At 41.5% G+C, this 63,113-nt stretch overlaps 2 protein-coding genes across 6 annotated transcripts; one reads left to right on the forward strand and one right to left on the reverse strand.

The window, feature by feature from the left end:
* The first annotated feature begins 9,214 nt into the window (after nucleotides 1–9,214).
* On the forward strand, nucleotides 9,215–16,060 carry TMEM254 (transmembrane protein 254). 2 transcript variants are annotated; one of them, XM_082286145.1, is made up of 5 exons: nucleotides 9,215–9,352; nucleotides 10,902–11,005; nucleotides 12,168–12,227; nucleotides 14,527–14,674; nucleotides 15,478–16,060. In XM_082286145.1, exons 1-4 carry the CDS (start codon nucleotides 9,251–9,253, stop codon nucleotides 14,645–14,647), a joined length of 387 nt encoding a protein of 128 aa, XP_082142271.1. In that variant the 5' UTR covers nucleotides 9,215–9,250; the 3' UTR covers nucleotides 14,648–14,674; nucleotides 15,478–16,060. The 2 variants fall into 2 exon arrangements, with proteins under 2 accessions (XP_082142271.1, XP_082142270.1); XM_082286144.1 differs by having other exon boundaries at nucleotides 14,527–16,060.
* A 4,198-nt stretch (nucleotides 16,061–20,258) lies between these two features.
* On the reverse strand, nucleotides 20,259–52,474 carry LOC309575612 (L-threonine ammonia-lyase-like). 4 transcript variants are annotated; one of them, XM_082286210.1, is made up of 12 exons: nucleotides 52,242–52,474; nucleotides 47,230–47,256; nucleotides 43,670–44,012; nucleotides 40,472–40,588; nucleotides 39,339–39,580; nucleotides 34,997–35,162; nucleotides 34,450–34,546; nucleotides 33,496–33,571; nucleotides 32,673–32,798; nucleotides 31,282–31,449; nucleotides 30,912–30,969; nucleotides 20,259–23,171 (listed from the first exon to the last, which is right to left on the reverse strand). In XM_082286210.1, exons 1-12 carry the CDS (start codon nucleotides 52,340–52,342, stop codon nucleotides 23,073–23,075), a joined length of 1,620 nt encoding a protein of 539 aa, XP_082142336.1. In that variant the 5' UTR covers nucleotides 52,343–52,474; the 3' UTR covers nucleotides 20,259–23,072. The 4 variants fall into 4 exon arrangements, with proteins under 4 accessions (XP_082142336.1, XP_082142334.1, XP_082142337.1 ...); XM_082286208.1 differs by having other exon boundaries at nucleotides 52,048–52,332; XM_082286211.1 differs by lacking the exon at nucleotides 47,230–47,256.
* Between the last annotated feature and the right edge of the window lie 10,639 nt (nucleotides 52,475–63,113).

Genomic DNA, 63,113 nt, shown 5'->3' on the forward strand with positions numbered 1-63,113 from the left:
AAAGATTTCATCCCATGAGCAGTACTTTCATGGCCAGGGGCACCCAGGAACCCTCCAGAGAACATGAGCAGGCAAGTGATGGTTGTGCTCTCACCTGCTCCTCATGGAAAGGAGCATTTACAGCAGCCCCTCTTAGTTCAGTGTCCAGACATGTCCAATTCCATGGTGTGTCGTCAGACCAAGCAGGATGGAGGCACATTTTTCACCTTGAGCAAAAAGAAGCCAAAATTTATGATAATTCTTGCTTTTCAAGAGCATTTATTCCCCAGTCCAGAACTGGCTCTTGAAAGAGCTCTCATCTGCACTGAGCTTTCCCTTACAGTTAACACTTTTGTTATGCCAAAGCATTGCTCTAGCCTTTTCTCCTACCAGAAATAAATGTTGCTTCTAAGTCTTGAAGCTGGACGCAAACAATATGGTTGAAAACACCATGCACTTTTGGGACATACCAGTCTTGCTCTTAGTTCCCACTAAAATCTATAGATTTGTTTCAGGGTGAAAAAGGCATTAGGTCAGTTTTAGGTAACTGGAAATAATCTCACACTTCGGTATTTCTTATATTTAACTCTTTAATATATGGAACTGGTTGTAATGCTCTGAAATCCAGGATAATGATAAAAAAGGTCCTACCTGCAAGACTGAATTTCTGTCTCACCTGATATTTAACTCTTCACCAATGACCAAAAATGGATCCCTGCCACGGGAAGGTAGGAGTCTATAACCAGCTCAGTAAATGACATATTGGTACTTTTACTTAGAATTTATGATGAAGACCTCGGTCATTTTCAGCCCAGAGACTTCCTGACATGGGTGAGAGTTTCTGTTTTGTGAATTGATTCAGTCTTTTTCTGAATGTATGTAAAATTTTAGCTTCCAGAGCATCCTCTGACTAGGACATGTTGCATGAAACACTTAGTTTTCTGTGTTCTGAACATGTAACTTGCTAAAATCATTTGGTGCTTGCTGCCTCCTACACAAGAATGTGGGGTGACCTTCACTGATTCCAGCAGTTCACACTGACCATTTTTTCATCAAACCCCATCACTTTCTACCTTCAGCCACCTCATTTCCAGACTGAAGAATCTTATTCATGCTAGCTGGTCCATGATTATGTCCCCTATGGTAAGTGCTCCATGCCTTCATCATTCACATTGTCCCTTCCAGGGCTTTTTCCAGTTATGCTGTATCCTTCCTGAAAAAAGAAGATAGAGTGACTCTCAGAATTTAAGATGTAGAGGAGTCATGGTATTTTAGCTATTATGAAGGTAACGTGTAGGTTTTTTTCCAGTGCTTTCCTAGCAGCTAACACTTGCTTTGTCTTCTTGACCCTCACTGAGCTTGCATTCTCATAGAATTATCTATCAAACTCCGAGATCTCATTTCTGAGTTGTAGTGGTAATCTGCTGTGAAACCTGAAAACAATTCCTTACTTGTACTGCCACTATGCTGCCTACTGGTGAGTTTTTGAGTCCTGTGGCAATCTTGAAAGAAATTGTCATCCCTGTTAAAGAGAAGGCTGCCTTAAATTTTAAAGGAAGTAAGACCCCAGGTGAATCTGAAGCCAAAGTATTTGTAAAAATTGTGTCTTTTATTAAGCAGTAGCCCAGCAACACCCAACACTGTTCATTTTTTTTTCCTGGCCAGTAGAAAGAAAGTCTTAAAAGATGGATGTAGGATAGCTGGGAAAGTGGTGATTAGTGCCTCCAATGTCATGCAGTACAATGTCGCCTGCTCTGGTGGAGGAGAATCTGTGTTCTGTGGCACAGCCCTGCGTCCCACAGCCACACAGAACAGTGTGGACAGTGATCTGCAGTTTGGACAGGCTGAGCCTGTAAAGGGTTAGGATGACCACACGGGAGGACAAATCAGCAGAGCACTGAGATAAATATGATTTCCTTTAAATGTAATGGTATTTCGTGCCCAGTACAGTGAGGATCACAGGCTACATTACTTTATGGTAAACCTTTTCCTTGTACTCCATGCCATCTCCTTCCCTGTCTCCTTTCCTTTGTAAGAAAGTGTTTATCATCATCCTCACCCATGCTGTTTGCAGATATATCCTGTGACTGATCAGCTCCAGAAGCACTACTGGACTCTTAGCACCTGAGAGGATCAGACCTCTGAACTGCAGATGTTTTAGGAAAACTACTATCTTCTTCTTGTGCTGACAGAATGCAAGCACACTCACATGATACTGTAGAACTACAACAGATCTCAACCTCACAGTCTGCTGAACTTGATTATGATAACCAGTCACCTAAAGGCGAGTGAATTTGGCCTTAAGGCTAGTCTGCTGGGACTGGAGACAAGTTGTCTGGAGTCTTCTCCTCCCTGTTTAAAGAGCTATTGCTCTAACCTCCCTTGTCAATCCTATTCCTTCTCATCTCCCAAATAACATCCCCACCCATGTGGCTGTAGTGACACATGCTTCCCACCCATCTCAGCCATCTGCTAGTGAGTGACCCCACTTCTTTGCTAGATCTGTGCTGACTTTTTTCTATGGCACTTAGTTTTTCCATCACAATATTCCTATTCCAGACACATAGGAAAAAAATACTCAGGACTAGAAAACTGTGTCAATTGGCATGACTTGTTCATTAACTGAGAAGAACAAAAAGGATCGATTAGTTGGTCCCAATGGACCCTCAAGAACAGTTTCCTTTTTCTCAACACTGTGTTTACTACCATACCACTTGGCAACATAAGGTCTTTCAAAATAGGAAGCAGTAATAGTTAGGAATTCCTTCAGAGAGAAAGAAGAAATAGTGTCAGATACCAAACACTATGTATTAAAATACACATGCACTGTCATGAAGTGGTTAAAGGACAAAACAAGGTGTCAGAATGCTGAGGGTTTCTGGAGATTTACTCCTTCATCCTGTTATAACCACTGTATGTGCAGTAGGACACTGGTGTGCAGAGCCATGGTCCTGTATCTGTATGAAATACACTTTTGAATAGTCTGAGCTACTCAGGTTTTTCCAACACGACCAATATGAATGAGGCTGTCTGGTCACAACTGATCCTTGCAAAGTACATTCAGTTTAATTAAATAGCTTCCCCAAATGACATAAAATCTTTTTTTGCTCCCATACCTTCAAAAAAAATCTTGTCAAATACTTATAGTTTGTATCCAATTTTTAAAATTCCACCAAATCATTGTAGCAGAAATCCAACATCTATAAACTAAGGTTTCAAATGGATGTAATTGTTAATATTTCATTTTTTAAAACTACCTCACATAATAAAAGACATCAGAGATATCCACAAAATATTTTTAGTAGGACTCAAGTTACTGACTTCCAGAAGATATGGGTAAAAACAAATAGAGAACTGTAAAGTGCACAACTGTGATCAAAACTGAAGTTCCCTGTGCAACCTGGACTTCAAACTGGTGAGCCTTGGCTGTCTCTTTACAAAGGCTTATTAAGGCAATGTTGGCTGAAGCACATCAGCATAAAGGCAGCTGTTTCACCTTCCTTTTCCTTTTTAATAAGAGAAAAAAACCCCACAGTGATATTGTTAGGGTGAGCATATGGGATTCTGACATAAATTCACCTCTAAAATGCACAAACTGAATTTGTAGTAAAATCAATGAGAATTTAATATGTTTATAACTTACAGATGTTACCCAGTTCTTAATCTTTACAGAGAATAAAGTGTATGGCTGGGGACCCTTATAGCTGACAATTTCCAAGACTTGAGTTATGCTCATAATTGTGTTTAAAATGTGACAGGAGAGAAGTAGTTTAATCAAACATCCAGGGAATCCAATGACTAATGAGAAGGATACAGCAGATATATGCAAAGGTTTACTCACTTCAAGTTGCAAAGGCTATTCACTACAGCAACAAAGAGAATTACTATACCAAATTGTTTCTTCTTATGCACGTCTCATTACACTTAACATTTCCTGTAAGTCTGGGAATCTGCTGAAAATCTTGACCATTAACCTCAAAAATGTAATGCTTGTCAAACTGCAACATGAAATATTTTAAAAGACCATACTTTTCCTTAGCTTCTCTAGTCTTAGAACTAAAAGATTAAGGTGATACAAGTCTGAGTCCCGATTAAAAATTAAAAGTGATGGAATAGTCAAGTTAAGTAGCTACATTACGAACCAGACATTGCTTGCAGTGGTTTCATGATAGCATTGTGCCATTTAGCTCTGATTAAAATAAAAGTCCTGTTGATAATTCTATTTCCTTAGGTAACTTTCCCTGAATGCATCCCATCTCTTTTATACCAGCTTCAAATCCAGTTTAAAATTGGCTCCAGTTTATTTCCAAGTAACTTCCTAAGAAAAGCCCAGTTCCTAAATCCTTACTTATACAGAAAGTTGCTGTTTAAACAAGTCACATCACCAACTCTAGCATGATGACTCATGCCATAAAATTTGTTCTGAATTTGACTAATCCTCCCTCCCCCTCCTCCTTTTTTTAAAGGAATTTTGAAAGACAGAGAAGAGCTAACGTGTCTCTATCTATTCTCTGGCATCCACCGAGAACACCAAACAAAAGAGGCCGACTACCTGGCAAATACCCTTTGTACTTCCCGATGGAAGTGAGATAGTCAATATCTCTAAGTTAGAGATAGCAAATGTTTCTAAACAGAAGAGGGAACAATTTCTCCACTAGTAGGTGCAACAGAAACTTTAGTATTTGAAAACTGAAGAGAGTGAACTATTGATATGAATAGCATGTGAAATGAGCCAGCTGTGTCTCAGGGATTAAGCAGAAAGAATGCACAGATCCATCTGGTTGTTTCAGTAGAACTAACCCATCTCAGTGTGCACACCCAGTCACAATGGAGACCTTGAGACCCCCTGGACACAGCTTCAGTGAAAAAAGCAATTTTTAAAAATTAATGTAGCTGTCTTTGAAACCTCAAAGAGCATTGTATGTCCCATCCTCATGGTACTATGTGGTTACCCTACCTGTTGATCTCATAAAGAACCTCTTTCAGTTTTAGATTCTTAATAAGTACTTGAGTGTTTAATACCAACCTAATTTGAAATCTAAACCAAGTAGCACAAGTACAAGAAAAAAGTTTGCATGCAATTATGAGGGAATATGCTTTTTTAATGCTTTTTTTCCTTTCCAACTTTTTTTTAAGATTATGCTTTCCCTCTTTTCTATGGCCTCGACTACTACACACTGAATTTAGCAATGTGTGCAGCCTGCAGCAGGGTAAAGCTAGGTTAGCTCATCTTCTCCAGGGCTTACAGAGCCCTGTCATGGGGCTGGCAGTTGTGTTGATTGCTCCCTATCAATATCTACATGTTCTCTAGCACAGGAAATGCCTGAGAAAGGACAGGGAGCTGTGGCAATCCTGCCACAACTGACATGTGTTCCAAACTGCAAATCTAAATCTGGCTTTGGTAAGCATGGCCAGAGCTGCCCACTGTCTGCACTCAGCCTTGGTGGTGTGCTGTTGAGAGCTGCCAGCTCATAACAGCATGCCATTCACTCACTTTTTGGCACTGATTAGGATAAAAGGAAAGGAAATCAAAGTAGAAATCTCAGAAGTTATGGTGAAATAATTTTATTTCCTGTAAACTTGGCAAAGTGAATTTGTTCTGCATTTTTTTTTCAATAATTCATATAACAGTGTTTGGGGATTTGTAGTTTCCAGTTTAGATTACACTTGTCAATAAATGCCATTTACTGACAGATAACATTTCCAATGCTGAAGCCACAAAGATAGCTAATATGTCAAATATATGAGGGCAAAATTGCAAACCTTTGCAAAATATGATAGAGCAAGCTTTTCAGCTACTTTGGAAAATGACTCCCTCAAAATTAGTCGTTAGGTGTACCTAACAACACCTAAGAAACACAAGAAAGATTAACCACTGAAAGCAGTGGATGTTCTGTTTTATGACACCTTCAAAGTAAGACAAAATGCCCCTTGAAAAGTGTCCTTTAAGTAAGTGCAAATCACTGACCTCTATTCAGAGAAACAAGATAATATTTAATGGCCTGTGCTGGCCAGACTAGATGATGCTACAGGTCTCCTGGCTTTAAATTATTAGAAATGGAACTCTACTCAGCTTCTTAAATACTCTAAAGACTCCTCTCTTTGTCAAGAGAAATATCCTGTTTTAAAAAAGGTCAAAGACACTGTCCTGGATTAGAAATGGAACCTCTGAAAGTCCAGGCCCCACAACAGGTCAGAGCAGGGAGTTGTCTTCATGAACTAGTTCACGTTCAGGTGGCAAGGCTGTTGAGATGTCCAGGGCTGGTAGAGCTACTCTTGTCAGTCAACAGGGCTGGCAGGGAGTGGGGGCTGCTGCCTTACATGAAGCTAGAAGAATATCACTTAATAAAAAGATAAATCAATTATTTTTGCAACAGAGAAAGAAAAGTAAGCCAGCTCGCTGTCCTCTGCCCACGATGTCACAGTGCGGGCGGTCCTCACTGGAGCGTGGCAGTACGGGTGACACGACACCGTCTCTGACCCCACCTGGCCGCCAAAGTAACAAGGCAAGCGCTGCAGCAGCGCCCGGCGCTGACAGCCGTGCCTTTGCTGTGCATCCACTGCCCTCTGCAGCCACCGCGGCGCAGCAGCACGGCCATCCCTTCAGCCCGCGGGCTGCCCTTTGACTACGTCCTAAACGCTGGCCTTGCTGCGACCTTCGGTGATGCTCCTGGTGCGTGGGCAAGATGGGCTCTCCTTGGGCGGGGCAGTCCCAGGCACTTCTACCACAAAGCTCGGCCCGTCTCAGGATCTCAGCACCACCTCTGGACATGGCATTACAGGCAGAAGCAATGGTGTAGAATGTTCTAAAGAGGAAGAATTAACTGATGGGCTACAAAAAACCCGGAGACAAATACCACAAAAAGTTTAATTTTAGAAATTTCTCTCAGACACTAAGACGTAAGTAGGGTCACACACTCTTCTCTCCAGCATCAGCAAAACAACCCAGGGAAATTTATTAATCAGGTGTAATTCTACATAGCCAACCTCACTGGGTTTTGCAGATGGGATCCCAGCAACAGTTTTACCACTGAAGGGATTTTTTACCAAAGTCTCCTGTAATCTCTAAAGAACACCCCAGAAAAATGAGGGAAAGGGGGGGAAAAAGCGCAAGCAAGCACAATGCTTTGGGCAGGATTAGACAGGAATGAAATAGAGACCGGGAAACAAACCAGTCCCAGGACAGAACAAAGGTAACCCAAAGACACGCAAAGTCTGTCCCCTCTATAGTGACCATTTTCTGCAACACAGGGCTCATGCTGGGGAAATGTCACGAGTTGCTGCATTAGTTGTTGCAGAGAACAACAGCTCTACAGGCACGTCATTAACACGTAATTAACAGAGCAGCGTGTTAAGGCTTCAGGCAAGGAGAGAGAACAGCACAGTCAACATTTCTCACTGTGTCTACACCGTCAAAGTCATGTCAAGAAACAGAGAGCAAAGCTCAAAGGAAAGCATAAACCCACCCAACCCCCTCCCAACATTTCTACCCCTGAGCACCCTTCCCAAGGCACTGGTGACTCATCACCGTGACCACAGTCCCAAAAAGGCACAGAATAGGAAATGCTGGATTTAATACGCTTTGAATCGCTAGTTTTCAAAAGGGAAGGTACTCTGTACTATTCTAGATAACAGCTGAACTGCTCAGTGGTAGGAAGGTCAATAGCTGTTTATTTTACCCCAGCAGCGAGCGCTACTGCTGCGACCCCGGGTGTGCTGCGGCAGGGACAGTCCCCCGCCCTCCGGGCACCGGGGAGCGCCCCGGGAGCCGCCACGGCCCGCGGCCCCGCCCGCTGCCACGAGAGGGCGCTCCGGCACCTCCGGCACGGGCTGGGGCCGGAGCGGGAGCTGCCCTGGAGCCCGGGCTGCCCTGGAGCCGGGGCTGCCCTGGAGCCGGGGCTGCCCTGGAGCCCGGGCTGCCCTGGAGCAGGGGCTGCATCTCGGGCCACACCTGCTGCGATTGTCCCATTTCCTACATTTCCTACATTTTCTCCACCCCTAAGCAGACCGCTGCAGTAAAGGGGCAAGGAGTCAAGCTGAAAAACTCACTCCAATTTCTGTGCTGTCCCACACTGCGTTCGGTACAGAATCACAGGAACGATTAAGTTGGAATAGACCTCTGAGATCATCAAGTCCACTCTGTGACCGAACACCACCTTGTCAACCGGACCATGGCACTGAGTGCCACATCCAGTCTTTCCTGAAACACCTCCAGGGACAGTGACTCTACCACCTCCCTGGGCAGCCCGTTCCAATGTTTAATCACTCTTTCTGTGGAGAAATTCTTCCTGATGTCCAACCTAAACCTCCCTGGAGCAGCTTAAAACTGTGTCCACTGGTTGCCTGGGAGAAGAGACCAATTCCCGGCTGGCTACAATCTCCTTTCAGGTGGTTGTAGAGACTGACACGGTCTCCCCTGAAACTACTCGTCTCCAGGCTAAACAACCCCAGCTCCCTCAGCTCCTCCTCACAGGGCTTGTGGTCTAGACCCTTCCCCAGCTCTGCTGCCCTTCTCTGGACACATTCCAGCAGCTCAACATCCTTCCTAAACACAGGGGCCCCGAACTGGACACAGCACTCAAGGTGTGGCCTCACCAATGTCAAGTACAGGTGCATGACCCCTTGCCTAGTCCTGCTGGCCACACCATTGCCGATCCAGGCCAGGATGCCATTTGCCTTCTTGGCCACCTGGGCACACTGCTGGCTCATGTTCAGCCAGTGTCGACCAGCACCACCGGTCTTTCTCCTCTGGGCCACTTCCCAGGCACTCTGCCCCGGCCTGGGCTTGTAGAGGCCAAAGTGCAAGAGCCAGCACCCGCTAACGCCGCGGCCAGCCCCGGGCAGGCGGTGCCGGGCCGCGTCCCCGCCCCTCGCCAGGGGCCCGATGGCAGTGCCCGCCCAGGCCTGGTCTAGGTCGCCTCCCCTGATCCGTGACGGCGCAGCCCGACCCCAGCCCGGCCCCGCCTCCCCCAGCCCGGCCTTAGCGGCGGCGGCACAGCCCGGCCCCGCCCCGGCCCCGCCTCCCTCAGCCCGGCCTTAGCGGCGGCGGCACAGCCCGGCCCCGCCCCGGCCCCGCCTCCCTCAGCCCGGCCTTAGCGGCGGCGGCACAGCCCGGCCCCAGCCCGGCCCCGCCCCGGCCCCGCCTCCCCCAGCCCGGCCTTAGCGGCGGCGGCACAGCCCGGCCCCGCCCCGGCCCCGCCCCGGCCCCGCCTCCCCCAGCCCGGCCTTAGCGGCGGCGGCGCGGCCCGGCCGCACAGCGCGGCCCGGCGGGATGGCGGCGGCAGCGGAGCGCGGCCGCGATGGCAGCTGCCACTTCCAGCGCTCCCGGCTCCTCTGGATGGTCGCCATCATCTTCGGCATGGTCGTCCTCGGTGTAAGGCGCGGCGGGGGGATGGAGGGAGGTCGTTCAGAAGCCGCGGGGTGCATGGAACAGGCTCCCTGTACCGTCCCGGTGTGCGCGGAAACGCCGCTCCCTAAGATAAACTGCGGGGGAAAGGAAACTAGAGGTGCTGTTTTGGCCAGGCAGGGGGAGGCTGGACAGAGCCGTGCAGGAGGGCCAGAGTGAGTGAGAAACCACTTGGCCTGCGAAGGGAAGCGAGGCCGTGGCGCTGGAGGCGCGTCCCGGGCGCGGTCAGAGCATCCTGGGCGCGGCACCAACCGAGGGTTTGCGGGGCAGGTGCCCTGGGAAAGGGGCTGCAGCATTCCCAGAACTGGGAATTGAGGCACCGAGCGCCAGCACAGCTTACTCCGGGACAGCTGTGGGGCATCAATCCCTAAGGTGCATTTACAGGTGAGGGCTTTAGGCACACGTTGTACGAACTGGTGTTGGAAAAACACACGAGTTCCGTCACCACGTTGTCTTAATTTCTAAAAACAGACTTCAGCTAAGTTAGGTTGGATTACTGGAGTAGGGATATTAATGGCAGTTTTGATGTATCTTAAAAGTTTATGAAAGTCATCCATTGACTTTCACATGTTGCAATTTTCCTTCTGTTTGTGTATAGATTTTCTAAACTTAAGAACTACCACTGTAAAAATGATGGTCAGGGCAGGTCAAGCCACTCACAAAACAGTGTTTGGACTGTTTCAAGAAACAGAATGAGCTTTAAGCAGATTCCCTGTTCAAACCCATCATCTTGCCACATCCTTGGCATAGCTAAATTTATGTGTAGTGAGAAACTGCAGCATTGATACCAGAAGCGAGATAAGGCAGTGTGAACTTTGGCCTGGCCTAGCGCTCACTTTACATCCCCAATGGACTCTGAAGTGCACAGCTCATCCTCCCTGGCTTGTGGAAATCAGGGTGCACGGTGGTAAACACTGCGGACAGCTCCGTGACAGGAAAGAAACCTGGAAAGAAACACTACATCTCTGGTTTTGGGATCGTGCTCAGTTATCTTCTGTGCCCTGTTAAAAAGAAACAAAAATCTGACATTTTCTTTTTTAAGGGACAAAAGAAGAATGACTAATCTTCTAGTTTTAGATAAATAGTTATTCCTCCTAAACAGTGTATTCATTGTTTGGCTTCTTCAGGTCACTTACCTCAGATTAACTTCTTCAGGACAAAGTCTTTTTTGCAGCTTCCATGTCTAATAGATAATGAGCTTATTTAAATGCCACTTAATGTGCAGATGCACTCTTGGTACCCAGACTGTAACCTTAAACTTATCCCCTCAGCATCCGGTGTGTCAAGGAATAGAAATTTCATAGTTAGAATCTTTCAAAGGCTACTGAAAGAATATGGGTCTTGGAGAAGGTTAATGGAATGAAAGAATTTAAGTACTATGAATAAATGAGCCCTACACCATGGACATGGGGGATGAGGGAGCAAAAATAAAGCTATTTTGAAGGTTAAATTGGTAGTACTTCTACCTTAAAGTAAGCTAACTACATTGTTGGTTTGTTTGTTTTTTTTTTTTTAGTGGGTAACACTTTGGCCTTCAACTATACCTTATAGCTATTTGGGAATATTTGGTACCTTCCTTAATTATTTAGTGGAACACCACCACAAATGGGTATGCTACGGGTAAGTTATATTTGACTGTGTAATTATTTTGCCTCTCTCTTGTACTTAGTCTGTGTTAGCAAGCTTTCCTGTAACCCAGTTGTTAATTAGATTTAAAGAGATCTCCTTTCACGCTCATTATAATTAAGGGTGTGGGGTAATAAGTATGTAGGAGACTAGACAGGCTAAGACCAGTTTGACAGTTTAAAAATTGAACTTGGAATTTGCCATCATTGCTGTTTTAGCAAGAAAGGGAAAAATGTTAAGATACTACTTTTGATGACAGTTATTAGTCCAAAGTTATCGTTGTACCACCTACTGAAAGTGGTTTTTTCTCAAGCTGTTGCTTGAGCAGTCCAGTTCTTTCTTTAGGAATCTTCTTTTTCCAGTTTCAATTAAAGAACATTTTCTACCCTGATACTCATTTATCCTGATCCACATGAGAAATAACCTGCCGAACAAACTGCATAGTACTAAGTTTTGCTGAGTTACAAAGCTGAGTTTTTGCTACTTTAATTAACAAAAGAGCTGGAAAATATTTCCTTGAGCTCACTGACTTCCTGTAAAGACACAAATCAGTAGGGCTTTCTTGTTTATTGTGCCATGTAGAACCGTCATCTTTTCTCAGAGCATCTTTGCTTTAGCAAGATATTGAATTGATCCTAACTGAATATCCTGTGTAACTTTTTTTTCTTCAGAAGCTTCTATATGAAAATTTGTGGGCCAAGTGTGGCTTATCAAGTCACATTATATATTCTGAATCTATACATAGAGTTATTTTCATAGAACTAAATCTGTAAAAACTTAAGGAGCTCCTTAGGACCACTAAAAATACTTGTGTAAGTAAAAGGATAGATTTTGCATGCTTAACTAAGATTAACTTGTACTGCTTTCTCTAAGCATTTGGCTTTTTGGCTTAATCTGTGCTGAACGTTTTGGAAGCGTAGTGGGTCAAGGCTTATTGCACAAGTTACAGTTGCTCTGATTTTCTCAGTGGACTTCAGTTTCTTTTAAGTGTACACACATGGAGGTTTTTTAAGATGAAAAACACCCCAACCTTTCTAGGTTAAAATAATTTGTCGCTTCAGTGCTTTCAGTTTTATATTCTCTGCATAATGCATCTTGGATACAACAGTCTTCTCCCTAATTTTCCACAAAATAAACCATGTTTTCTTTCCACCAGGTTCTGGGTATCCTGGTTGATTCACATAGTGGAAGCCCTCTACGGTATTAAGTTATGCCAGTAAGTTGTTCCCTCCTCTCACTCCAGCATAGGTTCTCTGCAAAGGATTTCTGAATCAAGTGACATAAGCTACAGACTGGTTTTGGTGGCTCTCAGCAGCAGTATGAATTCAGAGGATACTGGTAAAATTCTTGTTGCAGTGATAGTTTGCTGTCCTCCACAATTGGTTGCTGCCAATTCTTCCAGTGGTTACTGTCTTGCAGGGCAGCAAAACCAGGGGCTGGCAACTTGCAGAACTGGCAGCAGCAAGGTTTGCCAGAGCTTGTCTGGCAGCCTCTGACCTCCCTGTTCACTGGGTAACACTGCTGCTCAGGAGGCAGGGGGAATGATAGATAGTGTAGAAATAGTGAGATAACTTCAGGTGTTACAATTTTATCAGATCTTACCTCATCAGGATTGCAATACTGCTAATTACACGCTTAAACCATTGTGTCTGTATTGTGAGGATACAATTGGACACTTTCATTTGGGGACTGTTTAAGATCTACTTGTGTCTGCAGGTTAGTGGGATAAAATACTCTAACTAATCAGACTATACAAGCAAGGCCAACTAAGTCTTACGTTAGGATAACCATTTATCTGGAAAGGAGTGCTGTCCAAAGCCATCGTCCTGCTCATTTGACTTGTGCTTGCAGTAATTCGGAAGAATGTAGATACTGGTTCTCATGCTCTGCAGGGTAGGTGGCCAGTCTGTTTGCCATGATAAAAATGATGGGGTTCTACATCATTTGGGTCATTCACTGCTGTCTGTCCCGGGCTTCTCAGGTGACAGCTCTTGGAAGCAATGGGATTTTATTTCATGGAATGCTGTATAAGGGTTGGGGTTTTTTTTAAGATAGTAGAATATGGATGAATAATTTCTGCCTTCAGAATGAGAGTTAGTAATAATTTGTGTTTATCAGACTCTCAAGTTATGTAGCTTTAAAGTTAAAACTTTAAGTCTGACTGTGCAGATAGATGGGTATTTAGGCTTAAGGTGATTCTTTTAAGTATGAGGAAGCTTGACTACCAATGAACATACCAAATGAGTGTACTGTGATTAATTTAACCAATGAAGTTTTACAGAGTAGTGTTAAAACCCACAAAAAAATCCGCACAGATAGCTTACCCATCATCTCCTCATCAGGAGTGCTGCTTTAGATTACCTAACAGCTATACTGCTATGATCACCAAACACCATTTATTTTTACTTATGTAAAAGTGATGTCTACTTGGCAGCATCACAAAGGAGGCACAAAGAAAAACGGTGAGGACTCGGATACAAATTCGCTAATCAGCAGTAGTATTGTCATTGGCTCTTGGCCTGTATTGCTGCCTGTGGTCTATTCATTAAGCTTGCTTTGTAGCAACAGGTAAATTTCTTAAGCCCTTGTTCTCTAGTTTCTGCACTAATTTGAAAATGCTGCAGCTGAGATTATAAACAAAAAAGGTTTTCATATCTGGTAAGACAGTTTAAGAATGAACATTTAGCAATGTTGTGTTAATCAACCCTTGGAGGATGATCATTTTGTATGTGTTAGGCTGTGGTGCAATGAAAGCTGAAGTGTCCTAGCCATGGTCAATAGAGGGACCTCCTTGTACACTGAGGGGTTTTAACACAGCTATGCCTGATGGAAATGTGAAATCTCTTGGGTTTGCTGTCATGTTTATAGTTGTTCCTTTCAGTAGGAATATTTCTCAAGAACAACGAAGTGGAGGAAAAAATGACAATGTCTGTAACATACAGAAAAAGTCACATAAGTTAAAACTAACTAATACAGGAAGGTCTCTTCTTCATAAATAAAGTGAAGTGCCTTCAGCCCCATTATGTGTCTTTGTCTAGCCACAAATTCAGGTACCAGTGCTTCTCCATCCCTCATCACACAGTCATTGTCAGGTCTCTGCCCTGCCAGCCTACAGTCTGCCTTAACTACCACAGTCAACAAGAAATTGTATTCAGACTTGTGTGTTAAGATTGGTATTAACCTGATTAACCAGTTTCTTTGTTCTTTGTACACAAACTTCTGGGATAAGTAATTTCAAATAGCATAAACTGAGATTGCAATTTGTATATTGTTGAGGAACTTGTATGCATAGAATTTCTGAAAGAACTGTTGTTCAGTAGATAGCTTAAAATCCTAAACCCACAAGAACCGGTCTGTTTAGTTAGCACAGGAAATGTCTCAGTAGATGGAAATTAATGTGCTAAGCTGAAATGTTCTAATCCATTCTGAATCTCTAACCTTACTTTATAAGTACCAGTATAGTCTGCAGGACTATAAGTTTTGTGACACATTTTATGCTTTTGTTAACGTTACAGATCTAAAGGAATCACTGACCCGGCTGTTCAGTTTCAATGGTTCGTTCAGACCCTTTTATTTGGATACGCTTCCTTTGGTCTCCTGGTGTCTTACAAGCCTTCAGCCAAGAAGCAATACTAGAAGATAATGAAAGAAGTCACTTCTCACGTACTTCATCCTCATTTTTCTTAAAAGACCCCCACATACATGTCTAGGTGCTGTAATTAGCAAAATTACGTTCCTGCTGCATGATGCAGTGGCCTTCTACTCAAGCAACTCTCCTCTTACTAAGCAACACAATTATAATTCTCAGGGCCCTGTGGGTAGTTCAGTAGAAAACCAGCCCTTCAGTCTTGGCACTGCCAAATTTCAATCCTATTTGTTATGCAAGAAGCCAAAAGTTGCTCCTCTGCAGATTTTGGCATGTGTTCACTGTCACTGACAGCTACTAGTAGTGATTGATAAATTACCTTTTAATGAGGAGAATTGTTCTTCTACAACAGGGAGGTTATTGAGAGCCACAAGGCAGCTTGCACCTGTTTTGCAATAGGATTTAAATTTACCTATATTTTCTCTACAGGACTGTTGTTGGTGTTGTTGTTAAAGCCTGGTCTTTGTACTTTGTTTTGTCTGCTTATTTTGTTCCACAAAGGACAGAGCACTGTATTGCTGCAGGCACGTTGAAAAGACCACGTCTCAGCTCACGCTGAGGTGCAGTGAGCTTGGATACATAAAGCACTTTAACTTGGTTTAATACACGTGCCTTAAAATTCATGCAGCATGACCTCGTCTTCTGAATGAAGATTTAAAGTTATGAGTTATTATAGTATAGAGTAGCTTTGAGGGCAGCTTTTTCGAGAAGTAATTTATTATCCAAAGAAAAAAAATTATCATTCAAGAATCTAGCTGAAAAGTTGATATTTGGAAATGAAATTAGATGTAGTGAATAAACATATACCACTGTTTCCCAGATGCTGGTCTTCTGAAACCTAAGGTTGAGACACCATCATAAGCACCCCTCAAGAGTATTTCCTGTATGTGTAGCGAGTCTTCCATCAGATTGTCTTTTACTTTTGAATATCTGAACAAGAATTTAGCATGTGTAGTTTTAGCACTTCTAAAAGGAATAACTATTTAAAATACTAACTCTGGTGTGGGGAGTAGTTTTGCCATGCTACTGTTCTGGAAGAAAGGTAAGAAAAGGTTGTTCTTTCTCTAACCTCTAAGAGCTCCACAAGGCAGTAACAAATAACCTTGTGCAGTACCTACAGACTGTAACAATTCCATGTGAGAAGCCTTATTCGAGCACAGGTACATAAAGTTTTTGCTTTCAGTGGATACTAAAAGCATGGAGAACTGAAGTTTGAAATGGTGGTTTGTTTATTCTGTTGTTGTTTAATGGCAAACCGGTAACTTTAACATTTTATAGAGAAGTAGAAACTCATTTAGTGGCTAGAAATCCAACTAGAATGTCAAGAGCCTGAGCTACATTTTACTGTGTAACCTTTGTCTTAGTCTGTGACCCTGGAATAAAGATTTCTAAAAAGTGAAGAAGTTGTTTGGTTTTTTTTAAATTTATCATAGAAATAAAATGCCCATGCAAAGTACATAGACACCTTCTTGGTATCAGTGTTCCCACTTGGAACATGCAGGATCAGCTTTCCAGAGTCAGTCCCATCACTCATACTACTCTGCCTTCCTCTCCCATGGCCAGTCTGCACTCCAAGCACTTGTCAGGCTTACCCTCAGCCCTTCCCCTGGGTTCTGGAGAGGCTACAGGTAATCACAGCTCTCTCAAATTACCCACATCCTGTTAGACTCCACCTAATTAGGCGGGCTTCCTTTTAGACAGGCAATGGCAAACCTTCCTCCGTGCAGCCCAAGGAAGCTATAGTAGAAAAAAAATATGTACTGCCTTACTTAAAAATATGACCAAGCTAGAACAAATTCTAGCCAGGCACTGGTAGCAGCAGCATTTTTTGAAGCATTTTTTGTTTAGCGTGACAGATTTCAGCAGCTTTCTGCACAGAGCTTTTGTTGGGCATCACTTACCAAAGATTTTAGAAATGCAACTGCCAGGTATTCATCTACCTTCAGACACTTTCTCTCCCCAGCAGCAGTTCAGTTTTAACACTTGTTAAAAAAAAAAAACCACCAAACAAACCAAAGAGAAAAACCCAAACAAAAACCAGCCAGTGTTTGCTGTCAGCTCTGTCCCAGAGCTGTAAACAGCACAGGTGCCTGTTTGCTAAAGTTTCACAATGCCATCCCAACTGCAAACCTGAGCAGCATGGGATAAGCAATGCTGACTGACCTTGAGGAAAAGGAAGAAACCCACAGCATGACAAGACTGAAAATAACACTGAGATACCATTTCTGAATCAGTGTTTATAGCATCCTTAACATCACGTAAGAGAAACATACCCTTAATATGTTACAAAATTATTTTAGAAAGCCAGCAGAAGCACGAATCCACTCAGCTCACAAAGACACAAGTTACTGGCTACAGGCTCTTTGGAAACGCTTCTGGTTACCCCAGGCATGAGCAATTTCTTCAGGCTATTCCAATAGCAGCAATAAAGGATTACTCTTAATCACTTAGAGCACCTCCTTCCCATGCAATCAAAATGCCCTTTCCTCAGCAGAAGGGCAGAGCAACAGAAGTGTACCCTGTGTTCCCACAGGCTGGGCCGGGTGTCAAACCACCCCCATCAACACCCAACCCACCCTGCCTGCCAAAGGAAAACATTTGCAAGTTGAAGTAATTCAGTGTAACAAAATATTTCAAAATACTGCTTCCCATTGAAAGGAAACCCCAATGAAACACACAGAAGAGCTTTAACTTTTGAAAAACACCACTAAATAAGAAGGTAAATCACCAAGAAAGCTAAGCTGATACTGATAAAGGTTTTCCAGGATGGATTTTTCTGCCAACTAGGCTGGTGAAAGCACTGAAAAATAAATGTTGTTTAGACATCCATTTCAAAGTGAAAACAAGAAAAAAACCAACCCTTACTATGAAAGCTTATGTGCAAGACTGGGTGTGCATTATATTAACAATGTAAAGTAGATGCCAAGAAAATTTAAAGCAACTATGCCTGTTTTTTCTAGGCATATTAAAAAAAAATCCCCATTCATTATTTAACCTGCACTGGAGATCAAAAAAAATCATTTCATACAAGTCAAAATAACCCCATCACTTAAAATAGTACTTTTATGCTGTGATTGCTTGGTAGCTTTGTTGCAGAAGAAAACAAAGAAACTACCCAAACCTATTTTCACCACTAAATCATGATACATGGAAATGAGTGTAATTTACTCCTTAAAGGTAATTAATCCAGATCAGCATGTTTGGCAAATCACTGCTCAAATCAAGCTCTGTTAAGGAGATCTGGATATGTAGATCAGGATATACAGCATCAGCTCAGAAACACTGCTGAGCCTGAACAGAGGCAGTGAGAGGTCTCCCACCCATTTTCAAGAACTACTTCTAGAGCCTTCAGAACTGTAGCCAATTTTTGTGAGGGAGCGATGAAAAACTCCTCCCAGAATCTCAGTATGTTGTCTTGTTTTGCCTCTTTTTCATGCTGACCTAGATTTTTCTAAACACAACAGGAGTCAACTAAGCCAGCCTTTGGAAATAGTGGTGGTTAATTAAGGGCATTTCATTTGCTTTGAGGCTGGGCAGCTGGTCCCCTGAAGAGCAATAGGGCCCTGGTGAAGCTGGGGAAATTTGGTCACTGCCATGGAGTCTGCAGTGAATTTGACCACTATAAGCAAGCTCTTTGAGGTCCCACAGTGTGATGGTTGTGGGCATTCTGGTACAGTCTCTGTATGCAAGAGCCACATGAACAGCTCAAGAAATTACCCCAGCTTGCGGAAAGCAAAAGAAACAAAATCCCTCAGTATTTCCTTCACTCCTGCTCCTCAGAAGAGCAGTAATAATATGGCACAATCCACGTACTGTACTAGACCTTACATGGCCCCTGCAACTCCAAACACACCTACAGCACGTGCATGAGGGGAAGAAGAAGGGGAGAGGAGGAAAGAGAGGCATAAGGAACATTATTATATCACTTGTCAGCATTCTTTGAGATCATTTTCACAAAGGAAAACCACGCAGGTGCCCCTTGAGGGAATACACAGGGTGACCAATTTACCAAGTTCAGAAATCACACAATTTAAAATGTCCTTCTAAAGACACTCTAGACCTCTTATGAAAAGGAAAACCACATCCTTCTCCATAATTTCAAAAGTGTGAAGGATAGGGTATTTTCATAGTTGCAATCTGCCCCTGCACCCACCCACACCAGGCAAGTAAATCAGAGTACCTTTAGAGGAGCTTTCAGACATCAGCTGCACAGGACAAGCCCCTCGTGTCCTTTGTGTGGATGCACTCAGGTGTGACTGATCTGGCTCTGCCCCTTAAGGACTCTTCCTTTCTTCAGACTGACAGGCTGTATGGGCTCAGCTGTATGGGATGTTGATCATTATTGACATACTTCAAAACATTCGTATTTTATTAGAATATTTTCCAAATACTGCCACTAGTTTTTGCTGCAGTTTTTAAAAAAATGAATAAATAAATAAATGCTTTTGAACAATGGGAAATTCATCAGCTCAGGAGGGAACAACATACAGAAGGATTCCTCCTCTTTTGAGATGTAGCAAAAGGTTGGGAGCACGTGAATGCAAAGGTTTGTGATAGAAGAAAACTCTACAAAGCCAATACCCTATGCATGGCAGACTGCTTACAGTTAAACAGCAGAGAAAGTGACAGGAGAACCAAGGCCATCAAATAAATGACTGGCAGGAATTACAGCCCAACCCCAGAGTGTTGCAGTTTCCTTTTCCCTTCAATAAACCACATGCCTGTGTTTGGGTCTAGCAAAAGTTTAGTAGTAACAGGTCAAATGCACTTACTGCATTGTGGGATGGGGAGTTTGTGGATCTCCCAAGAGCAGTAGGCCAGAAGGCAACGTGCTGCCTGGGAGGACACACCACCTGCATGGGGAGATGAACTGCTCCTGATGCTGCAAAAACATGTACTGGCAGAGATTTAGATGTTAATCCCCAGCTAACAGGACCTGGCTGAAGAAATTAAGGAATCAGTGTGGGAAGAGATTTTGTTTCAATTAAAGATACACCTTGTTTGCATTAGTCCTGGGAAGAAGTTGTGCTGTGCCCCTGACAAGCAGTGTGTGCCTAGGACAGCTCCCAAGGCTAAGTGGCTTAGCCCCAGTGGAACTGCCTGGGTCAAAGCATCCTCTGCCACTGCAGACAAGACCGTGCACTTTTGCCAGTGCTTTGCTGCACCCTGGAACTGAAGGACTGGTTCCCCAAAGTTCGTGATGATTGTAATGAGAACCTCTGAGAGCTGATCTCGTGGACCTCCCTCACCCACCTGAGCCCAGCCCAGGACACCCTGCACCCTGCCCAGGAACACAGCTAGGCACAGCCAAGGCCCAGTGCAAGAAACAGCACCTCGTTCTATGCCAGTAAGGAGAGTCCATGCTGGACATCCACCCTGCTGGGGAGCAGGCCAGGAGTCTCCCCTGCCACTCCACAGGGCCAGAGCAGCCATCCTGCCCAGCTGGACTCTCCTCCCTGGCAGCTCAGAGCTCCCCCCTTGCAGGAGTGATGTGGATTTTGAGTCAATATCGATGACAGATAGAAGAAAAGTATTAACTCTGATTTTTTAAAGTGAGGCTGCTATCAGTATCACACAAGAGAATGACAAAGCTTTCATTGCTGAGGTGGCATAGCATAATTTTAATTATTTTTTAAGTACATACAATGCTTAGATTTATATTTTGCTGATTTAACCATTAGTGAAATTTTTACATAATCATTAAAGTTATTTTTCAAGGTACATAAGAACACTCTATATAAAAATACTTCTTGAAATAAAACCACATTATTAGATCTTTGAAGTGCCATAGATCTTATTATGTTTCATAATTCAAAAAGGAAAAGGTTAGCAGCACAGGTATTTCATTATTCTTTCCAATTGCATACCTTCATTTAAATGTTTCAAGGGTTTTTTTCCCTTGGAAGATCTTCATTTTATCTTTTAAGCCAATGAGACTTGAATAAAGGCAATAGAGAGTGAAAAAAACCTCTGGTATTATTTTATTCACATACAGTGTTTATCACTGAAGAGTGATTTACACTTTAAAGTATGTTTATTCTTAAAACAATAAAAATAAAACCAAACTGCAAATATCATGTTTGACATTTTAAGTACCTTCTGGACATCACATTCCTTCCCCCCACCCCAAACACATTTCCAAAATCATATAGTGATTTCAAGTGCATTGATTTTTGGTTACTCTGTGTGCTACATCTTCTCACCCCAGGTTTGTGAAGACTTGCTAAATGCAGTTCCCATTGATTAGGAAACAAGTTGTTAATGCTCTGATCTTCTAAAACAATAAAGTCCAGGATAATACGAAACTAGAAACCAAGTATCCAGACAGCAGAACCTGTTGGCCACTACTGAGAACTTTGGTTGTAAAGTTCCGTTTTCTTCTCATGTAGGTACCTGAGACACCCTCAAAATTTCCTGAGACTTTTGCCAAAAGACATGAGAGGGTAATTAGACCCTTATCTATAGTGGGTTTACATCCCCAAGCCTGCTCTTTGATGATGTGGTTCATTTCTTGTTCCAATGGAAATAGCAAGTATGTAATATAGAGTCTGTCATCTATTTCTATACAGATTTCTTAAACTCTTCTGACAGTGGAGAAAGGAGTTGTGTCTGACAGGCTGTGATTTACAGGACCAAGGCCTATACCCATCATTCTGGATGGCAAGAAGGGAACAAAACCAACCATTGGGGCATCAATAATTTTTAGTTCCATGTGCAAACCAATATGGTCCTTCCAAAAACAGACTAAATCTGTAAACTTCTATTTTTTTGTCCACCATTTGTGAGACTCTCTACTCCTGCTCCTTTGTGAATCACAACAAGAAGGAGCAAACAGAGTATTTCCAGAAAATAATACTGCAGAGACAGCCATAGTGCTGCCCTCCTCATCCCATCTTGCCTGTGTAAGTTAAGCTACAGAGAGAGATGGATCATAGAATCACAGAATGCTTTGGTTTGGGAGGGACCTCAAAGATCATTTATTTCCAACCTCCCTGCCATGGAGTTCTGTTCACTAGACCAGGTTGCTCAAAGCCCCATCCAACATGGCCTTGAATCCTTGCAGGGATGGGCCATCCGTAACTTTTCTGGGCAACCTGAGTCAGTGCCTCACCACCCTCACAGTAAAGCATTTCTTCCTAATATCTAGTCTAAATCTGCTCTCTTTCACTTTAAAGTCATTGCCCCTTGTCCCATGCCCCATCCAGCTTTCCTGTGGGCCCCCTTTAGGTACTGGAAGGTGCTATAAGGTCTTCCCACAGCTTAAGTTAAATTCTGCCCAAATGCAAAGGCACAGCTGTGTTGTGTGCACATTCAGAAGAGGGCCTGAACTGCTCTTACATTTCTTGCCATCCCACTCTGTTATATCACTAGTTGGTCTCTGCCTGTAGTGATAAAAATGGTATTTAGGCCAATGTGTTCTTTGTTAATTGCATTAGCCATGTGCCTAAGACTTAGGCTTCCTCTTCTCCCAGCACTGCCTTTGGCTATTAACATGGCTATTAACATTTAAATATATGTCACTATTAACAGTGTACTTAATCTGTCAGGTGAGAAGGATACAGTCTGTTTTAGACAGACTAAGATGATCAGTGGAATGCTAACTACAAAATTCACATGGGTACAGAGACCCTTTCTATATAGAAACACAAGCCAGTTTATACGTTACTTTTTATACTGAGTCTCCAAAAGCAGAGGGAAGAAATACATTTGTGTTCTGTTCATGAGGTCTAACCATACTCAATACTTTTTTTTTCAATTTCTGCAAAATATTTTAGAATTTTATTTTGCAAATAGGATCATTTTCCCTTGGGAAAAAAGTTAATATTATATTGGCTTTTATCTTCCAAGGGTTTTCTGTCTGTTTAAATCACCTTCTTTTAGCATAATTTTTCTTCACATGGTAGCAAAGATCAGAACATAAGTGTGTTCAACCCTACACACATGTATACATATATATTCCTGAAGCAGATTTAGCAAACAGAAAACTGCTTCTGGCTTGGAAACAGAAAATTTCTGTACTTGTAGTGTGGCTAAGTCCAGCAGAAGGAGCTGCATTATTTAACAAGGGGCATTAAAATCAAAAGACCTTTTGGAGGTCCATATTCAGATGTAAAAAGAAATGCCTTCTCCTTGTTTGTTTATGGAATATCATTGGATTCTACAAACTAGCTAAAATCCAGGCAGCCAGCTGATAATGAATCATGGAATTCCAACACCAGCAGAGACTAAGAGTTTCCCTTAGCTAAACTAAAGTTTTGAGTTTAACTTTACTACATTTTGAGCAGGAAATAAATATCCTGAAACTATTTGCTAACTGTCCAGCTTTGAAAGACAATATTTGTTCTGAAAGCCTCAAGACTGGGGCTCTGTAGAATCCTTGCCAGAGGGCCTCATGCCCCCCCCGCGCTGTGCCCGTCACCGCTCGGTCCAGACAGTTCTGGGGTAGCGTTCCAAGAGCACATTCCTCAGCTGGGCTGTGTGGATCTTGTCTCTGGTCTCCACAGTGCAGATGACCTGGAAAAAGAATTAGGACCATTCCTGATGGCATGGCAGCAATCTCAGGCAAATTTCCAACTTAATGCTAAAACACACTCATAAAAAATAGTTCAGTAAAATCAGTTCAACATAAAAACTCTGGACCTCACATTCACTGTCTGTGCAGGTAAGAAAACTGACACTGGAGACATCTGGGGCTCTTCCAGCCTGTCTGCATGACCATAAAACCTTCCAAAAGCCCTACTTCATTGCCTTCAAAGTTTAAATAAGACAGGCTGATCCCCTGCTGGCTCCTGGGCAAGGTACTTGTCTGCTCTTGGCCTCCCTGAAGACATCTGTTGGTAGCTTCTCTCTTCCGTTCCCTGGGGTATGTACGTGGCATTGCTGCCACCTCACCCACCTCTGACTCTTACCTCACCACATTTCTGTATTCCTAGCAAGTGTTTGTTCTAATACCTCCATCCTTCAAGCATTTTATATTCTCCTTCTCTTCTCTCTCATGGAGTTATCCCCCAGTTCTTTACCATCTCTGCAATATTCTGGCTGGTTTCACTTCTCACACACCTTCTTGCTTCATTCTGGTTTTTGTTTGCTTATTGCATCACTCCTAGTTTTCTTTTATGGTTGTTCTGCTGCTAAATAAAACTAAACTCAGGCAAAACTAATCTTGATCATTTTTTTTAATTCTTCACTTTCCTCCACAGGTACCATTGAAATCCTGTCATGTAGCCACTGAAGATAATAACTTCAATGGCATTTTTCCAATTTTTCTATAATCTCTCCTTTTTGCATACTTACATCTTTGCCCCATCACTTGAAAGCCTGGGCACTAGCAAAGATGAGGCACCAATGTGAAGGTGCAGAAGGAAAATTATACTTCACAGTTTTAGACTCCTAACTTCTATCACTGCTGGCCCTGCTGGAATTATCACTGATGTCAAAAGTGCCACATGGAAAAAAGACCTCACAGAAACATGGAAATCTAGCAAGGAAAGGAGCCAAGATAAGTCACGGTGCAACTACAGAGAGTTCATTGTAACAGACAAATCTCCAGAGAGCAGAGAAAGAACAAGCATGGTAACCTGATGGTGGGCTGCTCCAGACTTGCCCTGTTAAAATGTTCCTATCAGAGCTGCATCCTTTCTAGAAAGCAACAAGGCAAAAAATACTCAAATATGTTTACAAGGACAATTCTAAATAAGAACCTCAAATTCACGTTTTCTGGAACTTCTTAAAAATAACAACAAACCTTTAGCAAAACTGTTGATGAAAATATAAAACACTCCAAGTTATCCTAAATACCCATAGCTCACTTAATTAGGAAACTGGCTACACCTTTTCAAATATCCATTATGAAATAAGCCACATTTCTGATCTGGTCTTGTAATTCTTCGCCTCTTGTGCTGAACATAGTTCTATTTGATTGGTTCTTTGGAATGCAAATTAGATGCTAATTTCTTTCTTCTTCAAAAAAGTGGGATTTAGTCTCAAGAGAAGGGCAGTTGTAGAGGACAAGTAATAATGCGGAAAGAGGAGAGAACACAATGATTGGGAAAAGTATCTGAGAACACCAGCATACCAAACACCCATTTTCCATTCCCTGGTTCATATTAAATCCCTGAAGCTTTGCAATCATGTCTTCAAGAGGACACACTCATCTCTCACAGAGTCTGGAATTTTAAAAAAGCAACGTTTTCCCCCTTCCACAGCAATCACGCCTGTTTTGTCCTGAGTAAATCAATTACTGCTCTTAGAACCAGTCTGGACTTGACAGATTCAGCCCTGAATGTCTGGCAGCAAGCAGTTGCTGTGCCCTGGGAGCAAGCATGGGGAAGCATTTTGATTTATGGTTAATTATCGTCTCTGCCCTTTCCTTTCTGCTCATTATGGAAACCAGGCAGACCTCACTAGACTGGAGCCAGAGAGCTTGTGAACAGGTTAGATAAACACTGTCTTTTTGTTCTGAGCATGCACCACATCCAGCAGCTGATATGGGAGATACCATGCTGTAGTGTATCATAAGAGTAGTAACAGCAAGAGCAGTGGTAACAACTCCAGAAATTCATCTGACTTTTCACAGTTGTCAAAGAGAGGAATAGAGAACGTTTGCTCCCAGCAGGAGTGAAGAGAGAATCACACAACACCTCAGGGCAGCTACAGATCTCAGCAGCAAGGAAGGCAAGATTTTACTTTCTTGCTTAGACAAAGACAATTTACACTGCAGTTTTACTTTCACAAACTGCACTCTCTTGTTTGCTTCACCTGGGAAGCATCATTTACATGAGTGTCCAACAGGGCACCCCTCACATTCAGGGGGAGGTTAATGAGGTTATATTTATGTGGGATGAAGAAGCACCCCAGTACTACTCACTATAGGAGGCTGCATAGCTATCAATGACCTAAGAGTAAGTGGCCCAAAATGGTCTTTTTTAAGAACAAATGGCAGAATCTATTGCCTGATCTTTCTTGTACACCAGACAAGATAACCTATGACAACTAGAGAAAAATTTACTTTAAATTTATTTCATACTGATGAGCCCTCAGAACTATGCATGGGATTTTTGAACCTGCAGAGCCCTTATTGGCTGCAGGGCCACCTATGCACAGCACACCTTTCTTTTCTGTGTATCAAGAAACCCCACAAACCCACCAACAACAAGAGTGCATTTTATGAGTTTCTCTCCTACATATCACGTCTTTGCTGGATTAAATAAATAAATAAATAAATGTCTCGTCCAGTAAGACCATTAAAATAACCAGCCAGATGGATCTTTTACTGCATTTAAAGTTCCAGTCCCTGTGGCAGGTAATCTAACGATACGTTCCAGCCAAAGGCTTTAGTCAGCCTGTAAGTTTTTGTCAGAGAAGGCCTACAAGTAATTAAAGACAGAAGAGACTTCACTGAATATGGATGGCTTGTGGGTTTTATTTAATGACTGGAAGTGAGGCAGCAGGACAAAGGCTAAAAAAAAAAAAATAAAGGAAAATATTGATTACAAGTTATTACTGTGCAACACCAAAATCCAGATGCATAAATTCAAATACTCATAGAAATTACACTGATTTCAAAGAGAGGAAATTTCATAACTTCCCAAAAGAAAGAAATTTGCAAAGGTCTATGCTGAATAGGGAGGGCACCTCTACTCCCTCTTAAATGCAAGTTCTCATAATGGAGGCACTTTGCCTTTTAGATCATATTTTCCTAGATTTTAAAAATGAATTTGGCATGCCTCTCAGCTCCCTGATGCCTACTATCTGTAGGTTGTGTGTGCGAATAAAAACAGTGGGTGGACATGCTGAGCCAATGTCAGAGAGCAGAGGAAATGTCAGTAGTCCTGCTGAATCAAGAGAGTTCAGTCTTTTGTGCTTTTCCAGGCTCAATGTAAAGCTAATACTAAGTAACTAGTGCAGTTCTTTACGTCTGGGAATCATCCACTGAACATTTGTATCCTCCTTCTTTAATTCTAGAAATCATATTAATTACATTTTCTTAAGCTGCTGTTGTAGGATTTGCATAACTTAGTATTCATGATACACCACATTTAGCAACATTATAGGTTTGTTTGCCTGAAAGTCACTGGAGTTAGGAGTGATAACTTTATTTATATATACACTGGTTTCAGTTCTATATTTAGAAAAAGGGGTTTCCTTTTTAAAAATCAACAACTGGGCAATTTTCTGAATTATCCAGTAAACACCCAGCATAAATTACTTCACATTACAGATTATTTAGTAACAGCAGCTCAGTTGATGGTTTGGGGATCAGCTGTCAGATCATCCCCAAGGTCAGAGCAATGGAATGCTTGAGAAAGAATGCAGCAGCTGTCAGCTGCTTGTGCAACCTGAGCCCTTATCTTTTGGCAATTGGTGCATTCAGGTCGGTGAGCAGGAGCACGAGCAGGCCACGTTAGGTAAGGCAGGGAACGATCCACCAGGAACGCTTGGGCCCTCCCCAGAGCCAGGCTCCAATTCCCCAGCTGGGGCAGCCTGCTCTGTACCACAGTCTGCTGTGGAACGCCATTGGAGAACATGACCGAATTCTTCCGGAGCGCCTCAGAAGAAACGGAGTGCTGAACTTCCCACTCCCAGTGTCTCCATTCTGTAACTGGGGAACAGAGCATGGAAGCAGAGCCTTGCCCAGGGTCATTCAGGAAATGCTTTAGGAATGATAGCATCCTTCTGCACACTGTAGCTGTACAACTGCCTGCTCCTCTGTATTTGCTCCACAGGGCAGTAACAGGGAATATGTTGGCAACTGGGGACTCCAATCCAAAAGATTCCTTTCCAGCCTTTACAAAATGCAAGTTGGCCCAAACAAGTTTATTTAAATTGACCAGAGCAGACTGAAATAATTTATTGAGGTCTGGCCTGAGGTGAATGAACTGTATGAGAAAAAAGGTATTACCCCACACAAAGCCAGGAATTCCAGCACCACTGGGAGAATGTGTAATGTTACTGAAAGGAAAAGGAAATATTTGATTTATGACTTAGCATTTTCTTGCACAGGCAAGAGGGACAAGTAATGTGGTGGATGTTCTTTTTACAGCTGGTCTCTTCCAAGTTCTTCAAAACCACAGCATAGTGAAGGTCCTGAGAGGTATGAAGTGAACAGACCAGATGACCCATAATGTCAGACAGGAGTCTGAGGTCAGAGGGAGCACTGCCACCACTGCAGTGCAAAAGCCACCCACTGAAAAGCTGCTGGGGCAATTCAGGACCTTGCAGAATCCTCCTGGACCTGCCAGTTTGATTATGCTGTAATTTCAGTGGTGAGAAGACTTTTCTAGAAAATTCATGAGATGAAAGATTTTTTTTTTCAACCACGTTGCACAAGTCCAAAAGTTAGACCTCATTAAGCAGGCAAGCTGCTGATCTACTTCATAGCAGAGAACATCCTTACCTTATTGAGTTGTTGATTTTGCTCATTGACTTCTCTCTGAGTCAATAGTAATATGAAATTAAAGGGACTTAAAAGGTTTTAAAGAGGTTTACAGATGGAAGCAATTTAAGTGATAAATTGTCCCAGTTGAATCTCAGGAATATTACTGATGGAGAACAGAGAAGTTCACAGAAGCAAGTTGTAGCTTCCCCCCATGAACTGGGTTGTCCTTTAGATCTCTGTATCCATTTAATTTGTGATATCAGATGATTTTTTTCATTAGCCCTGATATTTTTTTCTGTCTAGATATTCCCAGCCATCTAACCTCCTTCAACAGCTTTAAAATGTGAAGCCTACCAAACCAGTTATTTGTCTGATTTGCTAAGAGTTATCTATTTCAATATAGGGACTTTGGAAGTAGCTTCCTAACCAGTCAGGTAAGAATGAATTAGGGTGTAGTCCTCTGTGTGAAAGAAATCCAGAATGAGTCACAAGGGAAGAGAATCTAAACTGGAGGGATAAGCAGGCAGAATCCTAAAGAAACTCCCATATTGTTCTCCAAGGAACACAAGCAGCTGATCCCTCTGCACAAGGCACTTCTTCATCTAATATAGACACATTCCTTATTTTTAATTGTAAAAAAAAAAAATCTCTTATTTTTGTCATTAAAATGTCCCAAAAGTTTTTTTTTTTTTCCAGAAGCGTAATTTGAACATAAGATTCATTTTAGAAAGTCCTTACTATTTTATAAAATCAGACTATCAGAAAGGATCTTCCCACAGGGCATTCCACATGTGAACTAGAAGAACAAACACTAATCCAGAAAGGTATTTCACTAGAATGAAAAAAAACCCCAACCAAAGCAGCTCTATCATCCTGATAAGTGACTAGAAGCCAAGTTTCTCTTCTTTGGAAATAAAAGACTAAATCTAAAAGGATGATTAAATACTGAGGCAATAATCTTGACAGGACAGATTTAGTGTTTCAAATAAGCATCTATGCTCGCTGGTCTGTTCTGCCAAACACCCAATCAATATCCACAGTGAAAAGCACACATTAAAGTCAGAATGAAATGGGTATAGCTGCAACGCCTTTCTTGTTATTGCCACCAGTACAACACAAGGTGGTAATTTTGGTTCTTGATCCAGGTTTAAATTCATGCTTAATTTTAAGTGCTATGATTTACATAGCAAATGCTTAAGGTATTTTGATGACACAGGTCTTCGGCTCTTAGAAACAACAAAAACAAAACATCCCTCACATGTATTAGCTTTACTATGAAAATATGTACTTTTTCCTGTATCTGGATAGAGCAAATTAATTTTGATGCTTACATATAAACTCTATATTTTTCCCTTTTTGATTACATGTGTTTTAATTTTCAAAGAAAGCTTCACAATTCACTAGGTGTCACCAGACAGAGCTGCCTGCAAATGTCTCTACGTCTGGGTCACTACTTTGTACTTCACATCTAATTATCCAATAGCCTCTCCCAGACTGATTAAAAGCCATCATGCAAATCCAATATCCAATTAAATTATTCAGGGATGCAAATTCCTTCCCTCAACCTTTTTGTAGTGCAACACTGTCAGATTCTTCAAGTGGACAGTCAGTGAAAATACATTGTGTTTAAAGTGCAGAGAATAGCACATGGCACTGTTTTCGCTCAGGGCCTGTATTTACTAAAAACTAAAAAAAAAAAAACCAAAAAAAACAACAACAAAAAAAAGCCAAAACAAAACAAACAAAAAAAACCACCTAAGACTGTAGATTTTGTTTAATTTGCTTAATACCATTAATAAAAACTACAAGCCTCACTCCATATAAATGGCGTTGAAAACTTTATAGGAGTTACAGGGTTTGTTGAATCTAGCCTTCAGTGAAAAGGGTTTCCAGAGCTAAGTTAGTCACTCAGTGGGATTTATCCACCTCGTGCAGCGGGTGTCACGCTATCTCCAAGTCACCCAAAACAGTGAGCTGGCCTATCATTATGGCACACTGCAGAACAATGTGGGGTAAGTCCTTGATGCTTGACAGAACTGATGATATCATGTACTATAGTGATCTTTACCTCTTCTTTATATCTGCAAGTGAAAATATTGAGTGGGCTTTTGCATCCAGGTGGGAAATTAAATGTAAAGGCCAAAAACAAAAAACTTGCTTACCCAGTAACATTTCTGCACCCCAGTTACAAGCCTGTTCAGCAAAGATCTCTAATTTGACTTGCACCTGAGGTTTCACAAACTAAGCCAGGTTGGACCTGGACAGTGATAGCATGAAATCAGTACGACCACACCTTTGCCAAAGCAGTTGAAATAAGAGATACGCCATGAGACAAATGGTCCTTTTAAGAGACACCAATAGCTGGTAACACCTCTTCACTGTTACAGCATCCACTACTCAACAAAGGAATAATGATTTGCCTTCATGCTCTGGTGGATAAGAAAAAAACCTGAGGCCCTAGTTAAAAGCTAGCATTCCTTGAGAGTAAGGGCGTTCTCTACATTACTTTAAGGCAAATGTCAGACAATTACAGCCAGCCTACACAGCTGGCTCTTCAAGTTCTGGACGGATGCTGCAGCTTGCTCACCTCCTCCAGCACCCTGCCACACGTATCAGGAGGGTTCAGAACAGCAATAGTGCAATACAACACCTGGAGTATTTCACCAGGATGTTGCAACAGCAGGTAAAACTGGTCCTGTGTTATTTATATGCCTGCTAAGTGCTTGGCAAGAAGCTGTACAACACAGAGGAAACAATCTCTGACACTGCACACTCTGTTGGACTTCTTCAACAATGGCATAAAGAGACACAGGAAAACAGAATAAACCGGGGGAGGCCAGTACTATTAGAGAAATTGAAATGGCATCTCATCTTACCTCAACAGTGAAGAGCTCAGATGTCACAAATGTTCGTTCTTGTTTGATATCCAAAACTCTAGATCAAATAAGGGACAAATTAGAGATCACAACAATCCCCTGTCACTGCAAAACAGTTTGCGCAAGTGTTTGGAGAGTAAATATCTTTCCTTCTTTCTGAATTAGACACAATTCTATGCTACAAAGGTGTTTTCAGATTAGAACAAAAATGAAGGAAATAAAAACTTTTCTGCTATATAACAAGAAAAAACTTTTGATTAATTAGCTACTCACAGACTTGGCTTCAGAGACATTCGGAAACATTTGCCAATCTTTAAATAATCTTTCTGCTACTCTGTGATTATATTTTCCAACTATTAATCTGATTTACCTTGCTTCTTCCCGAGCCAAAATTTCCAGTAGCTTTGACATGTCTCCTGGGCAGTCAGAAATCACAAGGGAAAATCTGCACACTCTGTTATCAAGGGTCAGGGCATGAGCTATGCACTGTTGCAGCAAATGTAATTCCAGGTTTCCACTGCATATAACAACTGCCACTCTGAAAACAGACAGAAAAATAGGAGTTTTGGTTTGCACTTGCCTGTGTAAAGGGACCATAAATCATAAACACTGCATCCAAATCAGCCTAAGGTCTGCTAGAACCTCCCCTCACTAAGTATTACACGTCAGAGGGCTCCTGGCTCTCAGTAGCCATTTTGAGCGGGTAGGCAAGGCCTAGAAGCTGGCTGCATTTGTTGGCCTGAAGTGTTGTTTTCATTTTGAATTTCCTGGACATTTGAGTTTTGTTAGAGATAGTTAGCTGGAGAATTGAAGGTCTAGGTTTCAAGTTTTAAAAATTTGACATAATTCTCCCCTGGAAGTTCTAAGTTTCAGGCTCTTATTGATCAGACATCAATATGTATGTTCAAAGCTTTCTGTAACCATTGATTAAATTCATCACAGCCCTAAAAAATGAGTGCAGAAATTTTTGAAGGGCAAGTGAAGAGCCATATGATTAGTCTATGAAAATCTCTCTCTGCAGAGCCAAATCCAACCTGAGACCAAACCCCTGCATTTTCCCTTTTATTTTATACTGAAAACTGCTGCTGTTCTGTGTGTACTCTGTCAGCCTCTTCTGAAGAATTGCCTCAGCAGTATTTTAGTATACAATGCTATGCACTGGAAATTTTATTTTGTCATGAGGGCATGTAAGTTTAAATACATTCTGGACTATGATCTGAGCCAAGGCTCAATCCACTTAAGTGCTGAGTCCTCAAGCTGAGAGGCAAGGCAGCACTTACCCACATGTTCAACACTAAGCACAAGGATAATCCCTCTGACTATGTGTCACTTCTCAGGACCGGGAGGTGACACAGGGTGACTGCAGCAGACAGCCTAGCTCCTGTCCCACCACAGACAGGGCTGGATTCCACAAGTGGAATGAGAGGAGACAACAGGATGACAAGAGCAGGATACTGTCCTGGCAGGTGTGACAATGCCTCGTGGAGTTGTAACTGCCTTTCCCCCAAACATCTGAGAATCGAGGAAAGGGACAAAATTTGTCAGGTCTGCAGGCTGGCATTTGTCTGGTTCAACACAGTCTTACCACCTGTGACTGGTCTAGTCAGTCTGAAGTTTCTGCCACCAATGAGGCCCTTGCCAGTTGAGGGGCAGGAACTGCTTTGTCACCCATAGAAGAAGTAGCTTTTCACCATTTACCTGGGACCAAGGTGCTCAATCCCATGCTTTTCCACAGTTCCCTATTTGCAATAGCTGCTGTACCTTTTACCCTTCAACTCAGGCAGCTTCCCTGCCACCAATGCTGCAAGTCCTATGGCCCCTTCAGCATCAACCGTGGCTCGTTCATACTCCAGCAGTCTCAGCATTGAAATGAGGATGTCCTCCTCCCTGAAAGCGAGAGACTTGGGTCAAAACAAATCAAATGGGCTCCCAAAAACAGAAGATAATACATTTATGTGTAACTGGGTTCTTGCCATCTTCCCAGATACATATGATCACAGGGTGGTGTAACAGAACAGTGTGCTACTGGGGGTGAATGTACACCTCAGACTCATTATTAACTCAAAGACAGGATGGCTTTTTTTTTTTTTTAGATATATTACCTAAGTCCTAGTACTAAGTATATTCCACAAATTTGGTCTTTTTATGAAGATTCAGAAGAGGTTTGTCAAGGACAAGTGTTGTAGAACACAAGGACAAGTTTTACACCCAGAGCATGACTGGGTAGTGGTGGCAGGTGAAGTTTTGGCCAAGGGGTCAGTCTGGATGACACTTTTAGTCATATCACTTAGTCTTAGGTAGTCCTGTGAGGAGCAGGGAGTCAAACTTGATGATCCTTCATGGGTCTCTTCCAATTTGAGATATGCTGTGATTCTATGCTGTGGGGGTCTGAGTTCAATGTCTCCAGTGCCCCTCTTGAAAGGAAAGGTACCCATTGCCATGCTCCCAGTCTCTGCGTGATGGCAACTCCTGCCAACCCGCCCTCCACTGCACATGCAGAACCATACCCTGGTGGTACAGCACATTTTTCATATACAATAATGTTCTTCCAGTATTATTCATTTCACTGTTTTTCTTCACCTACCTCACAGCAACAACTTTATCCACAAGCTTCCCAGTCAGCTGCAAAGAATTGCTGCCAAAGCAAACTCCGCTCACATCTGCAGATTTCAAAAGACAAAAATATGAAGTCTGCTGTTTTAGACATATTCAACATTTTTTAGTGTCCTGGCTGGTCTGTACCTTTAATGAGTGCAGCACACTGCTGTTACATGACCTTAAGTTGCTTGATTTTTTTCATATAACAGAAATGTGTTTGGTAATAAAAGAAAAAATCTCACAAGAAGATTTTGCCATTTTGGACACCTTCAAGAAAATTCTGATACTTCACTGGCATTGTTGCAGTGTGAGAATGACCCTGCAGCCCAGTGCTTTTCACTGAGGCTTGAAGGAGAGGAGACCCCAGAATGACACTGGGCTTGCTAGCTCTAGCAGGACAGTTGGCTAAGAGTGCAGACACAGGCAGAGCTTATCAAGAGAAATTAGAAGTTTCTTATAAAACTCCAATTTAATCCAAAACTTCCAGAGATTTGAACATCAGGCAAACAGGATGTTCTTAAATTGCTTAACAGTTGAGGTTTTTTGAGCAAATGATATGGAAACAACCATTTATAAACACTGTTGTTCTGAGAACAGCTTTGTGTCTAAATATTCAAGCGCTGCATCATTTTCCTGCCTTTTCACAAATTAGTCTTTTACACAAGAGCTTTCCTATTGACTTCACAGGTTTAGATGCTGCGTGTGAGCACAATGTTCAGATAAATACTCTCATATTTCCATGCACACTGGAAATAGTATTGTACCCCATCAGGGTGGTGGGGGGAAATGTGGCAGAAGTTGCTCTTACAACTTGAACTAAATTCTGACTCTTCAGAGAATTCCCTTAAAATATCTTTGAACTGAAATAAGAAAGTAATATAGCTGGAGAAATCTGTTACAACCTTTATTTTACCTCCAAAAGAATACTGCATTTTCTCACCTCCATAGAAGTGATGATTGTTGCAGGCCTGATCTTCAGTTGGGTGGCCAGCTTTTAAGGACTGTTGCAATACTGGGAAACTTTCAGATTCAACTCCCTGAGGAAGAGAGATGTTGTCACATTTTACAGAACCAGTTGTAACAGAAGTTACCACCAAATCAGACAGCAAAACCTACAGAAAGTTTCTTCTTCAAATTAACAATTAATTTCAAGTTGCAAAACAATCATGCTATCACTAAACTTATTTTGTGGCTTACTTAGGACCAAATTTTTCCAGTAAGAACTTATTTGTAAACAGAACTGGATTTTATTTGCTTTGGAAAAGTCTTCCCACACTTTTCTCTTAAATCCACCCAAACAGCCAAGGGACAGGACCTTTCCTGGTTCTTACAGGGTCCTCTCACAGGCAAAAGTCCACAGGATCAGATAGCTCCTGCCCCCAGCATATGCAGTCTCTGGAAGTGTCAGTAGATACCAGTTTCTTTTGTAAACAGCTGTGGTGAAAGCTGCCCCAAATGCAACACCTAATAGGTGAAAGACAACTTACAATTATAGAAATATGTGGGTTGAGGTGTTTGAGTGCAGCAGCTGACCCTGCCAGCAAGCCACAGTGGCCTCCTGCAGGGAAAATTACTGCATCCAGCTTTGGCACCTGCTCGTACATCTCCAGCCCCACGGTTCCCAGGCCTGACAGGTAGACAGCACTATCCTCCCTGTGGGAAGGAAGGGCACAGATCAGCAGGGGTCACAGATGTCAGTGCAGTAATAATTCAATCTACTACTTTCAAGACATTGTTCACCAGAAAAAGATAAATATGAGAGTAAATCTGCAGCATATGAGGGGAGGAGGTGATGCAACAGGACAGTGCCATCAGATGGACCATCGCCTGCTGCTACCTGCTGGGAGAAAACTCACACTGTAGACAAGCCCCTCAAAGAGTCTTCAGACTGAAGAGCACTTAATTCCCATTGTTATCAGGTGTTTACAGAGAGAAGTCATGTTTCCATTGCCATCACTTCCTTCAGTTCCCTAAAATTTAAATGTTGCAGTCCAAACTACAAGCAAAGCCTCAAAAAGAAATCTCCTCTTTACTTATCAGTGGATTTAGTGTTTGTGATGAATGGAAATTTTCAGGAGATTTAAGCGGTGTGTTCAACCTCACAAATACCAAAGAGATTGCTAGAGCTGTCTTTCCATAGTCCAGGGCCAATATCTGATACCTTTGCCTTACCCTGGAAGGGTAAGCGAAGCATTTAGTCATGCCAAAATATGCACTGGTAAAATACTTTCAGGCAAATGTAATATAAAGAATAGGGACAAACAGTACCAAAAAATGGAAGATAACTCTGCTATACAGTCTCATGACTGACTTGTATCTATTTCTAAAAGCTGGTTTGCATTTTATTTACAAGCTAGCAATGACGTAAATGTAGAACTATATATAAGAAAAGAAATACGAGCTCTCTGTACATTCTGCTTTTTCTGGCAAACAGAATTATAGATCCAATGACTTTACTCAATTTACTTGACCCAAGGATGTTTGGGTACTAGGAAACTGTTTTTATTACTGTTAGACATGCACAGAGAGGCTCAGCATAGGAGCACAAAATTCCTGCAAGGAGACCAAGGCCCTTGAGAAGTTACCTCGCATATATATCAAGACACAGAAAATTCCTCAGGGCAAGGAACTACATAACTATATGTATACTACTACTACTATATGTATACTACTATAACTTATGCATAACTACATAAGAAAGGATGGGATTACTGAACTTCAACTCCTGTAACACATCCAAAGGCAAAAGCAAGAAACCATAGTGGGATGGGTAACTGAATCCTTGTATTTATTGTCTTTATCAAGATACCAGAGGAGCTCTCACATTCCTCTTATATGTGACAAAATATATCACTATCCTCCTGAACAATTCTGGAGCCTTATTTCCAAAGAAGATTCAGATCCAAGTTTGTGGAGCTACCCCTGCCGTGGTTACATGGGCTACACAGGAAGCTGCAAAAATGAATGAAGGCTTGGGTTATTCAATGTAGGAATAAAGCTTCTCTAACAACTGAAAACTGTCCCAACGAGACTTCTCTGGGCATGGAGAACTGTTAGCAATTTGAATCAAAAATTCAGATCATCACTTTTTCCTTGCTAACATCCAGTTGAAACATCAGATCACTGAACAGACTTCAGCTTTTATAATAAAATGTGTGATTTTCTTTGCATTGTGACTGATAACTTTTGCTTTATGAAAGCAAACACATCTCTGAATATCATATGCTTTTGAGGTAAAATGAGGGAACAGGGCAGATAAATCTAAAGACTTTAGACTGAAACAAGCATTTTTGAGCCAGACCTAGAAACCTGGATATTTGTCTTCTGAAATGTATGATACATCAGTAATCAAAGACTGGCTGTCAGGCTTCAGTTTTCCAATGAAGTTTTGGTGTAGCAGCTAGAAGGCTCTGTTCCCATCTGTCCCAAGTAAGCAGCTCAGAGTCTTGTGGATAGAGTAACAGACTAACCAGATCACAAATGAGCAGGTTTGATCAGCATTTAGATAGGGAGTTACACGAGAAAAATGGGCTCTCAAGGAAGGAAGGTGTGTAATTCAATCTGCAGCACTCTTTCCTCTCTGATTCACAAAGGAATCTTTCTCACATCCTCACAGAAGTACTGAGTTAGTTATTGGCAATAGTCACATTGCATTTATAATGAGGTCCTGAGCCCCTATAGTTAGTAAAATTTTCATGGCACCTAGGCAGCAATTAGGCAGACTAAATGATTGAATTCCAATTTGAAAAATCACATTTCCTTCCTGGGATTTCCCAGGAAGTTGCAGCTGGGTAAAAAGTGTCCTTCACCTACTTCAATTCTTGTACGGTCATTTTCATGACACAGTATTTTAATTGCAGTGAAGAAATGGGAAGAGCTGACAATGACACACCCAGCTGCAGGGCATCGCCCATGCAGGGACAGCCAAAGACAGTCACGTAACATCTGCTTCAGGAAGGGCAGAATGAATGACTGGGTGAGGAGACCCAGAGACCAAATTGCTGGGGATTTTATAGAAGCTAGAATCAAAGTGAAATAAAATGACATTTCGGAAGTTCCAGTCTAACACTTGAGAGATCAGCTGGTATTTTACAAGTAGCTTTGGCATGTGACAAAGAATGTGTGTCAGACCCACACTGGAGAAGACTGGCTATCCATAAAGGCCCATATTACACTGGGAAATACCAGTCTACACCTAACAAAATATTTTTCAGATATCCTACTATGAAAAGGCTCACAATTGCAGTGGGGGTTTATTCTTTTTTTTTTTTTTTCAGTGAAAAATTGCATCTGTGAGGTTTTAATTAAACATAGTCACAGATTGAATAACTCTGCTTCTTGTAACCTGAAACCTGAAATAAATCAGAGTGCTTTAATATTATTAATGGTAGTGTGTACATTTAGAGTTCCTCAGTGTTGGATGCTGAAGTCCTACACATGCATTGTCCCTGGAGCTTCAAGACATGAGAATATCTACCTTAGGTATCTTAAATCATTATCTGGGGAGGAGGGAAGATTACACATCAAATTACAATAAAATAATTTAGTTCTTGTGTGCGAATGTGATAGCTGATGCAAGCTAGATGGAAATTAACACATTAATAGAAAAATGGCTGACATAAACTTGGAAATCACAAAATTATGGAAAACTGTGGTTTTCAAAGGAGCCTAAAAGTGTATAAAATTCTTTGGGATTTAGGGCACCTCATTCCCCACCAGAAATCCCAGTCTGGGACAAGACTGTGCCCATGGTGACAGACCAGGCAGACGAACCAGCCCTGTGTGTCACTGGCTGCTGGCAGAGCTGGCAGAGGAGTTGAACAGTACAGTTTCTAATATTGCCTTCCCAATACACCAGCTGGGAAAGAAGTGAGGACTTCCTCTGTTCTGCTCATTCTGGGATCTTCTTCCCAAGCAACACCACTTGTTATTACTGTGTTTAAGGCAGCAGTGCCTGGGAGCTGGAGGGGAATGGGCACTCACTGCAGGAGATGCCATACAAACACCAAGAGCGGGATGAAGCCCGCACAGAAGCAGCAATGGTAGGGGGAAAATAACATTCCACCTCAGTGCATCAGAGGGATGGACCACTGTTAATGATTCACCCCTCTGTGCTTTTGGAAATCCTTCTTGAAGAGAGGTGGGGGAAAAAAAAGGGGGGCAGGGGAGGGCAGAAATGCATGAGAGTCTACAGAGATTAAAGAGAAAAGGGAAAATGTATCTGTTCTAAGTATTTTTGCCTGTCTTATCTCATTCATGTTTTTGTTACATCTGCCTTGTCCAGTGACCTCAAATAGTTCAAATTTAGATTTAAGCCCATCCTTAGCTACTTTAAGTATTTGTGTGAAGTAGCCTCTTAATAATCTTTTTTTAAAGGCAGTATCAGTTTTGTTCCTCACACCAGATATGTGCAAACCTTAGAGCATTAACCTTTTCTTGCTCCACATTTTCTCACTGAATTCTTTGCATTAAAGATTAATTTCTACGCACCTAACTTCAAAGAGAGAGACCAGAAATGAACACTAGCCTTAATGCTTTCCGACAGAGTTCTGAAGAATTAACCTACAGCCACTATCATATTAGCCCATAGAAATCGCTAATCACAAAGTTTGCCTAATTTAGGGGAAGAGAAGACTGTTTAATTTTGGTCTCCATGCCCAGCTGTTACAAAGAGACATGATTTGTGCCTGGGAGCATGTAAGTGTCCATATTCCAGGTTAAGAGGAGCATTTTGATGAGCTGTGATAACATTTTAATGAAATTAATTGTTTCTGCAGAGCTGTGCGAGCATCTAATCAGATCTTTCCACTGAGCCTGGCTTTCACTTACTCTTCAAGGTAGAGGTAGCCATTCTCCTGCGCCAGCCTCCTTGCGTGCACCTGGGAATCCTTAGCTGTAGTGCCGTAGGATATAACCATGGCACCGTAGTCGCGGCACATTTTCACCCTGGCCGGAGCTGTGCTGGTTGACACGATGACAAACACGGGAATACGGAGCTCTGAGGCATGGTAAGCGACAGCCATGGAAAAGTTACTGTCCGAAGCCACGATCACCCCTTTTCTTTGCTGATCCTAAAAAACAGGGTTGCTTATTGCACATGATATAGTGTCACATAGTTGTCCCATATGATCCTGGATCATTCTGATGATCTGCTTTCCTTTTTGCCCTTTACTAGCTGATTGAATCAGGATATTAGGGTACAGTGTGTGCACGTCTGGTATGATCTCAAGATTTACACACAAAGCTAAAACAGCACAAGATCAACCCCTGTGCCTGCACTCCTCTGGGTTCAATTCTTGTTCCATTGGAAAGAGCTGAAAAACTCCAACTGATCACAGAAGAGCTGATATCTGGTCCCTCAGAGCCAATATCTCTGCTCTGCCTGTATGAAATTATTTCATTTCAAGCTTCCTTTTAATAGAAGATTTAATTTATATTGTTACAAAAGGCAGGAATAACCACTGCTCTGGGCTGCTGTCTCATGCCTATTACAACAATTATTGCTGCAGAGACTCAGTAACCTCCTATGACAAATGATAAACAAGCTATTCATGTAAGAATACTGAAATTCATTACAAAATCAATTGGTGATCTAGATCCTTGTCATCACTCATTGTAATTCAATTTCATCATCACCCATTAGTTTGGTGGTTTCAACATGTCAGAAACACAGTACACATGAAACCACTTGCATCTAAATGGCACAGGAAAATGCTCGTGTTTCCATTTTGCAAGCTTTTGTTTCAAACATTAAGAATTTCACCAGCAGATCAGCCAATTGTAAATGAAGTAGTATTTTACATTCAGCCCTGTGTTTACATGCTGTGTTCAGTAGAATGATTCTAAAGACAAGAAACACTGTGATTCCATGGAGATTAGAGGTAAGTTTATCTCCAACTCTGCTCCATTTTTGTGAAGCAGAACTAATCTAGTTCTTTTTGAATGCTGACATTTTGCTATACCTGAGGCAATGACATCAGAAGGTAAAGTACACCCCGTTCCTTCACAGATCCCGTGTACTGGAGGAACTCCTTCTTCAGGTAGATGTCCATCCCATACTGCTTGGATAGCCTAGAATACTGGAGTAGATAAATAATATTATGGCAATGTATCTACTATTAAGAAAAATCTCCCACACTCCATCAGCTGCCTGTTGAGGTGCGAATTCTACTGTGCATGAACTCTAAGAAGTAAAACCTGTCATCTGTTTCTTTAGAAATACTTGACAGTGTGTTGTTACCTACCAGGTCCTTCTGGTCTATAGAAGTGATTTTCAAACTCACAGCACCACATGCCATTAAGAGCTCTGAAAATAGCACTTGTCTGAGCCTTACTGTTCAAATACAGGCATTAAAAGAAATATTTTCAATTATCTCAAAACCCATGTTTCCAGCACTAGCCAGAACTGGATATTGAATATCCAAAAAATAAGGTCATCATCTAATAGATACGAAAGCGAAAGCCATTAGAAAATTCCTCCTTGAGCCCCATTATGGCTCTGCTGTGGCTTCTGCCACAGATTCACTACTGAATGTCATCTATTTTGCATCCTAAGGCCAGTAGACCATGAGTGAAGACATCACTTACTCAAAGAAAGATGGAAATAATAAAAAAACTATTTCCCAGGACTGCAAGTGTAAGCAGCAGCTGTTTGGAAAAGCTTAGTGTTTGGAACAGAAAGGATGCCTGAGCTGAGGGGAATTAGCAAGCACATTACATGTGATGCAGTGCCCAAGTGCATGATTTTTAAAAGTTTTTAACGGAAAATATTTGTTAAGTTTTACAATAAGACACTCCCAGCATGTATCAACATATTAATTTCCTATTATCATATTCACTAAACCAAGAGTTTTACACTAGACAGCTTATGAAATAGAGCTGCAGAAAGCCTGTGGGTGCCAGCTCCCCAGGCTTACTGCAGCTCTATTTCAGAATTGGCTCCATCTCCTCTATTGGCTGCCAAAGCAAATGAGGCCCTGGTGATTTAGGGGATCAAGTTCTCATTTAAGATAAGTCACAAAGTGAGACAGATTCAAAAACAGCATGACAAAATATTTATCTCAAGCAATATCTGGCGGTGTCATACATAAAATGTATAGTGTATACACTAATATGTACTGACATGTTTTTCAGACTGTGGGATTTCCAAGTGAATTTATGTAAACTAAATATATCTGAAACAGATACTTGCTTTGAAGTATTCAGTTAAACTGCATGTTTCAGGTGAATGTTTCAAGGCTTTTTAGTGGATTTACAAGCATATGTTAAGTTTCTCACCCATAGGTGGGGCCAGATTCTCTATTTTGCTTCTGAAAATCGTGACATAAGATCTACCACTTGCTGCTCCTTTGCAAATCTGGCTGCAGAATTGAAACAATGGAAAGTGCTTAGTACACTAATAGGATAATAGTTTATATCCTAAACATCCTAATCTATGGAGAATGTCTATGCAAAACAGAATAAGAACACTATAAAAGAAACACTACTAGTTCTTCACATACCATACTTGGTTTTGTAGAGAATCTTGGATTCTGGAGTGAACAATCAGAAAAAGGATTTAAGGAGATGAATGCTGTGAATAATAAAGTTGCTAAGTCTACTACACTTAAAACTATGTCATTAAGTCACTCTTTACCCCCCAAGGTGGTGTACTTTAGATTGATATTTTTCTTTAATTTTGATATTCAGTATTTTAAGTTATCCTTTTCATCTCCCTTTAACTGAGGCTTTTTTCATATAGCCTAAATATAGCAATTACTTCTAACAAAGCAGGCATCAGTGCTATTTTCAGCTGAACTGACCTGATGTGTGACCTCATAAGACCCATTGAACCTGTAAGATTTCCCTTTAGTCACCGTGATCTTATCTAAGGACTACAGATATCATGTTTAACATACAACAAACAGCCCAGCCTCCCTCTGGCCTCCACAAAGCTAGCACAACAGCCCTTACATATCCTTCATCAGTAGCCAAACCGGGTGTGCAATTTAATGTCAGCTCCTTGTTCTCTTATGCTCACTACCCCTTTGACATGTTACAATTCACTCATGATGCCATATCTCAGCTCCAAGGCAAACTCCTGTCTAAGGAAACAGGATGCTCTATCCATGGTCTTACTTGCAGATTAGGAATCACCCTGCAAAGTGTTTCTCCCTTCAATTAACTGACTGGAGTATAGTCACATTCTCCTTTTAATCTAAATAAATGTCCTTGAAAGGGGCTCTCAATGACGAGTTAAAGGTTTTCTGTGTTTTTCTTGACACCACTCTGTTTTGAGTCAATGCATGAAATGCACTAATGACTTCTGCAGGAACATTGCTTTGAACAACAGCAGTCATAAGCTATTTTCACATTAAAATATACAGGTTTTTATATGGACATAGGTTTTCCATTATTCTGATAATTTTAAAAGCATAGTTCATTAAAAAAGACTAAAGAAAGTGAGACTGTTTAGCTTGACACACCAAAAGGAAAAGAGATTAGCCACAGAGTGCCCAGAGAAGCCTTCTTGAAGAGCTCCCAGCAGTAGAAATACACTATGAAAAAGTGCAGAAATACAGTACAGCTTGCCACTGTACTTCTCTTATGCTTTAGCAGATCTTGTACATTGATGGGAGTATCTCAGTCATTTCTATACTTAGGCTGATCAACAGGTGCACATGTTTGTATGTGTCTGTCTTACCATCCTTATTTTGCTGAAGACACCTGTGGCAGAAACACCTGGTTACAGAACATATCCAGCCCTTCCTGGTTGGCCTGACTGAAAAGGGAAATCTGTACCTTCAAACTCTCCAAACCGAAGGGCTGGTTCCAAACCAGACCCTCCCACAAGAGTGCTTACCCAAATGCTGGTAGTCTGCCACCTCCAACGCAGGTTCCTTGTGGCAGGAGTTTTTCACTGGGAGCATGATACCACAGTGCATTAAGTCTATGCCTAATGTGTTTTAGCCTTTGTTTACAGGTCACTGCAATCTTTGAGGATTTAAGTTAGTGTAAACAGATAAGAAGAAATTATTGACAGTTAAATACAACTGATATGAACATGAGTCTTCTTACACAGATCTGTCTGCTGCAATTCATAGTCTTCCTTCATTTCTGATCAGCTTTCATAAGGAAAAAGAAAAACAGTGAGAGAATGCAAAACCATAAAGATTCCCTACCATGCAGGGGGTTTTCTGAATACCACACTGGATTTTGAAGGCTGCTGCACTAATGTCTTCAAATCGAATCAGCTTGTTACAGCTTGCCAAGCTGGTCCTACTGCTCGGCTGAGGGATGGAGGAAAGGGCATCCCTAAGTAACTCTTCATTTCGGCTCACTATCTTCATTTCCCAGGTCTTCACATCCCCGTTCAGGTAATCCTCCTCACCAAAATCCTTCAGTCTCTCGGGGTTGATAGAGGGTGGCTTTTGCCCAATAAGGCCATTTCTTACGGGCACATTCTTACAGCAGCGAAGATCACAAAGTGCTGGGATATCTTGTTTCTTTATTTTATTGTCATCCCTGAAAACAAACAAAAGAAACTTGTTAGAAAAGCTTAGATCATCAAAGGATTTAAGCATTTAAGAAGGATGCACATCTCAGTTACTCCTTGCAAGCAACAAACAGGCAGACTGAGTTACTGCTGTCATATTACCTAGACGTAGCTGCACTGACAGATACTCTAACCTTCCAGCTGTTAGAAAAGCCACAAATAACCCAGCCCGTGGGCAAACTGTGAAACTGTCCTACCCAAGAAAATAAGAAATATATCATCTGTGTTGTCTGGACAGCCAGACCTTCCTTAGTACTCAGTACACAAGGGGCAATGATCCTGGTTCAGTGCTTCCAAAAATTTTAGAATAACTGGAATTCTATTTTCTATATGCAACTCTATCTTTCTCAAAAAAGGCAAGTAGCTGCTGCAGACCATTCCCATAAACTATTAATAGCAGTAACAAATGCCACTACATTGTGCACGAGAGGTCTGCTCTCTGCCCTTGCATACTTGCAGAGAGTACTCTTGACAGCCATCAGCTGCCTCGTGACAGGAAGGAAATTACTTTGATAAGGGATAACAATTATATCCTCCTACAGAGCTAAAGAATTAGGTCTCCTGATCTGTGGGTTAACATTTCATAGGTAAATACACATGTAGATATGGCAGAAATGTGGTGGCACAAAAACCTCCTTCCCCAAGAAACTTAGGAGAGACAACACTGCTACAAAAATTTGCCAGTTTTGCTACCTTCAGCTGCCTGACTCTCTGGTCCATAGCATTCAGTTCATAAGGAACAATGTATGGTAGTGCAGGATTTTGCAGTCCTGTTAACAGATAAATGCAAAACTTCTAGGTATTCTTGGAATTTGGAGATTATTATGGGGGAAAGGAGCATTAAGCAGAAGACCAGTGATTTGGAAAGGAGCTGATACCACCCCTGGTCTGTGGCTATGATTACACTTATGGTATAAGCTCCTCTATGTGACTTACTATTAATCTATTTGGTTGAAATGGTTTTCTAAGACAAACATGTTAAATTATGTCAGAGAATCCAGTATTATCTCCAACAAAAATTATTTACCTTTTTCCTAAAATAATTTGGGTCTAAGTTTTGCAGTTATCCATCAGCAGGGCTGGATAAAGCACATGTTATACAGCAGTGATCAGCACTGTAATATGCTTTGCAACAACTTCCAAAAAGAATTTTTAAATATTTAGAAATATCTGGTTTTTGAGCAACTGCCCCACTTTGGGCAGTATCATCCATTTCCTTAATGGTATCAATAATCTGTGCCTGTACCTCTGCTTCCTATTACACTTCCAATTTTTCCACTGAGGAATTCACATAACAATAGGGGCAATACAAAATGTTTTATTATTAGAATCAAGTATTATACCAATAGCATCGATCATTCTGTATATCTTCACAGAAGACAATTTTTGTAGCAAGATCTTCTCTCTCCAAAATTAATGAGAATGCTAATTTTCTAAGATAAATAAATAACGTATATACACATTTGTAACCTGTTTATGTTGAAACTTGTTGATTTAAAGTATTCTCCCAATACTGTATCTTAAAGCTGATACAGCCTAACAGCAGGCATTCTGCTTTCAAATCAAATAACTTATCAAGTAGCTCTATTCTATACTTTTCTGCACTTCTGCTCCATTTGGGTTAGATAGCTGGAACACTTATAAAGATATTAAGCTTCCAGTGTTAATTTGGGTGCACATTAGTCTGCTTATTGCAAAGCTGAGACCCAGATCAGACTGCCTCCTCAGGAACTTGTTACAGCACAGCCCCCAGCAGAAGCAACAGCAGCAGCATCCAAGAGGCCACAGCGCTGTTAGGATTCATTCCATACCTCCCTCCTTCTGAAAAAATATTTTCCATATCACAGACTCCCATAACCACTCCAAAAGGAAAAACAGATACATCTTATTTCTGAACACACTATCTAAAATATTTAGCAAGCATTAGCAAGGAATTATGTTTCTTACACTGGAAATGGGTTAAAGGGGCATATGCAGTGAAAAGAGGCAGATCAAAAGTTCGTGATTTTATGGGTCAAATTTTTTATCCAAGTGCCATTTGAGATGGAAGAACAATTGTCATTTTTCATTGCATCTGTTGCAATCAAAAAGTCCATTAAAAAACCCAGCCAAAGATGACCACAAGAAGTTTATTGATGAAGCAGGATTCTGTGAGAAAGTAGAAGTGCATGGTAATGCCTCACCACACTAGTGCCATCAAATATTTGCATCTGCAAATAGAGAGACCAAAATGGTATATAGATTTTTTGCCCTAGTCTTAGGTTTCCCTTTCTTGGCAGGAAAAAAAAGGAGGGAAGTAAATCAAATTCTCAGTCCTTGATGTGCAGCACCACTCCCATGAACAGTGAGTATCTGCTCAAGACTCCAATGGAGACAACACCTTGTGACCATTGGAAGAGAGGAACAAAACCTGTAAAATATGTATAGGCTTCTCAGGTTTGAGCTAGGTTTAGAGTACATCTGAAATATTACTGTCTCAATATTTAATATGAACACTATCATACATTTGCATCTGAAAGGTCATCAGCCTCTTTAACAAGGGGATATCATCATTCTACTGTATACATGTATTTCATGTATTTATTTCAGAATAACTTTGATTCTCCTTCTACACCCACGTATTTCATTTACATGAGAGAAAATGACATTTTCCCATTTTGAGCCCATCTGGATGTGCCACAGACCCTCCCAGAGCTCTCAAACTCCCAAGGTAAACAGTGGGCTGAGGTTTGATCACATATCACAAATGGGCAACTAATGACCCTGTTGGGTCAAAAGTACTTCTTGCCTCAAAAACATTTCACATACTTGGCAGAGATCCGTATGGATTTCTTTTACAGGAACAGCCAAAACAGGCAGCAAAGCATGCAAGTACTCACAAAAACACAGCATGTGACTTCTCAAGCACAGTAACAAAATATAGCCCCTACTCCAGCAATCATGTCCACCAGATGAAGATCTGAGCCAATATAAATACAAACCCCAGCATTATAAAACACTGTTCCTTTCTAATGGAGCTTTTCCTTTTTTGGAGTTTGTCAAAAGTTTTCATTGAAAGGTCTGTTTATTTCCAGACATAAAACAAATACCCAGCTGGCAAGCTTTGTTACATGGTTATAAATTACAACATTTTACCTTTAAAGTGATTAGTAAAAGCAAACATGAAAATACAGTTTATAAACCTACTTTTTCAAGAACAGCTGCTCAGCATAACTGGAAAAAAAGAGAGAAGATCCATATGCAGGCATTCCATAAATAATTAAGGCACAGGAAAAAATATAATTTGTTTAAGTAGATAGCTTTACATACTTTAAAATCTCAAAGTCAATGCAAAGACAGTGTGTACCAAAATGTACTCCTAAAATAATAAAAAGCACCAGCTTGGAATTAATAATTTTTTTATTTCCAGTTTGGTTTTTTGAACATACTGATAATATTCATCAAGTTAAACAGCACTAGGTAAAACAAATTTTCAAAAATAGTAATATTAACAAACGAAGAAAATAATAAAACCAGCAAAAATAATTTTGGGAAGATAAAAAGCAGTAATGCAACTATACCTAAAGACCACAATTGCTGCCTTCGTTAGACAGAGAAAGGAGTGTCCAAGCAGTTATCCTGCAAGGATGGACAGTTACATGTCCCCATCAGGTGAAGCACGTGCAGACTGCCTCCCTCAGGACCCATGAAACAGACTAAACAGATTAAACTGAAGCACTGGATCTCCTCAGCTTCTGAAACGGAAGGAGCAAAATCTGCAAAATCACGGATGTCCAGGGAATAGCAAATTGTGAAAGACTAGTCACCACTCTGCCCAGTATAAATGTTAGGGGGAGATCACATGAAAGTATCAGGGAGAAAATTTTAAATTTCCCTTCTTAGAGAAAATAATTATCTTGCAGAACTCATTGCCAGAGGACTCTATGAAGAACAACTATGTAAATGGGCTCCTAAAAAAATTGTGCAACTAAATGTGTGTTGATCACTACTTCCATATCATTCAAGAATTAATCTGTGGTTCAGGAAGCCCCTGAGCACTTGGCAAACTCCATGAATGCATATGAGAGAAAGCATCTTAGGTGGATTTTATTTTTCTCTCAGCTCTGTTACTGGCCACCACTAGAGAGAGGACAACAGAGGAGGATTGCTCTTTGGCCTGAGCCAGTGTTGTCATTTTGATTTCAGATGTACCCAAGGTCAGCAGTTGGCCCATTTGGCAGCTTTTACGCTTTCAAAATGGGTCACAACAACATGTTTTGAGGCAGACATGAAGTTGGAATTATGGACATACATTCCTCTGTACTGCTTCACAGATGGAAATTCAATTATCACAAAAGGAAACTAATCTTAATATAAGACTGAAAACTCAGCCTTTCTTTGTCATTTCTACAGCAGCTTTTATTATCTGCATTCACAGTGATACACATTCACTATTAAGAGGGACTGACAGTGTTGCAAAATGCGGAAATGTAAAAATTTTCTTAAGAAAGGATGCTCTTTGATGCTTGATCTTTGTATATTTCAAGACCAATCAGCAAGAACAGAGATTTAATCCATGGAACAGATAGCAGCTAACAAGTTCTAAGTGATGTCATGTGCTAGAAAAGCAAATTACTCGTTAGTAGAATTACCTTGGTAATGTTTAGGGCTTGACATGCTTCAGTGAACTCAGACCTCAGAGGAGGTGGTTAACAAAGACTGGGGAGAAGGATGTTCCACTGATAGTGGACACAAAAAACGCAGAATTTATGGGCCCCAAGGATATTTTGCAGAATTCCCAAGATAAAGAAGAAACTAACAAAGCCAACTCAGCAGCTGTGCTGAAATCAGCTCCGACTGGGCAAAAGGTGATTCTGGCAGGGGCAGATCCCAACCACCAACACAAGAAACCATTGACCCAAAAGAAGAGAAAGACTGAGCATTGAGGACTAATTAGCATGAGAAACAAGAGAATCATTAACCAATAGAAGGTAGAATACTAATTAATAAGAGAACTTATAGCAAATGAAAGCTGATTCCTTTGTTTGTTAAAACATATAGATAGTAAAAAGCATTGATAGTTGGTGTGCTCGATTTGTGGAATCCACAGAACACTTGTGCATGTCTCAAGTATAATGAATGGCTCTCTCACTGTGTAATTATTGGCTTGTTGCACACCAGGTAAGGAATCTGATTTTTGTGGACAACGGTAGCATGGTACAAGTTCTGTAGAATACTTTAGCATCCTTATAGACTGTGCCATGACAAGAAGTTCCAACTCCAGTGCCCAGCTTGGGCTAAGCAGTCTCAAAATGTTAAACTTGAATTTCACTTCAAACTCATATGCACATGTTCTCTACATGTGGATTTTTAATTTTGTCCTTTTTTCATGTTTCTTAAGCTTATACCCTGCCTTATATGCTGCCATGATCTTCAGGCTCCCTGAAGACCTTCCTGGAATACACTGACCAAGAGACATTGTTAAGACACAGTTTTAGACACATTTGTCATCTGCTTTCAGGTAACTGGGTTCAGATCTGATGCCTGCAAGTTCAGAATATTTATTAAAGCAAAAGGTGACCCCTTTAAAGTCACTTCTGCCTCTTTCCTCAAAGTGTTGAGCAGAGATGGATCATGCACAGGGGGCAAAGCAGCAGGAGCAGCCTGCTGCAGGTAGCAGTGTGTTCGGCTTATGACTGCAATGTGACTGAGGCTGGGATTTCCTCTTACAGAAGTGAGAAAGAGGCAGTCCCAGGATATGACAGAGAGGGCCCTTTCCCTCATCCAAATCCCTTTTACCCAGAACCTCTCCAGCTCCATTAATCCTTCTAATTCCATGTCCCAGTGCTGTCTCCTCTGACCCTTCTTGATGCCTGAGCCTCCCAGACCCCTCTGATACTTTCCTCGTTTGTTGCAATCCCCTTTCCCAATAGCTCCTAAACATCCTGTTCCATCTCAGCTCCTCTTCTACCTTTTTACCCATCCCCAAATACTGCAATAGTAGCAATTTTTTAAAGCATCTAAGCAACTTGTGCAAGTGGGACTTTATGAAAGACAAATGGTAGAAAAATAGAGGCTTGCTGAGATAAAATGTCAAGAAGCATCTTAACAGATGTCATCTTCACTGCCAGGAATTCCCCTGTATAGTGTCTGAGTGCCCTGCACACCACTACAGGGTGACAAGTAAACCCCTGCAGGCACGGGGAAGGAACACACTAGATCTCTTTGACAATACATTTAAAACACATCAAAGACAACACTGCATTCAAATATGACTGAATTGAATTATGAGTATTTTGTGTAATACTAGTAGAAACACCCATTCGAGACTGTATCACTCCAACTAGTGGCACATACAGGATGGAAATATAAAATGCGTGTCTGGCATTTATGTACCTAAACCCTATGCAAAGTGGTTGTTCCTAAATCACATAGGAATCACCAACACCTTCCCCTAAGCAGAAAGACACGTTCAGCAAATATTAGCTCAACTTTACTGATAGAAATTGGGACGCAGACAGATCCAGTGACTTGCCTAAGACTTCCGCAGGACTGTTTATCAGAGTGTCTTAAGGACAAACAGATCAGGGCTTAGTAACCAGCCTGCATGACAAAAGTGTAAGCACTGTGACCACCCAGCACAGATAGGTATGTAATAACCAAGCCTTGAGACTGAGCAGGCTTTTATAACTCTGCTCACCATATACAGGTCTGACAAACCTGTGTGATGCTGCACCAGCAACACACACAAAGAAAGCTCAAGCTCATGTAGGAAACAACCAAGCTGTTTTATCACCTCTGATAAAATCTCTCCTTACTTTTAGTAAGTCAGATTTATCAGTGCCTGAGCCTAGCACTCTATCTGCCTTCATCTGTGGTCATAATCTATTGCCATTCTTCTCTACACACTATGCACATATCATTGCTTACTGCTGGCAATGGCAACCGGGTGGCAACTGCTAAATAGATAACACTAGAAAAAGCAATCTGAAAGCAAGAAGAATTCACAAGGCCACCCATCATGGAACTGTTGAAGAAGTGGTAACCAACTGTCCCTCAAACAAACACATCCCTCTCAAAAATTCTTATAAGACATTCACAGCTGTGAATGTCAAATGATCACTATCCAACACTGCACACAGTTTGGCAGCTAAAACTCTTCAAGCAATTAAACTTTTTCCTAAATTGAATGTATTCTGAGTCTAAAGGTTTTCTGGTGACTAACACATCTCCATGATTAACTCGTAATTAGGAACAAATAGCACAATTCAAACTAGAGGAAAGAGTGGTCCTGTGCTGAAAGGAGATTCACAGTGCACTGCATAACAGGTCACATCACGGGTGACTTTGGGCAAGCCCTTTTTTGCAGTGCAGAGCTGGGACCTTGTCTTCCCCTTTATTAACAGCACAAGGCCTACTGAAAAAATTTATGTTTTAAGTGTTAGCAACATATGCAACAAGAAGAAGCAGAAAATGAGAATTGGCCCTTGTTTGTACCACATCTGGCAAAACCAGAGCATGATCTTGTTAGTGGTGTCCAGATAATAAAACTGAGGGAGAAACAAACTATGGAAAAGGTTAAGAATGGGGTTGCACAACACCACCATTCCATGTGTGTGCACAGCCTCAGCTCATGCTACACAAGGGCACTAGATGACTCTTAAATTCCATCTGCACCATCCAAGCCTGAAAACAGGAATTTAAGATCGCCATAAGCACCATAACAAAGACAACCACAGAACTGTAATAACAGGATCTGACACGGACTATCCCAAGATAAATTTTCAGCAGTCCATTGGCCTGTCTAGGGCTATTTCTGATACTGTATTCATGAAGAAATAAAAAAAGCTGAACTCCACAGGCTAAAAATATTCAAATCTCTACTTCTTCTAGTGGATAACTCCAAGAGCAACTCATATCCACAGAACCCTGTGAGATTATGGAAAATTACAAACAATTTCCTGGGGTTTCTTAGTTTGGTTTGATTTTTTTAAGAAAGTAAGGAAAGGAAAAAGAAAGCATTACCTATACAGCACAGCGACTAAATAAACAACGAGGCGAAGCAAAACTCCAACTACGACACCATAAGGAGGCAGAAGGGGTCCAGGGATTGTCATGTCCGTGGGCCTGGCCCTGGGTGAAGCCCGAGGGCTGACCATGACCCCTGAGGGGGACAAAGGAGCACTCTAGCTCTAAGTCAGACAGCAATGTTCTCCAACCTTTGCCAGAAAGGGTCGTAGTCTTCATCTTCCCTGTAGCAGTCCCGGGGACTTCTGTTTTTTAGCACCTTGAAGTAGATAAACTGTGCTGCAAAATTCATTGTAATTCCTTGTGCAAAGCAAAGCTGGGAGACAGCTGGCAGGGGACACACTTGCCTGTGAGAAGTGTCAGCCCTGCACTGCCTGGGTGGGAAATAGCAGGCAGCGTGCTGTAAGCAGCTCTCAGCACTGGCTGGGGGGGAAGTGCCTTTGAAAAGAGATGGCTGCCGCTATTTAAAGAGATTATTTCAGAGCCCAACCTGTCCTTGTCAATTTGAGTCAGGGCCTGGATTATACTTGGGTGACGCCTGTTAGCAGGACACTGAAAGCTTTAGTTACTTACTGCTTAGCTGTGGACCATGATCCCGACCTGCTGCAGGGCCCATGACTGAGCAGCAGGACTCTGGTAGGAAGAGCAGCAGGAAAGGGACGCCAGGTTTGGGGTGGTTGAGTCTCTGCAGGGGTCCTTTAAGGCAGCACCAAGGGACATGGGTCCTCATGGCTGAGGCACAGAGGAGACAGCTCAATTCCTTCAGATCTTCTCTTGGCACAAGTCCCTGTAGCAGAAGAATACAGGTATCTAGATCACAAAGAAAAAGAAAGACCATCTAGAGGAAAGACAGTAACAACAGAGAGCTATATCTATATAGATAGATGTCTGTTTTCTCTTTTTATATATAGGGGTTTATATATCTATATATAAATATATAAGTGTGTAGGTATATATATATATAAAAATAATATATTCTTGATGGAGTGCAGTCTCCAGGCTGCTTTGAGATGGACCAGGTGTCCATTTCCACATATGAGTGGTCCCTCAGTACCCTCTGCTTTCTGCTGAAAGCATACAAAATCCTAATCTCCAAGATAGAGAACAGACACATCATAAAATCTAACCCAAGCTGTGACCTAACTCTCCCCAAAGGATATAATGAGAAATAATATAAACTGATTTATATGGGAGAGTCAGAATAAATGATCAAATAGTCTTCTGGGACCTCTGGGAAAGTCTGAGCTGTGCTGGTGGAGCCTTCCCTACACAGGTGTGGCAGGCAGGCCCATGTTCTCTTGACTTCATCAGTACTGATGAAGCTCCAGATTTGCCATTTTTTCCAGTTTCTCACGCACAAACCCCTTTTATTCTTCCCTTTCCAAGTGGTGGATGTGCAGGCTGTGGTGGTGCCATGTGCTACAAGTGGCCACAGCCCAGCAGCACACTGCTGCCAGGAGCGATGAGACAAAATGCACTTGGCTGCTGCCAGCACCGGCAGCCAAGTTACATTCAGGCCAACTTCACTGGTGGCTTGAAGCGCAGAGAGAAGGCAAGTGGAGTTACTGCTTTGGTCACAACACATCTGAACTGCAAGGGTGGGCAGGAAATGGAACTTTGAAGCAATGAAAACAGCAGTTTTTCAGTCTTTCAGGTGTCTGAGAGTCCACACCAATGTGCTCAAGTCTTGACATGAATTTGGTTCCTCACAAACAAGGCTCTGATCTGTGATTGACACTTGCAGACCATGCTGAATGAATAAAAGGACTTCTGGGACCATTTGGTCAAGAAGCTGGAAAAAAATTTGCTGATCTGTTGCAAGACAGAAGTACATGAAGCACTGAATTGCTATCCCTGTAAAGCACTCCCAAGCAAGCAGCCCACAATAGAAGAAGGATCTTTGGAAATTTCTGCTGCAGATTTTGGCTCCTGTCAAACATTCTTTCAAAGCCCTTGCCACTTCCAAACCTGTTCACAGTGCTTTAAGAAACACCACAATTACCACAGGAAGGAAAAACTACCTTTCAGCTTTGATTTTTTTCATTTACATGGGTGGAAGGAAGGGATAAGTAAGATAAAATTGCATTGCTGGTAGTGTCAAGTAGTATCTAACACAATTGCCATGAAACTGTCAAGGATGACAGTAAGTTACAGATCACCCCAGATGACATTTCTTTTCAGATCTAGAGTTTCTGACTTCCTTCCTGCTCTTTGGTGGGTCCTAAGGGAAGGAAGCCAATGGCTCAGTGCTGCATAGCTTTCCAAAGGTTTCATTTACAACTTCCATACTGCCACCACTCACACTTTGTGTGTTTCTGCAAGGAAACCATCGTTCATATCTGCACAGCTTTAGGCTAACTGAGACCTCAGTAAAACCAGCCTTGGTCAGAGGCACTATATACATCTGAAACGGCAGTTTTTGGGAAGTGGTTTTATCTACACCATAATAAAATATCATCTTGTACTTAGATAATTTTGAGCCCAAAGAAAGAAATATACCACACACTTTAATCAACAGGCAGAACTGAAATTCAATACTCATGTGTGTAAAAACAAAAGCAGTGATTAGGACTGGAAAGAATTGGAAAATCCAAGTCTCCGAAAAACAGTTTTATACTCATCACGTCATATACAACTGCCAGCCTTCCTCTCTCAGTCCCTGGCACAAAACCCATTAAAAATAGCATAATGTGGAGAGGACCAACTGCTCCTTTTTCTAGAAAACCTTTTAAACAAGGTTAAGCTGCACTTTTCCTGAACTGAAAAATAAAATAGAACCATTTTGCTGTCAGAATGGAAAACAATGCTTCATTCTCTTGTAACCAGAGAGAACTCAGTTTGGACAGCACTGAGAAAAATAGCTATGGCCATTGTAAATAAGGACTTTATTGAATTACAGGACTTGAAAGATTGTTTTGAAGGGTTAGCCAAGCTTTCCCCTACACTAAATAAAATGAATAACATTTCCAACCCCAGTGAGAACAGCATGGGTGGGAAGTGATAGTCTGTCCAAAGCAGAGAATTCTTTACAGAATTTGATCACTTGCAGAAGAGGGTGGAGACAGTCTGCAGTTAAGCCAAGAAAAACAATAAGTTTCTCAGAGAATAGGAACTCCGAAAACCAAAATGATAATTGAGGATTATGCAACATATTGATGCAAATATGGTGGTAAACCACTGTGATAATCAGTATGGATAAAGAAATACAGACAACTCATAAGGAATTGCCAACAAAAAAAAAAAAAAAGGGAAAGAAAGAAAGAAAGAAAGAAAGAAAGGGCACCAAAAAGCTTCCCGTTTCCTTCTAATTAAAGATACTAATTTAACTCCCATCTCAGATTCTTCATAAATCAATATTCATAGAGCAGATCAGAGTTTCAGCTCACATGTGTTTATATTTTTGTTTCTATTTGTCAGAGAGCAACTGACCCATGGCAGTAAAATGTTACATTCCCACTTGTTATCTTTAGGGAGCTCAGAAAAGGCTGACAAGGTAGATTGAAATCAGTGGAAACAGATTTAGCTTCCTCAAGCTGTATTTCAGAGACTGAAAGAAAGTGCAGGCATAAATTCAAAGAACATGTTTGCTGGAGCAAGAGGCAACAGGGAAGCCTGGATGTGCTTTGTCTAAAGTTATGGGACAGACTGTATCTGTTTATGTGGGACAGACTGTATGTTTAATGTAAACATTTTGCAGAAAGTCTGTGATATTTCTCGAGACAAAGAGCAAAAGTTTACATTAGAGCCCAAAAATCATCTCCTCAAAATAGTATCTATAAGAGGTCTAATACTAAGATGCTGAACCAATAGCATCAGACGAGGAAAAACTGGGAACTCTAGCACAAAGCTTGTACATTGCTGTTACCAAAAAAAAAAAAAAAGTACATTCTCTTCTACTGACACTAAATAACTGATAAGAACCAGCAAAATATTTTGTGCTGCTATTTGGGATACTAGCTGTAACATCCAGCTTGTCTCAGTTGCAAGTGGTAGGATAATATTTCTAATACATGCAGAGGCAGCGGATTAGCATTGCAGATGCATGAAAGTACCCAGTGCTTTCCCAGTAGTCTACTCTAAGCCACCTCACAAAACTATATTAATGAACAAAAACTGTATCCAGTTATCTCTGAATAACATGAGATCCCTTATGTCACCCCTGACTCCAGGGGTTTTGTCCATCTGGGTCTAAAGCACTGGTCATGCGGGTGTGTTCACACAGAGTGGAAGTGCACCGGCTGAAGCCCGTGCAGGGAATCACTGAAAAGCCACATTTGACTGTCTATGCAGAGAACAGCAGCTGTGATCAGCAGCTTCACTTCTGCTCTTCCAGACACTTTAGAATATCACAGTGTCACCATATAATTTCAAAGTGCTACTGCAATAATTTTTTCTCACTAACAGAGAACACCAGGCATTCAAACTGCACGTGAACATGAGCTGAAACACAATTAGTTTTGGGTTTTTTTAACAGACTTAACTTTCAAAGGGATTCTGATTTGCCGCAGCCTATAGGTAACTACTCACGATGCCTTCAGAGACTTTAATAGCCTTCGAAGATGTTTGACATGGCCCTACTTAGACACCCAGCAGCAGTGAAGAACAGATGGTGGTGTCTGCTGAACGCAGACCAACGCTTTGCCGGGGTGCCAGCCCCCTCAGCATCGGCACGGACTGAACTCTGCTTCCCCACCAGCCCAAGCACGCTCAAGGTCAAGTATGTAAGAGTCGGGGGCTGTTACTGCGTTGGAGACACTCACTGATCCAAATCCTCTTCCCTCCCCTCCCGCTGTGTCTAATTAAAACACTGAACTCTCAGTTGCAGTTCACGCTGTGCTGGAGATCAGCTCACCTGGGCTGTGCCCAGCGCTATCGCGGGAGAAGGAAAACGAAGAAGCCGCCTGAGCCAAAGATGGGGCAGGAGACAAAGCGGCCCCTGGGGTAAGCTGGTGGCCAGAAACAGGTCACCTCCGTGACACCCGTGAGGCAGCTCCCCAGCTGCCAGGGCCATTCACACGGATCTGCTGCCCGCTCCCCACAGCTCTTCCCCTGACCTTCTGCTGGGCTGCTCCCCGCATCTCGCCTCGTCTCCGCCTGCTCCCACGCTCTTCTTCCAACAATTCCATCAAAGCTGCGCAATTAAGTCCTTCCCAGTGGTCCCAGCAGAACACTGTGCACCCTGGACTGCTATAATTTCTTCTAAATTCAAACCATAGGCTTTTGCTCCATCAGCTTCTCCTAATTCACTTTCTTAATGACAAAGAGATTACTTCAGAAATATTTGTGGCATCCTGATGATTCAATTGACTCCTGTCCTCACCTCTGCTGCTTCTTATTCCTCGAACACATGCAATGAGCTCTCCATTTCCCTTTGACTTTTTTATCGTCTAATATTCTATTTCCTCTTTGCTCAGTGTTAAAGAGATATTAGATAGTTACCAATGTGAAAGTCATCCCTTCATTATTGTGTAGGTGGCAAAAAGTAGTATTCAAGAGGATAAAAACAGATAGCACTTACAGAAGTAAAAATACAGAATGACATAGATTAATATCTGCGTTAAGACATAATATATCTCTTATTCTTACAAAGAGTTCCAGTGGTGGGTCTGAATTAAAGAACAGTTGGGACAGATAATCTAAAGTGTTTTACTGCATCTGGACAGACTATTATAACAGATTTTTTAACTTACTCTGAGCCAATTGGTCTCTTAAGGCAAGGAAGGCTGTCCTAAAATCTGACATTGGAAACAGCATCCATACTATCGTGATTTCCTACATGATTGCTGCCTCAGGTGATAATTCTCACTCCTACTTCTTTCCTCCTTAACACCAACTAAACTATGCATGCAGATACAGCAAACTAATAGCAAGTGTAGCCACCATCAGCCTCCCTCCTAAACACATATGGAACCGATTGCACTTTAACGAACTCATTAAAAAAAAAATTTAAAAGGGGTGGAGGACAATAGCTGAGTTCACATCTGTTTTCTAACAATTGGAGTTAATGTCCTGTCTGCGGAGTCTGTAGAGTGTGCTAATCTGTTCATTTGTGCATATGCTCACAAGGTTTTCATGCCTTGGATCAACTTTTAATAGAAATTCTTTCTTAGGCACTTCTCTTCCTTCTTATGGTTACACTATTTCCCTATGGCAACTACCACAACTTCTCCTATTAAGTAGTGGCATTATGAAAGTATTTAAGTTGTCTTTTAATGCAGTTTTGCAGATGGAATTAAAGATGTGAGAAGCCAGTACTATACAGTAATAACTAGCTGTACTGTTGGGGAATCTTGTTGGACAGGATCCATCATGTGATTAACTACAAAGGCAGCAGGATGAAAAAAATTCATACACATTCTTGTTCACTCTCTGCCTGGAAACATGTACTGGAAGCATGTTTGAAGAAAAATTGCAGCTAAAGATGTAAGGGATCTGTAATAACAAAGGAACTACTATCATCCTGCTACAGTATTGTATATTCACTCACACACGTATTTTAAAAGGAATTTTACCAGGGATTTTTACTGCATTGGCTTTAAAATTATACACATACTGTAAATGTTCAGAGAAATGGCAGTGGAGTGATTAGCTTGGCTTCTCTCTCTTCTTGGCAAGTCATTCTTCCCCTTGCAAGTCTCCATGACCTTGTGGTAATTAAGAGAAAAGGAGACTAGGCTGACTAGCAAACAAAAAAGGGATTTAATTCCAGCTGTTTCTCTGTTTTGTTAGGTATCTCCACTCACATGGCAAATATTACCTATATTCACAGGCTTCACATACTTGGCTGATGCATTCCCTAATGGAGAAAGGTACACAGCTGTTAAGTAACAGACCTCTGCTGTACTGCTGTTTGTCATGACTCGTGTTCAGCAAGGTGCTGCTCAACACATTAATAGCTTCTCAGATATTAGCAGCTCCTTCATGGAATTAAATTGTGGCTTCAGTTTCAAGTAATTATCTCATTTAATTGGTGTGGTTTGCAATACCGATCTGCTAAAGACACTAGCTGAGTAATTCTAATTTGGGAATAATCAAGTGCTTCCCCCGTGAGTATTATTTTCCCTGAGTATTATCCACCACAGACTCACAGATCTATTTCACATTTTTATGTGACGCAAATGGGTGGACGTAAAGTTACAACAGCAAAGGGCCACAACCTTCTGCAATAGAAAACATAGCAAATATCAGATCACCCTATGTGCAACACAAGACTGGGAGTCAAGAGTCTATTCCTGAATTACTAATTTAGCTGGGAATATAGTCAATCCTTCTTTCTAAGGACAAAGATTTCTTTTCACTAAAATGGGTGGGCACACTGCATATCATATTTCATAGGGTTCCTGAGGCAAGGCCAGGCTTCATAGAACGCCTGAAATCTGTCAAATGAAAGGATGTAACAACTAGTTAAAAATACAAAACAAACAACATAATTCACTAATATTCCACATGACCCACCTTTTCCTTCAGCTTTCTGATTCAGTTTCCTTGCAGATCATTGCTCAGGAAGCTGAAGCCACAGACTGAAAACAGCCTGAAGCCATCAGATGCTTACCTAATGCTGGCAAACAGAATCCAGCCTAGTGTGCTGGCACCAAGATGACACCAGAGAGTCAATTCCTGTAGCTGACTCACTGCTGGCTTTAGGCATAGCACAAAATGTATTGTTTTGAAGAAGGCTGGATCAGAGCTGTCTGCTCCATGACACACAGACTTGTTAACTTCTCCAGGGAGGGCAGAGACAAAGCTGATCCTCACAGTGCTTCACACTATGAACCATGCGATGTGGGTTTTTAACTGCATCAAAGACTATGCCTTTATGACAATAGCAGGAGAACTTGACACTTTTTGATGTCCCCTGCAAATCGAGATAATAAACACGACTATAAGTTGATATACAACAGACCAGAGAGGGGCCTGCACCAGCACAGAACATGAAGGTATTCACTCATGGAAGGCTGCAGCCATATGACCTGTAACTCCGACAGAAGCTGCCCCATGACCAACAGAGGCATGGAGGCTCCATGGAGACTCCCAGGGACGTGGTGCTAAAAATCACTACTATCAGAAGCTTTAAATGGCAATGTCTACTTCATTCTAATGAAATCATCACTGCAAGAGGCCCTTCATCTGTTCACCAAACAGAAGTACTGTTGCAGAGCAAAATTCTCCTTCCCTGAGAAGCAGCCCAAAAGCTGCATACTTGCTCTGCTCAAATCAGCCTCTCCAGGTAATAAAATTCTGCTTCTGTATCTGTTCAACAACTGTTCCAAGCCAGCAGTCAGAAACTGAATGAATTCCGAGAGTGAAAATAATTGACCTCTTCCAAATGGATCACGAAACAAGTCTCAATTTACGTTAAGTATTCAATAACCTCCAAGTAGCAAGAACTTCTGGTCATGAGCAGCTGACAGAAGTTAAGCCTGTGATGAGAGCCTAAGGTACCTCCACAATCTCTAATGGAGACCAATCTTCTCCCAGGGGCAGGTAGGCAGACCACACAAATCTTGCACAGATTTCGTCATCCACCAGTGTTAAAGCCAGGGTGGATATTATACTCTTTCATTTCCTTCTCTTCAGGGTAATCCTCTCCCTACAAGGATTGGTTTTCTACCATATTTTTGTCTCCTGAAGTAATCTCCACTTAATTTTCTGTTTGTCTCACATAAAGTCCTATTTTCTCCAAGTGTTTGCTCAGCTATATCCTTTGTCAGCCCATGCTGCAGGATGTCATGTCCAATAACAATGTGATTTTTTTTACATGGCACATATGTCCTCTGCTGACACATACCCTTTATTTAGTCTGCTCCTTCTCCCTATGCACTCTGCAGTTATTTATTGCTTTTGCCAAACATTTAGCTAGTCCAAGAAAGAGATACAGAAAGACCATACCAAAAACAAACAAAAAAAAAGCACCTCCCAAAATAGACTTAATCCTTATGTTTGCTCTCCCTTCCACCAAACTGCCTGCTGGCATAAATTCACATCCCTGTTCACTGGTATGCTTTTTTTGGCCACCGGTATCTTGGGAACATCTCAACAGCTGGATTTTGTGCAAACCTATATTCATATGATCTCATTGTGTTCTCATATATGGCCATTTCCAAGATGAACGTGCTAAAGAATGCTTTCTCTGATGGTAATCAGACACTGACTAACTTTTCAGAACACAAATACGTTTGCATCATATTCTTTCTTCTGCTCTCAAATCATCCATCTTCAGAAAAATCTACTTTACAATTTAATGGGTATTGTCACACCCCCAGATTTTTTGTACTTTTGTTGCTAGTTAAGTTGTCTTCTCTTGCAACTTCCCTCTGAGTATTTATAAATAACAAATGTAATCTGAGGTAATTAACCAGGATGACCAAAAATCTCAGGAGAGGTAGTCCTACTGAAAAGCAGAATCCCACTGGACAGAAATATTCCTTCTGGCTGCATTTCCCTGCAGTGGAAAAAACTTCTCTCTGATTACAGAAACAACCCCTGGAGGATAATAGTAGAGAAAACCCACACTATTTTGTTTAGTTCTCCATGGCTATCAGACCAGCACCTCACTATAGTCAAACATAACACAGTATGCAAAAATATGCAGCAAGTGCCTTAGAGGGACAGAATTGTTCCAGGAGCCTGAGAGCAATTCAGAAGGAAGCTCAAGGAAATGTGCTGTAAAGGGGGTGAATGCCCTCAGCAAAGGTGGTCTGGAATGGAAATTGCCATCTTTTTTCCAGTGTGTTGAAGGGAAAACTGTTTCAATGGATGTTCATTGCTTTTTAGTGTGTGACATAGAGGATGGAAGAGAGAGCTTGCAGAAGGCATCCATGCAGGCTCCCTTTGCAATACAGAGAATGCATTGGGTGATTCTGCTTGAAAAAGGATAGAGGCAAAGAACAAACACTTTCAGAAAGCAGCAGCCAACTATTCATAAATATTCTTCTTCTGCTCCCCAGTTCCCTCTCTTTAAAGCACAGACAGCATATAGATAATGTCTCACTTCAAAAAACACAGCCTACCACATCAGCATCTCATAATGAAACACAGGGTAAAACTGAAGGTAAACTCACTGTTACCTTTTGTAGTTCCTCTCTCAAGACCCATTTATAAAAAAATTAAGATTTATGTACGTTTTCAGCAGGCATAATCAAATTTATTGTCAAAACAAGAATTTGTAAGAATTATAGTATGCTACATAGTGATTCAAGCCAAAACACCCAGAAAAACACTGCCGCTCCAATTTTCATAGTTCATTTAATCTTTATTTCATAAAAATGTTAACTTATTCAAACCAGCCCTGAGGACTTAATAAACACTGAGGTTGTTCTATGCCTCATCAAAATTACCAGCTAAATTCCAGTCACAGAATCTCTGTTACTGAAGCTATTTTGCCTTTCAACTGAGCTTACGACCTAACCTGCTATGGAAGTCACTGAGGATGATTCTACTTTGAACTCTGAGATAGCATCCCTACAGGATCATTTTCAGATATTCAAATAACTTGATTTTTTGACTGCTAGGGAGGTGGTGAAGACCAAGGAAATCTGTTCTAGTTTGCAGGGGTTTATTTTCAGTGGTTAAAACACTGTCTATCCTTGACAACAGCCTTTAGGATTAAGCAGGATGCCTTCGTGGCCTCTCACATTTTTCTTGAAGTAGTTTGAAAAAAGATAACTCAAACGAACATGAGGAACAATACCAGGAAGGAGATACCTTAAGTATTTGAACACCAGCCTAGAGAGGTCAAAGACTGATGCTTATCCAGTCAGCACCCAGAAACCTGTTAGACAAACAATGCTCAACCAAGATCCTGCTAAAAATCCCACACGTTGCCAGGCTACCATGAGTAGCGCTATTTTTGCATGTGATGTTACCAAGCCCAACCAATTTTAAAAGCCTGCCAAACTGAGAAGAGCTCAGATGGCTCCTCAGGTGATCCTATGATACTGTCCAAACATAAAGCACCACAGACAGTTGTCACCTCCCACAACACTGCCATACATTGAACTGCCCAAGAAAGATGTTTCTGCGCTCTTCAAAAAGAGCATATAATAGTAAAAGCCCTATAAGCT

Source organism: Coloeus monedula (assembly GCF_965178545.1).
Source record: "Coloeus monedula genome assembly, chromosome: 8".
In the NCBI taxonomy this organism is placed as follows: domain Eukaryota; kingdom Metazoa; phylum Chordata; class Aves; order Passeriformes; family Corvidae; genus Coloeus; species Coloeus monedula.

Coding starts and splice junctions, on each gene's coding strand:
- LOC309575612 (XM_082286208.1), bottom strand. CDS start 52,181: ATGGTCAGCCCTCGGGCTTCACCCAGGGCCAGGCCCACGGACATGACA. Junction 40,589..43,669: donor TTCAGAAAACCCCCTGCATG/GTAGGGAATCTT, acceptor TATCTACTCCAG/TATTCTAGGCTATCCAAGCA. Junction 31,450..32,672: donor CCTGAGTTGAAGGGTAAAAG/GTACAGCAGCTA, acceptor GTCTGTTTTCAG/AGTGGCAGTTGTTATATGCA.
- TMEM254 (XM_082286144.1), top strand. CDS start 9,251: ATGGCGGCGGCAGCGGAGCGCGGCCGCGATGGCAGCTGCCACTTCCAG. Junction 9,353..10,901: donor TCGGCATGGTCGTCCTCGGT/GTAAGGCGCGGC, acceptor TTTTTTTTTTAG/TGGGTAACACTTTGGCCTTC. Junction 12,228..14,526: donor TACGGTATTAAGTTATGCCA/GTAAGTTGTTCC, acceptor TTAACGTTACAG/ATCTAAAGGAATCACTGACC.